The following is a 71280-nucleotide window of genomic DNA, read 5'->3' as shown; positions in this document are numbered from 1 at the left end:
GCGACTTTAAGAATGTACCATCATTTGGCCTGTACCCTTGTTTTTACAACGAAAGGCGACTGTATTGTGGCAGGGTTACTGTACAGAAACTTTGTGGCTATAGAAGCGTGTTCCCTGATTGACCTTGACGATCTCCTTATCAGCCCTACCCCCTCCTGACATATGACAATCCAGCACACGGTCAAGGTAATTGACCGACTCCTTAGCTGCGAGCTCAGTGCACTAGGTACAGTATGATAAACACACAACCTTGTTCCCATTACCGCAGGATAAAAAAGGAAAAGTGGCTAAATTCAATTTGAGGTCAAATGTTTATGTGGAGGCCTGAACATGTGCGGTGGTAAAAGCGAGCCATCCATCCACTGAGCTGGAATATTCATTCCACCAGTCTCAGGTACATTCCCAGCCCAAGGAAAAAGCTAACCATAGCAGTCATGCAGGTGAAGGGACGTGATTTTCCATGTGTAACTTTACTGATTGACATCCACACAAAAATGCTGACTTTACAGATGTTGTGGGTATGGTTCTGCACAAACTGGATAATTACTATAACACAGTTTGAAATGATTTACGCTATTGCACTAGCAATGAGGCAAGTGCTAATCTGTAAATGCATGAAGGGAAAAACAACACTATCAAAGCAGATTAAATAATATTTTCAATTTATATTCAAATTATCGTGCTTGTCAAATAAATACAAAGTGTTTTCATCAATTCTGAAATTTGACATCTATAGATAGCGTTTACGTCGTTTATGAATATTTCTCGGTGTAGACAGATGTATCTATATTTTATACTCGTCTATGTTATATACAGCCAACTGCAGCTTCTAATGAGTCAGCACAAGTTTGTGAGATCACAGTCAATACCGGGTCTATTATGCCATTGCAGGTATTTCACAAAGTATGGATTCACAGATGTGGCATCTTCAGTTTGGTGGGCTTTTCAGCTGAAGAAGCATCCTTGGGCTTTTCTTTCCTCGTCACAGCCACAGAAGCTGAAAAATCGTACACTTCAAAGATTTTCCGGACTCAAATGCAGACAAACATGAAGGCTGTTAGGTTCAGTGAAAGTACTTCACAACAAAGCCCCGTTCAAAACTTCCAGACACATAAACCAGATAATTCTCCTTGGGGACAAAAACAGACCAACCGACTTAGAGAAAAGGGCACAACAAGATTAAATAGTTCAGCGAGGAGAAGAGAATAAAGACAAAGACAGGGCAGCGTCTGCGCAATTGGAGACCATATGCTTTCAATTTCTGCTTCGCTCTTTTACAGCAACAAGCAAGCGTGAAAGCCGTAGAGGAAACTTCATGAGACTCGCTCATAACTTCTCTCGGAACAACTAATTGCACCTCTACCCCGATAAAAGCATATTCCTCATAATGAGTAGCCATAGGTACATATTCATTTGCAGAGCTGTCATCAAAACCTTCTAATAGCCTGAGAAGAAAATGCTGCTCTGCATCTCACCTGTAACCCAGCTACTGTGTCTTGAATTTACTGTGGAATTAAAGCACTGGAAAGAGCCTTGTCTATCATTATCTCTGTATTTATTATCAGTAACATTTGCATCATATCTATCCCCTATGATTTGCATCTACAATCCCATAAAAGATACACTCCTGCATACACCTTTTTTTATAAAAATCATCAGAAGTGTTTTTTTATCTTTGACATTTTAAACCAGAATATTTTTAAGTACTAATAATAAGAGAAGCTAATAATGAAGAAAGCACACAAAAAACTGATTTCTTTTGTATAATCTAAATTTGGTCACTTTCCCTGCAACAAAAATCTCAATAATAATTCTGGGCCAAATCCACTTCAGCAAAGCAGCCAACACATGTCTGCAGCCTTACACCCACCCTAACGTCATACAACTGCCAGGCATATTATGTATTATGAGTACCAGACTTTCCTACTTCCTGAACACTACCTGATGCTATTAATGCTGTCTGCTTCTTCAAATGTGTCCAGCGAGATGCAACCAGACAGCAGATGTTGTCCGAGGCTTGTTGTGGATATGTTGGCTGAAGTAACCGAAGCAACACCGACAGGGAATTTGGATAAAGCTAAACGCCGCATAACAACATCTAAAATCTTTGCTGTGCATGAAATATTGCAGATTAGTGATAAAACCTCAGCAAGGAACGTTTTTTCCCAGCATTTATCTCATGTGGACGTCTGTACTCCAGCAGATAGAAAATCACAGTTTACACTTTCCACTCCTACACACTACAGTACACACCACATACTGCTGTGGAAGGCACAAACCCATCTAACTGCTGACTGCCATAAGGCAACACAGTAGCCTGGTGTTGCCTGATATGGCCTCCATTAACTTGTTCTGGTGGGTGGATGTTTGCAGAACGCGAAATAAAACCTCAACAATTTTGACAACGCCGCTCAGTTTACACACCGACAGGAACCCTGTGTAATGCAAATTAAATGTTTAATAATCCCACAAGGATTTCTTCCCAAGGAGAGTTTCACAAAATTGCATATAATCTTTGTGTCAGAGGGCTGAGCTCACTTCAGGATCTGGCATCCATTTTTAGCCCGTGTCGAACAGGGCTCGGAAAGACAGTGTGTGGATTTTTAACATCTCTGTCGGCCTGGCCAAATCTCAGAGCCAGCGCCAGTGAGCGGGTGCCAGCTCGAGGTGAGCCGGGGGAAAGGCACAGACCTGGCAACGAGCGGGACACTGCCACGAGAGAAAGGACTCTCACTCCCTCTTTCATGCTTGAACACATACACACACTGACACACACATAAACATATACACACACAAACACACACAGACGCCCCAGCCCCGTTGGAAGGTCCTGAAAGTGATTCATATTTTATGTACCAGCAGTCATTCCTTTAAGTTCACCTCATCCAATAAAGAATTGATGATATTACCACTGGTTACCACCAAATAAGCTTGTGTGACATCCTGCACTTGACACTGAGGCTCGTTCCCTGGCCGGCGCTGGCACTAAAACCTGACACAGGGTTTGCTGCGTGAGACCAGAGTGACAAAGAGGCACGGCTGCTTGTTTGGGTGACAGCAGAGGCACTGCAGAGAGGAGCTAAGGAGAGATGAGCAAGGGATGGGGAGATAAAGACGAGGAAGAGATATTCGGATATGAGAGATGTGCTCCTTTCACGCTAGGGAGAGTGAGCAGCTTGAAGCAGCCAATATAAAATACCTTTCTTATTGACAACAAATCCCACAGACACATCGGAAACAACAACAAATTGATCCTACAGACACTTATTGCCTGTGCAGCAATGTGCTTGTTTTGCTCAGTGCTACGTACCTGCATGGTTGTCCAGACAATATTAAAAGACATCACTTAGCCACATCATTGCTTTCGGTGACGAGATAACACTTCATGACGAGGATCACAAGCAGCGAATCCACTTGCTGGTTAAAAAAAAATGTGTATCAATCCACGGCTGAAAATATACCCCAATTAAAACACTGCATAACATTTCCAAGAGGCGACAGAAGTCAGCTGCTTCTGGAAATTATTTTTAACCCTGATGTTGGGGGATGGAAGTTCTGGGTTTGAAACCCCAGTCAAACCAGTGTGTAGAGTTGGAGTGTTCTCCTGGTGCATGTGTGGATTTTCTCCTGGCACTACGTCTTCCTCCCACAGCCCAAAGACACAAAGCCTAAGCTAAATGAAGGCTGTAAATTGACCTGGAGGTTTGAAAGCATGAATGGTGGTCTTTATCTGTGTACCCTGCCTCTTGCCTGTCAGATGGGATTGGCTCTGCCCCCCAATTGATCCTTGAAGGATAAGTGGTAGATAATGGTTGTCGATAACTGTGGAGGTTTTGGGATGAACGGATTCCCCTGAAATTTATAAATGTATATAAATGCATTTTATGTTGAGAACTTATTGAGGAAAATTGCAAAACATAATTCACACATCTTCATTTCATTTATTGGAACTATGTTAGCATACTGACATCAGCTTATGACTCCAAGGACCACTTTGTCAATGCACAGCCTCACAGACATGCCATGGCAGACTCTTGACCTTGTTTAGAAATCAAATGATATATTGTTGATAAGCTATTAACGAGTTGTGTCTTTAGTAGGAACAAACTGGCCTTCCACTGTGAGCTGGGTAGGGACCTTGCAGGGTATTAACACATTGTTACTTTTCAGCCTTTCAGAGAAAACAGAGTAAAACCAAAATATAAAAACAGAATTAATCTAGCATCACCTTTTGATAAGAACATGGAGACGGGTAACCGCTGTAAAACCATACTCATTCATTTTAGTAGAAGAACTCACAATAACTATAGCTTCTGCTTGGCCTGAAAATAAAATAAAATAAAATAAATATAAGGATTTAAGAGACACAATTACCAAGAGGGGGAAAAAACTAATGACAGGAAATAAAATTAAACTAATGGGTGGAAGTTGTTTTAAGGAAATTCAAGGGATGAAATATAAATAAACTGTGGTGAAAGCTTTGCTTACCACATTATTGAGTGCAAAGCTGCTTAGCAACAAAACCCCCATAAAACAAAGTATGTAAAAGAAAGACAAATAATGAGACACTAAAATGGAAATTAGAGCAAACTTTGAAATGGTAACCGTAAAGTGAATTCAGATTAAAAAAGAGGCTAATTTAATTAAGAGATTAACCACTGCCGACCCCAGAGACTTATTCCAGCTCAACTATTTCTTCCTATAACAGATACTGATTTGCTGAGCAGAGTAATTATGAACTTATGAGAGAAAGATGTAGCCGATGGAAGAAGCTGCCTTCACCAGGCAAGATTTATGCTTATTTCATAACCCTGTTCAATTACACCATATTCCCATGTGCGACTTAACTTTGCTCATTACCCTTTAGTGGAGCTCCGCAGTGTTCGGGTCAACTCTCCATCTGGTTCCATAGTTCCATTTCATCCCAATTGGAGGAAGGGAAGAAAAGTGATTCACTGAATGAAACATAAGTCTCGAAGGAGGAGGAGCCATCAGGTAAATAATTGATGGTGTAAATTCTAAAGTCATATCGCTTGATGGCGGCCGACAGAGACACTAAGATGCTAAAATGTAGCGTCGTCTAAACCCTGTGACAGAGGAGATTTAAGGCTGAGGGAACAGAAAACAGTCAAGGTCACCTGAAGCTGCCAGGCCCAGCAGCACGTGGACAGTATGCTGGGGCACTGGGAGTTGCCTTTGCATTCACTAACAAGCTTGTTAGCTTTACGACCACCCATGACTGAGTACAGAGAGGGTTTGTCTGCTTTCATGTGCCCTTTCACTCCGCTTGGAACTGATTGCAGGCAGCTTTGGGAATGAAAAGCCTTTTTTTCCCTTAGTGATTGATGGATGGATGGATGAATGAATGGATGGATGGATGGGTATGTAGACAGAAAGGCAGACTGACAAATATAGATAGACAGATAGATAGATAGATAGATAGATAGATAGAGAGATGGATAGATAGATAGATAGATAGATAGATAGATAGATAGATAGATAAATAGATAGATAGATAGATAGATAGATAGATGGATGGATAGAAAGATAGGTAGGTAGACAGACAGACAGACAGACAGACAGACAGACAGACAGACAGACAGACAGACAGACAGACAGACAGATAGATAGATAGATAGATAGATAGATAGATAGATAGATAGATAGATAGATAGATAGATAGATAGATAGATAGATAGATAGATAGATAGATAGATAAAAAGACAAAGGATAAAAAGATGACAGAACATAAACGGTCCTCAAACACCACATCGCTGTTTGAGCTGTGACATGTCAATGATTCCCCCAACTGCTTTGCTCTGCAGACTGAAGCGCCAACTCCCTTCTGAGGCTCTGCCGGTGGTTTAATCAGCTCCACGAGGGCTCAATGCCACGGAGGGACACCTGTCATGTTATATTAAAGGAATAATGGTAATCGTCCCTCTTTCACCTCTGTATTCCACATAAGTGGATGGGAGGGTGGGGTGAACTCTGTGGGTAATTATCGTGGATCCCCCTCACATGCTAACTGAACAAAGGCGTTAAGCGTGCTGCAACTTCTGGAAGTGAAAAACCAGCACACTGAGGTTGGAAACAATTGTTGATGAGAAATGTGTTTATTCCCTTTCTTGCTGAAAGTTAAACGCTCTACAGCCCCCAGCTGATTATCGCAGCTGAGCATTCAAACTGTATAGGCCTATTTAAAGATGGATGACACTTCTCCATTTCCTCCCAAATGGAGCTAAAATATACAGGATATGAAAGCTGCTATCTTGCTCATTATTAGTCTGCACGGTAACAATTGGGGGATGGAACCAAGGCAGCCAAGTCCGGTCCATTCGTGTGCTGGACCAATCATCTGTCAATCATGAGGTTACGTCCTGTTTTTATGGCATAGAATAACCATTCAAATCCAACTTACTGGAAAAAATGAACACTTGATCTACACTATCTAAAATGACTGAAACCATCTTTCAGAGTTTTTAATTTAAGAATACTTTGAATTTTTTGTTTGATCCTTGTTCCATCCACTAACATGGAGTTACTATTGGAAGCTGTCATGTTTCCATCGGTATGTAGAGTCTATGGTTAGAATTAATTATTTGTCATTCAGAGAAAATACATTTTCTGGTTGAGAATTAAAAGCTTGATACTCATGACTGATTGTGGAGCAGCTGTTTAGCTAAGTTAAGGAGACAGAATGAAAACAGAGGTTAACAGTTACAATATACGCTTCCCATTACCTCTAAAGTTTATTTATATATTGTTGTCTCATCTCATCTGTACTAAAGTTGTGACTGAAGAAGTTCCTGGCTCCACTAGTTGCCTGGTAACTACAAGACTTGGTTAGAGAATTGCAGAAATAGGATATGACGATGAAGTCATTATAATGAGCCGTGGTAGGTGAGGAAGTGGTAAGAAGATTTTGTTGTGTTTTGTTTAGAAAGAGCCACACTTGTTAGATTCCTCTCCCTCCAATCTCTATGCTACACTAACCCTAACATCGCTTGGCTCCATTTGAAATGGGACAAATAATCTTATCAAACTCTCTGCGAGAAACTCTGCGAGAAAACGAATAGGTCTCAGCAAATTTACCCAAATACCGACAAAATATTTGTATTAATAAACCAGTAAGTACTTTATCTTCCTCCCGAGGTCTAGTGACATTCAGATTGGGGATGGGTTAACTGCAGACTAAATTTACCATAAGTGTATGTAGGTTCTACTGATGACCTGTCCAAGGACTTAATGCCAGTTGGGATTGGCGCCGCCCCCCTTTGACCCTCAAAGGATAAGCGGTGTATATGATGGATGGATAAAATAAGTTAATGTTGTCAAATAAAATAAAGTATTCCTGAATGCATGAGTCATATCTTGTCTAAGCCACATCATAAATTAAAGTACAGTATTATCATCTGAAAAGAACCAAGGCTTTTACACAAACACGCTACTTGTCCGCACTCAGTGAAGGATAATATGTCACCTGCGTACTACTACAGCAGGTGACGCTTCTGCTACTGCCCACACACTCCTACAGAAAGCAGCTGTGTCCCAACTTCTCACAGAGACTCCAACCCTCATCTTTTAACGTGACACACACACACAGTTGACAACCACACACTTGTGACACACACACACACACACACTTCTTTCACACACCGCTTGAACGAAGTGAAAGAACAGGGTACACAAAAAGTTAACATTGTGGTGATGTGTTATGTTCGTGTTTGTGTCTCAGGTCCAGTGCATTGTTGTGGCTCGTTTAGAATTCAAAGAAGATGTGTATCTTATATAACAAAATTCACATCTCTATCATTGCGGTTCCTCGGAGGATTTGCCTGAGTTCAAGTCAGTGTCATCCAGAAGGAAATGAAATATAAGTTTGTTTTCATTTATCTGTTCCTCTGCGATTTGTCATTTTGTGGGAAAATGTGAACACATACACCATTTCTCCCGAATATGTAAATCCACCCTTTTTAAACCCGTTAGTCCATTGCTTGCAACTGCCCTCTATCTCCATGCTAATGCACGGATTGACTCGTTATTTTTTCTGCCTCCGCCTAAAAGAACCTCAATTAATTCCAGCCGCAGTGGCTTGGGCAAATTTGCTGGTGATTCTTTTGCAACAGTCAACAATGTATATGATTTATTCTATGCCAACAGTCCTGACAAAAGTGATGGAACTATACAGAGCTTCAAACTGAATGTTAATTTTGCAGCATTTCAAAGAACGTCAGAAGACCATGCCTATAAATCCTCCTCTGTTTAATGAAACACCCTTCTCGCCATTACAGAGCACAGTTACATTCATTTTTCTTTTGTTCGGCATGAGGAATTATCGCCCTTGTATTTCACTGCTTCAACAAAAGTTGAGTCAGTGGGTTCCAACGCTTGAAATTGCTTGATGAAGAGAGCAAAGTTTGGATGAAGACAATTTTGTCCACTGAAACAAACAGGCAACAGAGAGAAAGAGGATGAGACGAAAGAAAAGACAGATGGATGGATGAGAGGCTAATGGGCCAGAAAGCCTGGCAGACGCACAGGCAAACCGAGAACCTCGGGTAATGAAGGCGGCAGGGGTTGAAGTGCCCTCGGTATCAGGGGGAAAAGGATCCGTATTTTAAAGAAGCCAACCCTCGACTATAATTGGGAGCTAGCGAGAGCAGTGATATGAGTCTATGATGTGATCATTAGCCCAAGTGTGAAGGTTTCCTCCTGAGTGGGAGAGGGGGAGCTAGAAGGAGAAAGGACAATGGGCAGACATGGTGAGAAAAGTAAGGTCAAGAGGGAAAGCTTTGTTTTTTTTAGAATCAGCTTAAAGTTGCCAAAGTGCAAAGTCACAAGTGTCGGCATGGAGAGATGAAGAGGAGAAAGGAGCAGTCTTACCTGACAATGGTGGAGAATCCCCCAAGAATAATCAGATTCATCCAGGACACCCACTGACACCGGGGGAGCAGCGATTCATCTATGTCAGGAAGAGCTGTGGAGAGCATCTGCTGTGTCTTGTCCTGGACTTGATGGCAACATGAAAAATGGGTCCATTGGTGCTGTGTTACTATACCTGGCCTCAGTTTGGTGAAGGTGGTGTCTGGATAGTGTCAGAGAGATGATTCCTGAGAGCAAATCAAGAGGGATGTGCTGTCACATTGTGCCAACTTGGTGCAATGGATGAGTGAGATCAACTTCCACACCACCACAAAACCAATAACAATCACATTAAATGTATTTTTACCACTTGTTGCATTAAATTGTAACTATAAAAACCCCCGAGCATTTCTTTTACTTTCAATTCCATTTTGTTTGTAGGGCAACAAACCATTAAACACATCTGAAGGCAGAGTCAGGTCAAATCCCAAAGAATAATATAATGAGAAACCCAGCAGTTTCCACAATAAGCAGGCCCTTGGTGGCCGGGGAGAGAGAAAAACTCTCTTTTAATGGGAGGAATCATTTAGCAGAACCAGACTCAGGGTGGGCGAACATCTGCCTTGACCGGCTGGTTTTGAAAAGAGCGAAATGGGGAGAGAGGAGAGAAGGGGGGAAAGGGGGAAAGACAGGTTAAGAGGAGAGAGAGAGACCGAGTAGCAGCTCTACAGCTTTGTATTTCAGCACTGTTCCAAGTGGCATTAGTGTTGGCTCACTGTCTCAAAGAGCGGATTGCAGAGGTTACCACTATCAGCCGGGCTCCAGTCCAAGGCAAGAGAAAAGAAAAGAAACACAATTTGAAAAATAAACCCTGATATCAGTGCTTCAGTAAAGAGCCCGAATGTCTGTCTTGAGCCATTTCAAGTGGCCATCGGGACCACTGGCACGTATACTGGTGCGACGAGCCACTGCATTTGTGCACCAGTGGATGATAACCAGAACCAATAATCATTTGACATGCCTCCTTGTATGCCTGCTCTGTGTGCATGTCATACGGGTGCACGTGAGAGCGTGATGTCGTCCATCTTCTTATTCAGGCTTGACTGATGCTGAGAAAGGTACTGCTGCACATTTTGCAATGAGACCACTGGTTCTGCAACTGCTGCTGCAGCTTTTCACGCAGTTGAGTCGACGGACTCTTTTTAATTTATGGTTCTCCAAGGTTTGCGCGTGTTGCAAAGCAATTCACCGCCAGAACACTAGGAGGAGTAATGTTTTTTGTCAAAGACGACCCTAGAGACGCATTCTTTGTGTGTGGCAGTCGTCGTCGACTGTTTATTTACATCGCCACTGCTGCTCCTCATAGCCTTTTTCTGGAGGATAAATTAGTCCCTGTTCTTCCTCCACAGCTCCATACACTCATCGACCTGCAAACCGATGTTAGCCGAGATCTCCTTCCAGGAATTGCAGGCCATTTGCGCGTCCTTGACGGGTTTTACAAGTGGTCATACTTTCGGATCTCTTCTGCTAAACGCTCTTCTATTTGGTCCATATTCGCTCTTCTAAATCTTCCTTGGTTTCTGCCGGTATTATGGGGGCACGAAACCGGAAATGTGACTCTGGAAAGGATATAGCTAACAGACCAATCACAGCCTTGCGGGCTGCGTGAGGCTTGCGTAGCTTTGTCGTACAGTTACAAAAATTGGGGCGACGCACGCAAGAAGGGGTATGCAAGGGGCTCATATGCTTGCGTGTCCTTGCGTGTCTCTGAAAACGCAGAACCATGCCCTGGCCTTTAGTTTGAGCTATTGTTGTCATTAATATGCGATAATAAGAAAAACAAAAACTTTGAATAGTAAGAGAGTCCACAGTATCTCTTATTCTACTTGATTTATTGCAGCTATCTCCCACGTGGAGGGCGTTTGCACTTATCCCCCTCCACCGTCAGATCTCTCCGGTGCCCTTCTCTAATTAGTTACAAGTGGATCCTTTGCCGCAGCTAAATATTTTATTTGGTGGAGAAGGTCACGGGGGAGCGGTACATGTTGTTATTTTTGCGAAAATGTTTTAATTCATTCCTGCAATTATCAAAGCCATGCGCTGTGACCGAAAGCGGGCCCCATTCTGCACTACTCAAGAAAAATAATGACGAGGAGGGCCCGGGAGCACGGCCCTCTGCAGATGTGTCAGCAAACAACAAGCACATAAAGGATGGGGAAATGAACCGTGTCTAAAACACAGTCCCACAGAGACAGTTTAGCCGGCACATTCCACCTGCATCTCCGGGTGTAACTGAAGCATGCATGGTCCGAGTCAAAGGCCACGCCATTGATTTTCATGACAGTGTAACGGCTGCACATGCTGGTTTAGACCTGCTCACATTACAACGCTGCTCGTTTCAGCCACAGAAGAGGGAGGAATTTTTGTTGCTGCTGTTTTATCTGTGCAAGTGTTCTCCTCACCTACATTTGTAGGGTTATTAATCAACCCCCGTAAAACACAGAGAAACTGTGATCTGTATTTACATAAGGAGTCTGGACCGGGCGAGAGGTCTCCTTGCCCGGGGAGTGTTGGCGTTCCCGAGTGCTGTCTCCCACTGACTCTCGACGCACATCCCCAGGGAGCCGATGCACTGCTCGTATTTGTCCACGGAGCCTGTCAACTTCGAAACTGTCACGCTGTCGCTCTCTTTCTCACACTCCATCTTTTGCTTTTTTCTTCCGTTTGATCTCTCTTTCCTCACACTCATTCGAACCTGCTGTAACTCCCCTGCCGCTGTCATCTCAAAGCAGAAAGTCATCTTTTTGTGTCTTGCCATTTCCCCCTCTCTCCCCCCCTCTTGCCCTCCTCTTCCCTCCTTATTAATGGCATTTCTTCAGCACTATGATATAGCGGTATTTTCCATGTGTTATGGCTTTTCTCACATCAGCGTTTTTCTCAGAAGTTTAATGTTACACTGAAGTCAGCACGTCCATTGGGACAACTCAGAGTGGGAGCCCGTCCAGAGCCATTCTAGATGTCATTTGCCTATGTCATAAAATTCCTATTTCACTCTGAATCTGTGTTTGTGTGTGTGTGTGTTTGTGTGTGTGTGTGTGTGTGTGTTTGCAGCTTGTGTGTTGATGAGTCCTCAGTGTCCTTTTTTGATCGGAGCGCAACGGCACACAGCAGCCACAGCTCCGCCGCTGCCACATGAATGCTGTGAGGCAGGGGAGGATGTGGAGAGTGGATTCAAAGAGATAGGAGGGAAAGAGAAAGGGCGAGATAAGAAGATGGGATGGCGGGGGGCCAGGGGAGGAATGAAAAAGAGACACATATGGATGGTAGGTGGTGGGGGGCCATGAATAATTTGAAATGACATTACAAAGGAAAGATCTGAAGTACCCTGCTGTGTCAAAAGCTTCAGGGAATACAGTAAAAAAAAGTGTGCTCGGGATTCATTTATGCAATTTCATAAAAGGGTTTATTCAGTTGTAATCAAGCACCGTGACCCTCAAGAGTGATTTCGTACCACGAGCATCGCGCCTTCCAAACCCCAGTGCTTATGTGTGTAAACAAACTTTGTGGTGCGTGTTTTTGCAGCAGGTTCGATGAGTGGATCTGGGCAATAAACGCTTTTTGAAATATTTAATGAATCTGTCTTTAGAGGGAGATGTTTGGTACAGAGGAGAGCAGCCATTCGAGTCCGCAGGGCACAGCACGACTTGGAGAGTAGTTTGCTTCCCCTGTCCCTCTGTGCAGTGCCACTTGATTGGTGTGTGTGTGTGTGTGTGTGTGTGTGAGTATGAGTGTGTGTGTGTAAGTGTGTGTAAGTGTGTTAGTAGGCATGTCTACAACATGTGTGTGTGTGTTGCGTGTGCACTTCACGTGTGTATGGTTTGTATCCAATGACAAGACCGGTGACAGAAGTCCTCACCAGTTAATGTGTTATTGACTGTCGCTCAGTTGGACCTTGACAACCATCACAATCAATTAATGTCTGATGATAGAGCCAAGAAGTGGGCAGCAGGGCTCCTCATGGTTGGTCTCAAGGGCAACTTGGATATGAGCGAGTTATTCCACTGGCACAGTTTATAAAGATGACTGATCAGCACATTGAGGAAAATTAGACTCATTTACCTTTTTCCAAACTCAAGGTGGAAAAGGAGGTAAATGCTGCTGGAGAATTAACTATTATGAAATCATATGTATCCACCAACCAGTACAACCAATGTATACAAAAGGAGAACATACTTCTACACATGAATCCTGCACATAATTGAAAAAATAAAAAGATGACTGAGCCCCTGTTATATTTTTCATAAATATAGTGAAAGTAAGTGAGACAAAAAATTGTACCCGCCTCTTAATCCTCACCAAGATTTAATGAGGGATTCCCCACCCAGCGCCTCGTCCCTCCTACAAGTTTGGTGGGAATTGGTTTTGCAGTTGTTGCTGAATCCCACAGTTCTCCCAGCTAGGGCTATCGCCCTAACATTCCTGGATCTGCCTGTTTATCCCGAGCGGCTCCAAAATGTAATGGGTTCTAACTCGGGTCACACTCCACTCCTCCACACAATGTTATGAAAATTGTAGTTTTTGCATAATTCTGCTAACGAACAGACAAACAGCAACAACACACTTGAATGGCACTCAGTAGAGTGCATGCCTTCCAAACCCACTTTGTCTTTACATTTGAATAAGCTGAAACAACTATCAAACACTCATAGATATCAATTCACTAAATGTGCGTGACTTTTCTTCCCATACTGTGAATTATTCCCAGGAAAAAAAAAATTGGCAGAAAGCTCTCACAATGTTTAGAAAAATAAGAAAATGAGGAGGAAAGTAGAATCTAAGCTTGGCCCCATGATCTGGATCTGCACCAAAATCCAATGGGTTTTTTCGTCGATCCATAACACATCCTTCCACCAACTTTCAAGCAAAGCCATTCTGTAGTTTTTGTGTAATCTTGCTGACAAACAAACCCACCAACAGAAATGAGGGAAAACATCACCTCTTTAGAGAATTGGGACTATTTCACATACAGGAGAGAAGAAGGTCAACTAAAGTATAATTTAAGGACATAGAAGCAACATTATACCGTTAACAGCTCATTATTACACTTTTGCTTCTACTGCCAAAACACCACGTACAGCACAGCACAAGTTCTCCAACTAATGAGTTCTGATGTGGTGAGGGCGCCGGCTAGAAGTTGAACGTTACACTCAATTAGAATGAATGTGTCAATGTTAGTGATATAGCTCTTGCTTTCTAACTCCTGCTGCAGAGTCACTTCAAAGCGGAGAGGACTTTGAGGTATAGTTGGAATGAGGTCGTCCTATGAAAACCTCTCTGCAAAACTTTGGACAAAAGGCTGCTTTCTTAAAAGCGAGATAATTTGCTGAGTCACACAAATTATTCATATGGAACGACCAGTTGCTTTTTTTTTTTTCTCATCGCAGAATAAGATTGATATAGTTTACTTTGGTTTAATTTCAATTAGTAATGAGCTTAGATACATGATAATCTGCGATCAGACAGGGGCCAGGGCGTTCTGCAATGACAGCAGAAATGAGCGTTGGGTGCAAATTAAAAAGAAACTGCTCATCCAGTCAGGAGCAGTTTGTCTTAGTGCAAAAAAACAACAACAAAGCATCTGGACGCCTCATAGGATCCCGAACCATACCAGCTGGTCGGATTTTGTACTTTCTTATTTTAATATCACTTGCTCAGTCTGACAGCTTCAATGACGTGTTTCATGACAGTGGATGAGAGGAAAACGGAGGCCTGCGCGCACGACAGTAAAGACGGCTAAGAAGTCTGGAGACTCTTCTACACTGTGTGATCTAGGGCTGTCCCGGAGTAAAGTTTGTCAATCCCGAGAGAAGAACTTCTGTCGTCAATCTCGACTGATGATCTTGCAACGAACGGCGAGGCAAGTCCTCTGGCGGCCAAGTCGGCGCCTCAGCAGACAACACGTCAGAAGTCCGACAGTGTCACTGTAACTCACGTCTCTCGTATACCATGCACAAAGACAAGACAGCCCGCAAACTACACATACAAGTGAGTGCCATGGTACTGCAAAGAAAGATGAATGATGCAAGTACATGAAGGGATTCTCTCAAGTATCTTTTTTTTATTATATATATATATATATATATATATTGTGCATCATGGCTCCAGGTCCTTGGCGACCCTCAAAGGACGAGTGGGACAGATGGATATTTGCATCACAATACTTGTTGTTGATTGGCTACACACTCAAACGTTAGCCGCTTTGCTAATCGGCATGTGGACATCTGTTGTTGCCAAGCGACCGCAGAGAAAGCGTCACCTTAGCCCCCCCCCCCCCGGTTCCCTAATCGAGCATCAGTGGTTTTGAACTCATCCACTGCATCTCCAATGCTCAATCTTCTCCTCCATGAGTAAGGTTTCCATCGACCCCCCCCCCCCCCCCCCCCCCCCACACACACACACACACACACACACACATTCCTGCTGCTGTTAGCAATCACACAGGTCTATTAAGAGCTCGGTCGACCAGCCTCATGCATTCTCACCAACTCTCACCTGCTTTATCCCTTCACCCATTACTGTGTGCACATCTGAAAACCGCTGGCCTTTAGATCCAAATCCTATCCATATCAATCTTTGTACTGTTTCCAGCATTTATTAATTTAAGCTCTCTTTTATTGCCGCAGTATTTGCATAAGCGTGAAAAAGATAAATATCCCTGGAAGCGCTTCATTTTCTATGGTGGTGATATATGAAGACCTCATTTGAAAAAATGATCATCCAGGAATTGTGAAAAGGTTTCATGTATGTCTGGAGACCTGCTGGTAATTTACTTTCTAATCAATGTATTTATGAACACATGCACACGCACAAGCACAAGCACAAGCACACAAGCACACACATACACACACACACACACACACACACACACACGCACCCAAAGTCAGAGTATTGGTGGAAATTGACTTTCTGTCGTCAATCACAGGACTGTCCGAGGGGCAAGAAATCACTGGCAGACAAATGTATTATTGCAAACAGAGTTTGTTTTTCGAAAGCTCTGAAATAAGTTCACTTACACAAACAGTGTTTCCTCCTTCATTTCTGCTTTTTAATTTGAAGTTTTTCCTCTGGCTTTCCGAGAGAGGAGAGAAACGTGCACAGAATAATTAATCGTTTGACCAGAGAGCTGCGACAAGCTTGAAACAGGAAAAGCACCTGCATAACCATTCCTTAAGAAATGACTGCTTGGCATGTGTCATGCATGTGCGTGTGTGTGTGTGTGTGTGTGTATTTGTGTGTGTGTGTGTGCATGTTTAAATGACCATAAATAATCAGAAAAGAGAAAATACAACCCCCCTGCCTGGCATTGACTTAAGTCCTTTGTTCATACCACGTCCTCCTATTCTCTCTGTGGGTATAGATCAGTCACAGTCAGTGAACAGAGACAGACGTATCCAGACCATTAGGAGACCTTGTGAAAAGGAATAGCTCTAAGAGAATGGAAACAAAAAGAAAGACACAGACTGTATCTGTACTGATTTGCGTCAAGGTTGATTCCAAGCTGCTGCTGTCCTCATCAATAAGGATCCTGGACCACACTGATGTCCCCTACTGTGACAGTGACACTTAAACCTCACTTGGACAATAATAGACCTACCATCCTTTGCACAATCCGTTCTCAGGTGTGTATTTGTTTAATTATTTTAATTATTCCATTTATGCTTTATATTTATACGTGCACAAACTCACAACAGCAAATTCCTTGTATTTGTAAACCTACTCTGCGATAAACCCTGATTCTGATTTCTGACTTGATATCACTTTGGTTCCTTCGTATAAATCATCACTGAGACACATGTAAAAATAATCAATATGGGTCTTATTCTTCCTGTGTCCAAACAAACCTCAGGAGATAATTGACACCTGAAGCTTCTGTTAGCTGTTTTTTTTTTTTCCCCCTTCTGCAATAACAAGTGATTTACCTCCATATTTCTCAATAGATGTATTTCTGTTTCAATTTCCTCACAGGTAATTAGCTACCCGGGCAGGCTTTGACTTCACGCAACTCCCAGTTTTCAGTGAAAGTGTAAAATTCATATCTGTGAGCGTCCGCAGGTTAATTGGCTGGAGGCAGCTGCTGGGAAGCAATTTGTCTCCTCTTATCAGAAAAGCCTTGCCTCATTCAAAGGTCTGTTGTATTCAGTCACACCTTCTCTTTACCGGTTCCCACAGCTGCACAGCACGTAACTCGATCCAATTCTACCCAGATCAAATTCACCTGGTTAAGTGATTTTTGATGTTGAAGTGTGGGTCAATTCACTGGGGGAGGTACATTTGATCTCCACTGCTGAGCGGTGCGACAGAGAGGTGCTGTTAGGGAAAGCAAAACTGCGAGGAGAGGAGAGAGTGAAGTAATGATGTTGCCTGTCGCCTTTCTCTCCATCTTCTCTATTTTTATGATCTTATTATTATTTTGCTCTTCCCCTTCTTTTTGCTTTTCTTTCTTATCTTTAAATGCTCGACAGATTTAGAAAAGAAACAAGACAGAGGCACACAATGGACAAGAAACAAACAATAACATGGGAACAATTATAAGAAACCCCAAAATGTTTGCTTGCTTCTATCCTGCTCCCCAGACGATTAATCAAATGACTTTTCAGTACAGATATTCATGACCCTCACAGGTTGAACTGTAAACTATGTATTTTCACTTAGTAGCATCATAGGTTAAAATTCAGTTTTGTCCGTTAAGTATTGTGAGCAAATACCTTCAAAATTTTCATCTGGCTCAGCTGTACTTTGTAATAAGTAGAAAATGGAATCCAACCTGTTTTACATGTCAAATATTATACCTGCCAAACATCTGCGTTGTCATTTATGAGCGTGCTTACATTGAAATTAATAAATCCAAAGCATCCTTGTGCCTCAGGACAGTTCATCTCTACCTGATGCATAAAGATGGACAACGCGTTTCCACTACCTCCCTCGAATTAAGCTATTAAACTATCCTGAATACAAACACTGCCATCTTGCAGCCTTGGCATGAGTTTGGTCCAAACTCTGCACAGAAGCGATCGAGCCACAGTATCAGGGACTCAACTGATGCTCGCCCTATTGCCAGACATTTTTATAGCATCAAAATCAAATTCAAACCAATCCTACCGGGAACATGAGCACTGGGACCAACATTTAGGTGATAATGACAAATGTAATTTAACTCTTGGCCCGTGTCCAATCCACTAACATGGAGAAGGCAGGGCTTATGACTTGATCTGTACTGCAGCAAGCCACCAGGGGACAATCACAAGGCTTTTGTGGGTTTGTCTCATCGTCCATCTTTATATACAGCTGTGGATGATTTATTAGGACCTATATTTGATCCCTTCCTGAATTAGTGAGCCTGTGTTACAGTTTAACTGTTAAAAACCACTGTCCCTTTTCACAATGCTGTGTTTAGTTATGTTCAGGTCCAAACACTAATTGGTCAGGATCAGGGAAAGAAATGGTTTGGGTAAAAAAAATGTAACATCATGTAGGTTTGTATTGCTATGGTTACAACAATAAGCGCACTATTAAGTTCACAGTAAAACAGCGGCCGTGGTTAAAATAAACCACTTACACAATCAGATAGAAACACAAAGGAAGCTGTCCAACGTGCTGTCCGCCTGTTCATCAAACCTGTCGTCTCTCCTTCATGAGCTGTGAAGGTCTGTAGTAGGGGTTCACAAGTTTTCAGCTCCTGGCCCTCAAGATAATGAGAACTGTGACCCCCATCATCCCCAGAGGTGTTTGAAGAATACAAAGGATTTGAGGTAGTTCACATAAAATCACCTCAGCAAAACCGCAGTGTTCCCTGAGCTGCTGTAAATTGACCTGCCTCGACTGACGCCTCAGAATATGAGAAAGCCGATCACATATTTTTTTTATTTTCATAGCTTTATTTTCTAAATTCTGCTACAATAATGGATTCAAAATAAATTGGACTGTGAACATGAACATGCTCTGGGGCATTTCTTACAAAAAATAATGATGTATATGGTTTTTAACGGATCAGAAGTGATTACCCTGTCTATAATGAAAAGCAGATCAGGTACAATTCTTGCAGACCAGTCACAAAAACAAACAATACCTTTAACTCTCTGTAGATAAAGTGTGTCTCTATCCTTATTCACAACAAAAATAACAGTGACTGTAAACTTCAGTTCATTTGCTCTGTGAAAACTCACAGGAAATGGATCTCGGGGAGAGGGGAATGAATAAAAACATGCACACAAATACTCTACATGACTTCAGGGCTAAATGACTCAGGGCTGAACGATATTGCACTGGGCAGATCAGTGTCTGAAGGAGACGTATCGCAGCTCTCTCCTTCCTGCTGCTGTCCCATTTTACAACCAGCGCCGCTCCCAGTCCACCACCGGCACCAGAGTCCTGACAAACAGCTGCACCACTCACTCACTCAGGTTCAATTTCCTTTTACACTGTGCAATACATCAGCTGTCAGTGCAATGTCTCTCCACGTGCAATTCTGTTTATTTTATGTATAGGATTTACTTGTGTGTATTACTGCTATTTTAATATTTCAAGAGGTCAATATTAGATGTTTACTTATTTATGACATTTTTACTGATGCTTTTACATCTTTTAGCCCCTCTGCTGCTGTAGCACACACATCCCTCTGTTGGGTGAAAAGATCATATTGTCTCATTTCCTCTTATCGTCTATTGTCTTATCTAATCTCATCTTGTCTTATCTTATCTTGTCTTATCTTATCTCGTCTCATTTCGTTTTATCTTAATTTGTCTAATCCTATCTCATCTCGTCTCATCTCATCTTACCCCGCCTTATCTGTCTCATGTCATCTCTTTTGTCTCATCTCATCTTATCTTATCTTATCTCGTCTCATCTTATCTTGCCTTATCTCATCTTGTCTCGTTTTATCTTATCTTATCTCCTCATATTTTGTCTTATCTTATCTTGTCTTATCTCATCTCTTTCTGACTCATCTTGTCTCATCTTATTTTGACTCATCTTATCTTATCTCTTCATATTTAGTTTTATCTTATCGCTTCATATTTAGTTTTATCTTATCGCTTCATATTTAGTTTTATCTTACCTTATCTCTTCATATTTAGTTTTATCTTATCTTATCTCGTCTCATTATATCTTGTCTTATCTTGTTCTATCTTCCTTCACGCCCACACTGTTGAAAAGGACTGTCAGATGTGGGTTGTAAGAAGCTGCCGGCACAGATGACCTACAGGGTTATTTCTAATGGGAGGCCAGTCTCTCATAGATCTGTTACCATGGCTCTAGACTCTTATATCTGATTCTATTGATCTACTTGTGGACAGACAGATCCATGTACAATCATCTCAGCATATAGCAGAACACAATTCCTAACATTCACAAACTCAATATGTACTCTACTGCATAGTATTCTTTCACTGTCCTGTTGCCATCATCATTACACCGTTTTTAAATAGGGTTGATTCATTTCTGGAACTTCTCAGGGAAAACTAGAATGGCCTTCAGCAGAGCACAAAGCTCCGCCAAGGCTCAGCAGTCCCCTTTCATTTCCTGACCCACATCCTTTCACCACGTTTGATGGGATTTTGTTGTTTCCACTGTAATCCTGCAAAGAAACAAACAACCACAGATGCAAATTTACAATAAATAAAAATTCCATAACACATGTCAATCCACCAAACAGGAAAATACTCTATTCTGTACCACACAGCCTCATTTGATTCATTAGCTTTGGATGGTGACGGACCTTCTTTCCAATGACATCACTTCCTGTGACTCACTGACAGTTCCTCCTGTTTCCAAAACCTTTGACCCGAGTCGAGGCAGATCAGGTCAGCCATTCCCACTGGTCGTCAACTGCTGCAGGGACGTGAACGGCATCCTCCACCTACTAGCCACGCTGTGTGGTTCGGCTATTGATCCGGTGTGGTCATTAGTCCCTGCTCTATATTATTAGTAAAGTCACCAGAGGATGCTCGTGTTCATCTCTGCCCGAGCAGCTTGAAGGCTTAATCAAAGTAAAGGGGCCGAGCTGCAAAGTATGTAAATAACACTTCCTCGCAGGAAATGATCTGGAACTTTATAGAGACTAAAGGTGTGAATAAACTTCCCCTTTCCTCTGCACCCTGCTTTAATTGATCCCAGAGGATTTGTGGGGAGGAGTTTTGACTTTAGTGCCTCTACAGCCTTGGGATTTATTGTGGAAATAAGAGTTCACCACCCTCCATGGGAAGAGCAGCTGTTATTTCTCACTACCTGTCTATAAAGTCATCCTCCTCAGATTGAACCTTCTGGCGTGAGAGGGTATCGAGGAATTTTATGAGGTTTAAATCCACAGGGATGTAGAAGCCCCTTAAAAATAGCGAAAGAGTGAGTGCCTTTGTTTTTGTTCAGAGAATTCCACGTTTCAACTTTGATTTCCTGCTGTTCTTGTTTGAATCTTTTGAGCAACATGTTGTAGTCTTCTCAGGTGAGGCCGGAGGCTATTGGATTAATCTTTCAAAGCTTTTTAATATTTAAACAGTTGAGTCAAAAGGCAGCACCTGGACAACAAGAAACTCCTGTCAGTCACATCTACCAATATTTTTTGATGGGTTGACAATAGGTAGGTTCAAACACTGGGTGCAGTTTCCCGAGTTGTTTTAACACGTCTGTGTGTAAATATACGGAAATAAAAGCAGAAATTCTTGACTTTCATTTTCATCATTTGATCTTAAACCCAGAAGGAGACCTTACATTTCTGTATATCGAATGCCCTTGAAGAGTGCATTTACAACCACGGCGCTAGAATAAGATTTATCATGTTGGGTCCCTATAACTAGTAGTATCAAGAAGGGTATCAGACAGCTCCCGCCTGGGGTGGAGCGCAGAAGTAATAAAGCAGCAGGATTCATAAGAGGTCTGGTGATGTTTTAAAACCTTCCCCTTTTCCATTATCAACTTTTCCCTACATAAAAATAATCTGCAGAAATCCACCGGGCCAATTTCCCCCCCCCGCGTCACCCCTGTATAATCAGGTTTGACTGTGATTCATTGTCGGGGGCCTCTCCTCCCAGGAAAAAAAAAAGATATTGCAGTTAGCCGACCTATAGCAACATGCAATAAATTTCCACCTAATCGACCGACCGATTGTGGATTGATTCATCCTGGCTGCGATGTAATGGTCTGCTTTGTGTCACTTTGCGTGTGTGTGTGTGAGGGGGGGGGGGCTCAGGTGTGGCTAAACACACAGCAGTGATTTAACACTTCTCTGGCAGCCAGGTGTTCATTTCACTAACAATAGAGCGGAGACGTCACTGTGCCACGCACCAGCTCCATGGCCTGGGCGCTGCCTCGCTCACCGAGTCTCACTTGTAAATGGTGTTTTTATTTAAGGCCGCACTCTTTGTCTTGCTAATCAAAGATGCCTCTTGTTTGAAACGCGGCTGAATGAAATGGAGGATGGGATGATGGATGTGGAGAGGCGGCCTGTGCGGAGGAAAGGTTAAGGTATACAGTGGAGGGGGTTCCTGTTTAATTCATGGATTCAATTCTGAATAGGTGTTTTAAACAGGTGTGGTCGTGGATACGCTATCTCCTCCCATCTGTGGCAACCCTCAGTGACGAGCCTTATTGTGTGAGAAACCCGAGGCTCGGGTTCAGTGAGTCGGTCGGAGGAATTTGATTAAGCAGATAGAGGAAACGTTCAATATCAGAAACAATATAGGTCGAAAGCTGCTGAGAAAAACAAACGCACATAACTGTGTTCTCCAACGCACGTCGCTGGTGAGCAGATGTTTGGCAGCCCCTAATCCATACGTATGAAATATTGAGGCAGACAGTCTGGCAACAGCCTTCCACATGGTTTATGGACGGCTCCATACAGGTCTACTGCTGCTGTGTCTGCACTGAATTTGAAAAAATAATCAAGCAAACAAACACAAACTTTGGGACAATGACACAAAAGAAAGCTACCGGATTAGAGAAGGCACGTGAGATTTAAGGGAATATTGCTCGACAAACATCACACACCTCCGAGGGATTGACACGAAGACTAAAGATATAATAAACTGCTGGAGACAGGCGGAGAGACGGAGACACCCAGAAGACCACTTCTGATTTAAAAAAAAGGAGCTTTGATGGATTACAGGACAGTAAATTAATATTCCAGAGAAGAAAGACGGCTCGTCCTGTTGTCAGGAGACGCTCTCTACTCGGTCAGACACAGCACTACCTCTGTGCTCTGCTTGTATGCAAACGGCACCACATGGGGGACGACAGCTCCTTAATAGCAAGGTTGATATAATTAGACACGCACTAAGGAATCATTCACGGGGACTTCTCACACGCTCCGAAGTCAGATTACATCAAATTTAAGTGGAGAGGTTCTCTGGAGGGGCTCCAGAGTTGTTCAGATGAAATTTAACGGCCGGCAAAGACACTCTAAACACGGGTTGTGTTGTGTTGTGGCAGCAGTTTTCTCGTCCGTGAAAGCTACTGACTCTGAAGAACGTATGAGTCAGAGAGGGCCGAAGTAAATGTCTTATCAAATATTGACCAAACAATAGTGAGCTAATGTAACCAATTAGAATCGCAGGCAGGCATTAGTGCTATTGTGCTGACAGAGGGTCTCGTTCATAGGAAAACAGGGACTAGATATATCTATTTATTTTATTCTCTGTCTGGAGCTGGCTTGTGAACAATTATACATCAAGAACACAAACGTCTTGGCTCAGCATCACCGAATTGTAATTACTATGACTTCTACTACTGCGTAACAAAATAGTAAAGTTAATTTGTATCTAAATTGAAGGGACATTTTACACTTATATTCTGGGCAGCAAGGTGGTTGCTTGTTGAAATCCCAGTTCGACATGGGTCTCTCTGTGTGGAGTTGATATGTCCTCCCCATGTTTGTGTGATATTCTCTGGGTGAAGGAAGGTTAATTGACCATAGGTGTAAATGTCAGTGTGAGTGGTTGTGGCGACCTGTCCAGGGTGAGGCCCGTCCTCCCGCCCAATGTCAGCTGGAATTGGCTGCCACTCCCCCTGCGACACGGCCTATATACAATCCGGACACTAAAATTCTCTCTTTACAAATGATTGATACAACCAAAAAGAGAGAGAGAGAAAACAAAGAGACACACTTACGTTTATCTGTGTAGACAAAAGGCACAAATGAGCACGTTGAAGGACGTCTGTGCCGATCTCTGCTTGGACAAAATGTGCAATGATGTGTTATGTTTCTCCGTCCATTCTTCCAGTATCGTTACAGCTTATCCTTTAAGCAGGGAGGAGCAGGAGCCAATCCCAGCTGACATTGGGTGTAAAGCAGTGTACAGCTGGGACAGGTCGACAGCAAATCACAGGGCTGACATATAGACAAAGAACCATTCAGGCAATTTAGAGTCTCCAATCTCACGCCCTTGGACTGTTGAAGGAAGTAGAAAACTCACCCAGTCACGGGAACCTTGCTGTGAGGCTACCCACTGTTACCTTTCAAAACTTTTTGGATAAGTCATATTCTTTTCTCTGTCCCAGCCTTGTATTTCAAATAAGAAGCGATTATTATTATTGACTATTTATTATCGACACAGCCTCCTCAGGAGAAAACCTTCTGGCTTTTACTTTATCTACGGTCTTAGAATCTGTATTCCAGCTTCATTTATATCTGCTAAAAGAGATATTGTTTGCAGTCCAAACACATCTTTCATTCCTTCTTGGCTGGATCTCTATAATGAAGCTGAAACTTGCTAAATCCAGAAATGAATGAAGAAAGTCTTGGCTTTTTTTTTTTTTTTTTTTTGCACTGCAGAGTGAACAGCCGCTCCCTGGCCAGAGGTATACAGCATGAAATGTGTGAAGATTTGTGGGCTGCCCATGGTTATCTCAGAAGGGCTTCTTTGGAAGAAATTATTCAATTTCCCAGTGTCTGTTTGAAATGCGTGCAGTCATCTTCAACAGCTAAAAGAGATGGAAAATGGCAGGAATAAGAATTACAGAGGGAACATGGTCCTCTAGCTCAACTAGCTCCGGCTCGGTCTGGCATGACGCTCCGAAAATCCCCGTCGGGACTTTACCATCACAGAAAAACTGATTTCATGGATTTAACAGGTATTGTGGTAAGAGAGACCAAACCAGAGCATACAAATTACTCACTTTGAGATGTATCAATACGTTCCCTTCTGTCATAACGCATTAATGCTTAAACTGATAGAAATCTGCTTCAGCAAAGTGACTATCGGCAATCAATACCCTGCGTTTCCGGTTGACTGCAGTGTCGGCCAGCACAGGGCACGCTGCGTCCATGCTCACAACACGCCGGAGCGTTTCTGAACAGGCCACCTCCAAACAGACGGGATCGATAAATCACCATTGCTCATATCTGAATTTATTATCAAACGTCTTAGTCATCGGCAACTTTTGAATCAGAACTCACCAATCCATCAGCAGCAGGGTTATTCTGGGTTTTTCCACACAGAGACAAAAAAGTGATGTTCATAACTCCTCTGTGATCACATGTCGACGTTTGATGACACGACAAGATTTACACTAGGGGGAGACAAAGTCCCTCCATTGATGGACAAGTTTTGTGTTGTCCAGATTAATGATCCATGATTTGATTTAATAACGAAAAACAGGGTTAGGGTTAACACTTATGGTCATTCTCAGGCAACAACTGTGGGCAACATCACAATTAACAGACAACAAGCTGGGGGGGGGGATTTATGCTGCAAAGTAGAGAGTGCTTTTTACAGTGAGCTTGATTTGATTAGTAATTCCCATTTCGGTGCAAAGGAAACAGTGTTCGTAGTCACATCCCGTCTGTGTTGCCGGCATGACGTGAATTAAAATGCGTGCCGGAGCATTGTGACAGTTGGGCCTGCGTGGCAGTTTAATTGAAATGTATTTTAGTTAAATGTGGGCCACAAATTACTGGGTCGCCTCCTCAGGGAGCAACAGTGCGACTATGGAGAGGGAAGGGGAGAGACAGCGGAAGGCAGAGGGAGAAGGAGGAGGCGTGGGGAGGTGGGGGGGGGGGATTGGAATTGCACTTTCACAATGCATCTCAAAGCCATAATGCCGTATTGTTGAAAGGTTTATGGGATGTGTTGCACAATCAATAACCAATTTATGTGCACTTGATAGATGGATAAAGGTTTCACGTTTAACGTTACTTATTTTCCATTCACATAATATGCCTGACCTTGGTCGGCTTGTGGAGGCATCTCTTCTGTTCCGGGATAGTCTATCAAGCCTCTTCCTCTCGGAGCAAAGCATGCTGGGTGACAGTGGCTTACTCGTTATAATTTTTTGTGCATAGTAATAAAAAACACTCCATTTCTAATGGCTGTGCAGAATACAGCGTGTCTCAGCTTCTGCACAGTAATGTCCTCACCGTGCAGCCTGCCGTGCTACAGGCATGCCTATGTTGCCATAACAACAGCTGCTGCTATATCTGTCACTGTTGTGGGTCACGGCAAACTGAAAGAGCAACATACATCACATGTCTCCCTATAACTGCCAGTCTTTCCCCACATCCTTCCTCTCCACTCCCACGTTTGCCTTTTTTACCTCCATGACCTTTTCTGGCCTCGCTCATGCGGACCGGCTGTGATCGCTGTGAATTAAACTCACCGCTGCACCGGGCCTGAAGCTCAGCTCCGTGAAGACTGGCAATTAAAACACACAAAAAAGTCTATATCAAGCCTGAAGAAAATTCCTCCTGGTGGCTCCTACACCGGCACTGTTAATGAGAGCTGGAACACAAGAGAGCTGCTCACCCTGGTTGGTTTAGAGTCCACATCTTCCCTTTCAGCGCCGCGAGAAGATGAGAACCTATAGCATGCAGGCAGCCAATACTCAATGTTGCAGGGTTTTTTTTCTTTGAACGTCCTGGTAATGGTGTCTATGTGGACTCCATGTGCAATTTCTACTGATCGCTGCAATTACACTGCAACGAGACGTTTTCGGATGGACAAAGACAGGAGCTTCAGTCGTGGATGATGGAATGCATTGTGTTTAATAGTTCAAAAGCAGCTCACCCGCACAGGAGATGTTGAATCTGTTATAGACAACAAACAGCACTGAATGACTGAATCACTACATATATACAGTTCTACAGTTTTCACACTATAGAAATAGGCACACACTGATTCTCGATAGCGATATTACTACATGGGCAACACTCAAAGCCCAGGAGAGTGCAGCTTGGAGTAACGGTCGACCCACTGAACGTAACTTGGATGTTACATGGATTAAGGATTTGCCACGGAGGAGAGTATAGGAGAGACCTCTAGCTGAACTCAGATGAAATAGTGTGACTTGATATGGTTCTACTACTTATAAATGTTTCCAGTACACAAAACGGTAAATGCACATCCAGTCAGTATAAAATCGATGCAATCCATCCTTAAAAAGACAGTAAAAAGATATCGGCCGGTATAAATACAGCTGTGACCCAAAACTCTCAGCATGGTCTATAAAATTGTAATAAAAGGAAATGAACCAATGAAACAACACAGAGTCAGTATAACAGCAGTGGGACAGATTCTTGCCTCAGATTGTATCTATATATATATACATAGGTTGTAATCACATAGGCAACACTCACTACTAAGAGAATGTGTAGTAACTCTCAATAAAGCATGGTTGGTATTTTTTCAGATTTTAAGTGCAGGCAATGACATTTTTTTTTTTGACACTGCTGCGTTTATGGTCTCTGATCCCTACATGAGGGAAAACAAGAACAATAAAAGGTGAGAGGAAAAGGTGGTGAAAATTCGGAGCACTTGAACATCTTTTGAATGGCTCTCCACAAGACACAGCGGATACACAGGGGAGGTCGTTGGGTTTGATTCCCACGGCTTTCTGCGCGTGAAGACACCTTCATACAGGCACAGACTGGGTCGAGCCTGTTGGTCGGCTGGTCAGTACCTGAAAAGAGCAGAGAACATGTTCCCTCTTAATCCACACGGAATGATGTACATGCTAAATAGCCAGTGTTGTCTGTGTATTATATTAAACGATAAACAAATTCCACATCATCCAATTAACAGAGGATTATGATGAGTCAGGATTCCTATTTTATAAACAGGCAAATGTCATACAGGTAAGATTTAAATTCAGCTTTGCTAAGCAGAGCAGCACAAGAAGAGACTGTTAAACGTTTTTATATGTATCTTAAATATCATATCATAATAACTGTTTACTTGAAGTACTTCAAATTACACCATTTTCATCATGAGACATAAATTATTTATTTAAAATGGGTAATCATTGATAATGGGAGAGGTTACATTCATGAGTGCAAATGGAGGACGGAAATGGAAGGAATGACAGCAGCTTTTGAAGAGAACGCACAATATGAGACAGAGAAGGTGCTGAAGCGAAAGGACTCCCCCAGAGAGCTTTGACAATTATGACACAAGATCAAAAAGTACAAACGATGAGTTGGAAGAGGGCGGAATGGTTTCACTGGCCGGGACCAGGCTGAGAAAAGAGTCACATGTATAAAATACCGTGTCACTGACAACCGACTTTTATTCGGAAACAGGATTGGCCGCATTGTCTTTCTGCTCAGAGGGAACGGCTAGGTAGTTTGTCCTGCGGGCAGATCAGTAGAAAAACAGAGGAGAGTCTAAGAACTGGTTGGGATCACTCTGGTCACCTGACGCCACAGATTAGAGCTGGTCGAGGTTTGAACAACACTTCCTGTTTTGGGGGCGGTGATGCTTTTATATCCACTCCAATACATAGACGTTTATTAAAAAGGATAAAACCATGGACTATAAAAAAAAAAATAGATGAGTGAAGCCTAATCATCTTGAACACCCCCCTGGTCATAAAGCTTTTTTTTTTCTCAACTATGGTTTTTGTCATTGTAAGAAGGTATTATCACAGTAGTTTGGTTTCAATTGGTTATCTGATGCTCCAAAAAATGGGGTGGAACTTCATGATTGACAGCTGAGACTGATTTGTGATTGGCCAAGCGTGGGTGGTCACTCCACAATCACTACTGCACGCTGACTTTGGCTCTAAATTAAGTGAATTGTTGTACAATTGGAAGAAGTGGAGACATGTCATCCATCTTTATAAACAGTCTATTGATAAAACCATCGCTGTAGTGTGACTAGTGGAGATCTACTTGCAGCTGCACATCAGAGGACATGACACCGTGCAGTATATACCAGTAGTTTTTCATATTGTTAAAAAACCATAGTGCTTTCTAAATATACTTTTCATTCATGTTAAGAAACAGTAACAGTAGACGAAGCAAAACACATCAGACTTAAAATAATTTTGTGACTCTGTCAGCAAATTTTAAAATCCAGCCTCATTTTGTCGCTCTGACAAATTATTACTGTTGCTGCTACGTTCCACCTTTTCCCACAGTAGCAAGACAAATACAGTCTGGGCCACTTATGCATCACGGAATGTAACCTCACAATGTTCTAGATGTGGTATAATCCATTAAGCCCAGGTAAGTAAGAAGTTGACCACAGAGCAGCCTCTCTGAGTGGGTATAGCTCCTCACTGACTGATGCATTGTTGTCCTACAGGTCAATAATGGCTGCGAGGCGCCCACAACACATCAAGTCTTTCAGTTGCAGGAAATGAAGTTTACGGACTGATACACATTCGATCACTTGATGCTTAACTTAATGGGCCGCCCTGATCTGCACATGGATCAATAAACTTTACCTAAATGCTGAGGGTGAAGTGGAATTTAATCTCCGCCTTAGAAAAACATTAGTCGACAGCAGCCTAATAGCCTGAAAGTGCCATTAAAAGTTACACACAAGTGTACATTTCATTCCATGATCATTATTGACCGACTTCAGCTTTTACATTCAACAAAAAGCATAGATACATATTCTAGGTTGTGCAGTTCTATGTCTGTCGTTATGTTATTATATGTTATTATCTATAAAAGTGCAGTTATCTAACATATTATATATATTTATATTTATAAATGTCAAAACTAATTATTCAGCTGTTAAAATAATGGCAGCTTTAGTGTTAATCAAATTCAATGGTTTCTGAGGACACAGTTGTGTTACAGTTTTACCGGTTTGTATTGACATTGAACATTTATTTGTTATTTTTGAAGAATTAGTTTTGAATTATGTCGGTTGTCCTCCTGGGAATTTTGTGGGAAATGCTGGTTCCCCTGGTAAAAACACAACAAACAGAAACCCCTTACTACTGCAGAGTATCTTAAGGTTGTTGTGCTTTGTTGTGTAGCATCCAGCCCAATGTAGAATTACCATTCTGAACGCATAGACAGTATTAGAAATGCCTTGTTAGGGGCTTCATGTGTCACTGCAGGAGACGGACTTGGAACCAGGATTAATTGTTTGCGAAGCCACAATGTCTCCATCAGCACATGTGCAGTGTGGTATCAGTGATTGTTCTGTTAGGGGACACCAATTGCCTGTGCAAAAGATGTCAACCTGGATCGGCCTGGTCACACCACGACAATCCGGTGGGAGCTGACTATACAGATGCCCTCGGGTGTTTGTCAGCCCCGTTTGCTGAGGGAGCTGCAAATCTACCACTGATGTAAAAAGGTTTGTTTTGAAACAAGAGCAGTCAGCAGTGCAGAGGATTATTCAGGCCTGTCAGAAGGTCTGAGTAAAAAGAAAGATAACTGTTCCAGGAGGGTTACAAACCGATATGGTGTAGACTCAATTACCCCAGTGTCTGTCTTCCTGTTTCCTCTGCCTGCCTGACTCTTCTCCTCTTCCTCTCTGTCCTGCTCTATTCTCGGTGGCCCTCCTAAATCTGTCTTGCCGACATGTTTCTGAGATTTTAAATGACCATTTTGTAATAACCAGAATTTCAAGCATTGGAAAGGAAACACTCTCAGTTCATCGACCCACAACTTTTTTCCTGCGTTTTTGAGAAAAGAGAAACTTGCGTGTACACTTGCATTGTGCCAAACACGGTTCTGCTTTTGGGACACAGTTTTCAATTGGCCGACTCAAACTTATCTGCGATTGAGATTGTTTGCACGCCGCTGTTGGAGACTCACCCTGGGTCCTCCGCCTGCTCATCAGATTTGGAGATCTTCCTGTAGCAGTAGACCATTTCTACCAGCAGCCACAGGGTCAGGCACACCAGCAGCACATACATCATGATCTCAGAGTAGAGCGCCGCGGCGTTGTTAGTGGCTGTGGAGAGCAAACAGCAATCAACATGTATTATTCAATATGCATCCCTCCTCTGGGTTTTTTGCTTTTGTTGATGTTGAATGGAGAAGGGGAGAATTATTTATTCATGGGTTTAAGGAGGTCATGCTAATCATGGTCATTTATGTGCAACACTGCTGACCCAAGATAAACTCAGTCACAACAATTATTTCTACATCATTTTGCTGAATGGAAAGTCCAACTCAATATAAAGTGTTTACTATGCAGATGAACTTCAAGTCATGTTTTCTGGGTGAACTGTTTTGTCATATTTAAAAAATGATGTACAAACTTGGTTGCATACACAACATTATGACCATACCTGTGTTAAAACAATCGAAGAGCCTATACTGACTTAAAGGTGCCTTGTGGAGTTTCTTTGTGGATCAACTAAAGTTAGGTTTATGTTCAGTGTTTCTTACCAGCATGTACTAAAACGGCAGAGTCAACTTTACATCCGTCTATACTCACGAGTAGTCTGGTTCTCTACCGTCTCTGCTGCTGCATTGCTACATATTTGATGTTGTTGTGCTAACAGCTGTCAATCAGCGGAGAAGCATGAAACTGCTCGTACACATGTATCCATGCATATACATACACATGTATATCCTTTTCCACTTGTTAAAACACTGCTCGATAGCACGACTACTACTAAAACTCCACAAAGGACCTTTAAATATGAAATAAGAGGAATATGCAAGGTCACAGTGGTTCTCAGGGCACAGCTGTTAAATTTACATATAAAACACCTCATGTTTTAGGTCATATTCTGATTTCATGTGTAGATAAGGGTAATAACATTCCAACTAATTCATTAAGTTTTATTATTGCATTTGTTTAAACTTTCAGTTTTTTTTCAGTCCATCTTAAAGCACTTCTCATAAGCCTGCTGAAGCTGTTCCGCTGGCTGCAAACCGTCCTCCTGCTCATTCTTTTCAACAAGCTTCCAAGTAGTCGGGGGGGCAATTTACAGTCCTCGTTCTGTGCAACTATTCCAAAGTTAGGTTGAAGTGAAGCTCCAGCAGCCAGGAGCTCATTAAACCGAAATGACAAACACACCAAAGTTAAAACAGTATAAAACACCCTGCTTAGACAGTGTGTGAATAACAGAAATAGGAATCTACACACAGAAAATGAATGACATTTTACACAGAAAGAGGACTATGGATTTCTCTCCATGCCCAGCATGAACAGGAGAAATGATTACAGCACTGTTTACAATCCCATTCGGAAAACAGAACCTGTGCTTTAATACATTTAATTGTCATGTCATTACGAGCCACCGTGAACCACCCTACCGTAGAGTGTGGACCAAATACCACAGAGCCTGCTGACCAGACGGCTGACAGCCTCCACTGATTTGATTCTGCAGCCTCTGCAAATAGACCCTATTACTGTAATATAATCCCTTAGATGGGAAAAGCAAAGATATGTTTGTGGTGAAGAAATCCATTTTACTTCTATGGGCCACATTACCGTAACATGATTCCCAGGCCATAATGTACAATACACTGGCTGTAAAGGCTCTGTGAAATTTGATGCCACTGTTGTATGAGATGTAGAAGTAGAGGCTTTTATTTAGAGTAAGTATTAAAGGAATCAAAGAGTTGTACATTTTATAGACTTTGGAAGGATCCAAAGAAGCTTGTTTTTTTCCTCTAAATATGAAAGATTTGTGTACGCCTCTGATAATAAACTACCTCTTGCAAGCAGATCAAGATGTTACATAAAGAAATGGGAAGAGTTAAGCTGCTCCAAATATACACGTTGTATTGTATATTCAATCACGATGGAATGTGACACATTCAGCAAGCCAAGCATTCAGGAAGCAGAATACATTACCCCTCTGAATAGATAGCAAAGAAGCTGGTTTGAATTAACCCCTTCACTGACAACAGAAGAAAGTGCTGATGGACAATGAGGCAGACAAAATAAAAACACACAATTATTTCCACGTCATCGCGGAGGGGAGGAGGAGAGTGGGGTTGTTAGTGGCTGTTTTCACAGAGTCAGCGGTTAGCTGGAAGTATAGGATAAGAATGCAAAGAACCATTTAAGGCATTCTGATGAACGCATCATGCCACATCGCAGGTGGGGCAGCACAGAGAGAACACCAGGTACACAGGGTAGTGTTTCCATTATTAGAGATTTTGATGAATACATCTGTCTCTCTAGATTATACTGCGTGCAGCTGTATCCCTCACTCTGTGTTAATGTGTGCAAAACTGCAATGGACTTATCGGGTATTATGTCCTGCATCAGCAAAACACGCTCTTATCCATGATTCTTGTATTTGTTTTAATTAACCATTTGATGTGCTGTATACATCTGCTGATTCCGAATGTCTCGTGTTCCCAGGTCGCTTTTGAAAATCGAAACGAGACCCCCTGTTTGTATAAAAATTACATGAAACTAAATACTTCCGTTCTGTTGATGTTGTAAAGCAGGAAAAATATTTTGCACAGACTGACACTGTGTAAACACGGACTCCTGTGGAGACGCTGCTGGGCCACCACTGGCTTTATGAGAGATCAATATGAATTATACATTTCCTTTGGGGCATCCATCTATCAAAAAAAATAACGCTACTTTCTTTGTCAATTGCAAAAGCATCTTTCACAACACTTGAAGTGTCAGATCGGAGCTGAGGTGTGCTCTCTGCTCGACTGTCGGTCTATTTCTGGTAACCTCACCGGTGGCATGCCACTGCCTGTGAAGCACTTAGCGCTTAGAGGTCTGAACAACTGTGTGTGCTGCTCTGTAATATCCCTGCTTAAGTGATTGGTGTCATCACGGTCCCTGAACACTGGGCTGTGCTGACACGGAAACCAAGCATTTGATCAAACCTCGGCACAGAATAACAGTGACGAAAGTGGAGAGAAATGAGCCACACCTTTCTCTTTCACCTTCAGCGAGATGTTCTTCATGAAGTTCGACGGGGGGGTGAAGTCCTTGAACTCGCGCATCACGTGGCACTCATAGAGACCACTGTCATTGAAGGTGACATTATGGATTTGAATGGAGACCTCTTGAAAGTCGACGCTCCCATTCCAGGTAAGACGGCCCTTAAATGGTCCGTCCCGTGCTGATAGCATGTGTTTATCATACTTGTATATCTAGGACAGAGGGAAAACAAGCAGGCATGCATAAAGTATACACACAGTTGATGCTCTTTATGGTATGAACACTCACACATACATGTTGTACCCTGAGCAATAATGTCAAGGCCACTTACATGAGTTTTTGGGAGGTCTCTTTCATTCGTTGGCATGAAGTACCAATCCACATGTGTCTTTGATTTGACCTCCTCCCTCTTCATACAGAAGATGCAGGTCAACAGCATGGATTTCCCCAGGACAGCTTCTGTCTCCGAGGGGACATCCACACATACTGGTTGGCCTAGTTGGACTGGAGGAGCATAGACGTGTCACACACATTTAGTTCAGTTACAATGTGTGTGTTTAAAGTCCCTATCCACTCGGAAATGTGTTTTCCTAGTTGTATCTTCACTTGGATGTGTTTTTTATTTCAAATCATTTTGTAGATAAGCCATTAAAGAAATAACTAATTTAAATCAGGGTGTTTATAAGTCCTAAAACATGTCTGGATCGGAATTTCAGTATATATATATATATTCAGTATAAGTATAAACCATATACAGCAGCAGTTTTCTTTGTACATCAAGAGCAGTGATGTAAAAGTGGAAAAAGATGAAGCTTTAATTCATCCTGTCCAAATCACTAACTGTGCATCCCGTGTGAACATTGTGTCTGCCTTTTTTCGGTTTTATTCTGAAAAACCATAACTTAAAATGTCTATGTTGTGAGGTTTACTTCCTGTCCGTGTCTTATTAGTAATCTCATCAAGTCCCAGTTCACCTAAACCCTTGGGTCAGTGTTAATTTCGTTGACGAAAACTATAACGAAAAATATTTGTTAACGATCTTTTTTCCATGACGAAGACGAGACGAAGACGTAACGAAAACAGATCTTTGAAAATAAAAACTATGACTATATCTATTTTAAATTTCGTTGAAGAGACGAGACGAAAATGTTGGTGGTTGACTAAGTCACAATAATTTTTAAAACATCATCGTATCAGGCCGTCATGAAGTATCTGCTCTCCCTTTTTGTTTTTTAACATTTAAAACTAAATATATATTTTTAAGCTATTAGGCTGCAGCTATATGTTTTTAATGTGGCTATTAAATGTGACTAAAACTAGACTAAAATGGAATTCATTTCCGTTGACGAAAACTAGACTAAAACTAAGAAGGATAAAAATGACTAAATGTGACTAAAACTAATTTGCATTTTCATCAAAAGACTAAGACTAAGACTAAATCAAAAATAGCTGCCAAAATTAACACTGCCTTGTGTTTCCACTCTTCAATTGCTAGATTGACATGTTTTCAATCGCGCACTTTACATCTTCTCTGGACTTTAAATGTCTGACCTGCTCCTTATTTGGATTGGTTTCCTTATTCGGACTGCGCTCTGTGCTATACCAATGCAGTTTTATACATTTATTTTATTGTGATTCGACTTTGGGTCCGTCCTCTGTATCTGCTTTCCGTCTTTACCACTGTGACACGCTTTTCATCTGTAAGATGGCCCAGTCTTTCTTATCAGCTCCTGCAGGTTGAACACATCGTTCCAAACCTCAGCAGGCGTTGAAAAGACATCAATTGAAGTATACAGCCCCGTGAACGCTGGAGAGACTTGACTCACAACACTGACAACAAATCCAACTCAACCAGGCCATTAAGCACCAATGATGACCTGTGCCCATTTGTATCAGCTGGTGGAGGGTGGAGGAAATGGAGGGACTGAGTGTTGAATGGAGGAAGTGTGGGTTTTGTAGGAGGAGGACAACAAGGCATAGTGGGCCAGAATTGATTGATACATCGCTTAAATGCATTCAGAGGCAGAATAATTCGAGGGAGGCCGAGGATTATAAACAGGGATGGATTTCATGTGAAGTGAGGCAGTTAGCTCAGCCATCACAACACATGGATGACTTTGTGCGACTGTTGCAACGTTGGGCCCAGTGCTCTTACATAATGACCCACAGTCGCCCCCGGGGCGGACAGTGACAACATTGATTCCATCTCATCTTCCTGTCCCCCCCCCCCCCCCTTCCCTTTACTGAGGGCCAATGCAAACACACAGAATGAGGGCAGAGAAATATGGAGATAGAAAGAGAGAGATTTGGAAGGAATCAGAGAAAGGGAGAAAGAACGAGGAGGAGATTAACCTTGGTGTCCCCTGTTCACTGGTTTCACTTAAAAGCTGTTAACAAGGCCCATCTGTGTTTGTAAGTAACACTGAAATGGGCCATGCAGCCTTCGCAATGTCAAACTAACAATAACTGCAATAAAAATGTTCCATCTGTGCAATTTCAATTTCATATATCTGCAATATTGTTACACTCCTGTCTACGCTGAACATATGACTCTGCATTCTTTATAGTTCCTTGTGTTTGTACTGTTTCTTTTATGTCTTTATTACTTTAACAGCGTTTGTATTTCACCCTCAACTTTTTTCTGCTGTAACCAGAAGCAGATCGTGGATTTTTCTAAATCAGGGGCCATAGAGGGGGACACATTTTAAACAGAGGGGGGCCAACTATATGCCCAACATCCATGCCTGATTCAGTGAGCTGCACATTTAAGTCATTCCTTGATTACTGTTGAACCTATCCGTGTAAAATAAAAAATCAATTAATTGGGTCCGGAATTTCTCTGGAGTTTACCTTTCACCTGAACGATGCAGCAGGAGATTCTCCACTCAGACGTGTTCACAACAACAGAGAACTCTCCGGAACTTTAAGGTAACAGGTGGAGCAGCAGGCAGCAGGTAGAGGCAGAACATAAAGTATTAGCTTTGGAGATCACATGTTTTTGTTTACATGACCAGCGTCGGCCCTTATTACCAGAAGTTCTAGGCAATTTTGTTGGTGTCTTCTACATGTGTGGCTCTACTTTTTCATCCTGTGAGTTGTGTGTCTGTCACAGGTTAGAAACATTAACATGCCTACGCAGTGAATCATCTGGAGAATCTCCTGCAGTGCTCTCACGGTGACTCACTGTGACACAACCCAGAGTTTTTACTTGAGGGCTGGTAGGAAAAACTCTGTAGAGTGTCTGGAGCCTGGTACTCGGATATTTGAATTTTCACATGCAGCCCGACCGGATAACGTCAGATTATCCAGAGTTCAGTGCGCGTTTGAAAACAAGGCCTGAGAGGACAAGGGCATATCGGGAGGGCCAATCATATTTTAGATGGAGCAAGTGCCCCCCTGGGCTCTATCTCTGGATCCAGCCCTGGCTGTAACAAGGGAAATCTAGCCATAGTGGGACTATTAAAGCACTATCTTATCTTAAACTATTTTCAACATCTCTCTTACAGTCATACTTACCAACTAAAAGCAAAAGTACCGAAGTGATCAGCTGAACTCTGGGTTGAGTTACCATATTAAGCTGCTGGTGCACACAGGTCCTTTCTGGGGCTCTCTGGTTCTTTTGGTGGAAGTTTTCAGGATTTGATTTCAGAACCACGGACAGCGCCTCTCCTCGGCAGATGCGCGCGGGTGGGAAAATCCAAACAACGAAAAAACTGGGATGTCAAAGTAGAACGTGTAAAAAAAGAATAACGCAACAGTGAATTTCAGTCCTCCGACCAGCACCCGGCTCGCATTTCATCATCCACCGAGAAACAACTAAACTCCATTGTTCCCTCCACTCGGTGAAATAAACAAGTCCGTGGTGATGCAACAGCTCCTTCGCCCACAGGTGCTGTCATTCAGTTCGGGTCCATGCGCGCGCACACACACACACACAAACACACACACACAAACTCACAGACACACGAGAGGCGAGATGATGAAGATGATGATGAAGAACAGGAACCTGTGGATTCTCGAAAGACGATGCAGTCGTGTTCACTCACAGAGCAGCAGGAACCCTGATGTTGCTTCTCCCCCGCTCACAGAATTGCACCATAGACAGTCTGGAGTCTGTTTCCTGCATTAAAGATGACTGATGACTTCTCTCCCAGCCGAGGATCCCTGCCGTTGTTTTTCCAGGCACAGGCGCGCGGGCTGCGATGCGCATGCGCGAGTCACTCCCTCTGATTCCACTCTGACCACATCACTGTCGTTAGGCCCGAGCAGCATCATCATCATCATGCGTTTCATTTGCTTGTTCAGGATAATGAGCTAAGCAAACACCACACAGCGTCTTATTACAAACACATGTGCAGGGGGCTAATGCAAACCAGGGTCTTTTAAGGTTATTCCATCAAGAATAACAACAAGCCGTCTTTGAGATGTGTTGCATGTTTTCCACATCAGCACTTCAGTTATTTATAAAAGTCTTTGCTGTGTCCTCTTAGGAAAAACTATTTAAAAAATCGGTGCAGGAGATAAAGTGCTTCAGTCTGGCTGCAGGAATAAAGGCATGCGGTACACACTCCATAATACAGCATTTCCATATGTATGCAGACTGAAAAGCACAAGAAAAAGATTTTATTTTTCCACAAAGACTTATGAATAAAAGTCCTTATTTCACAGAGTGGAAGGCTGCCCCCTGATCCAGCCGCCCTCTCAAATGTATCTGTATCTTCAACGGATCACGTCCCACCCCTTCAAGACAATTCATGGAAATCTATTGATTTTGTTTTAGATTATGCGTGATCCTTAACAAAAAGAGGAAAACACAAGGTAACAATTAATTCACAGCCTTTGATCTGGGGTGTAATGAATGCTGAGCACACACACAGTTCAGTGTATTGCTCCAGCTTCCTGCAGCAGTGAAGCTGATAAAACACTCTGCAGGACACGAGCCACTAATCTAATGATCTTCCATCCTCTGGAGTTCAGACTTGAAAGCCCCTGACCTTTTCTCCGATATTCTATATTTGGGTACAAACTCGTGCATACTGCATGACGGCCCTCCTTCAACTGCCGCCTCCCTTTTCTCTTTTTATTCGTTAGTCATTAAATATATATGCAATATTAAACACAAAGGGTAAGGAACTAATTGTTTAATTCAGTTTTTAAAACGTAACTGATTCGTGGAGTAAATAAAAAACTGAAAATCTCACTCCTGCTGAGAAGAGAAGTGTAATTGTATCGGATCCCCCCCCCCCCCCCCCCTCTCGTTTCTCCTCTAATCCCTCGTGGAAGCTGTTATATATGATAAGGACAAGATAAAATGGTTTCAAACTAAATCCACCATTTGCTTTTCCTGTTCTATACACCAGCAGTACATCCATTATATCAATAGACCTACACTGACAAGTCTACAATGGGCTTTCCTGGGAGGTGGGATATCTGTTCCCTGATCCCCTCTGTATGAGAAGGGCTTTGCTCCTTCACAGCACAAATCACGGATTATGGGATAAAAACTACTTAAATCAGTTTGATTTGTAGAAACTATTGTAATGATTTTCATAACATTATGGGAACATACCGTCATGATCTCAAAGACCATAATTATTTAGAGATACTAACCAAGATACATTTTTCTTCTGTCATGCTTTTTCTCATCCTGACACTTCTGAGACAACGGCCGGGATTACTGGGATATTTGCTGTTGTTGTGCCAACTCTGTGAGAATGGAGAAATAACTGGTTAAAGCGATTCTGTGATTCGGCGTCCACCACATTAATCTCACTGTGACATCCCAGCATTTAATCTCACAGCTTCTTTATCTGGAGTCATAAGAGGATTTCTCACACCGAGAAGTGTCCACGTCAAATGAAGATGAAAAACCATGCATTTCTCTTTGGAGCTTTTTGGGGTGTTTATCTGTAGGCATGGAATGAGAATGTCCACAGATACATACCGTGTGTTAAAGCTGTAAAATGCAGATAAACTGTGGAAAGATTGAATCAACAAGTGTTTGCAGTGACGCCGGTGCAGATCTATTTGATGTATTGAGATGAGCAGAGGGACAGCTGGGTGCACTCTCGTGTGGCCGTCAGCATCATCAGACTGGCATTCTGAGGAGCAGGCTAAATATGGCAGGCCTGGTTGAACCACATCCTGGAGATAAAGAAACCATAGCAACAGTAAGGCGATGCCATGGTGATGACAGGAGGTCTGCTTAGGCCACAGCCCACAGACTCAGGAAGGAAGCGTCGAGCACAGCGCTCTATTCCAAAGGTATCCAGTGTGTTATTACTCCCTTTCTGCAAAAAGGAAATCATTTCAAGGAATAGAAGGTGAATAAATCATGTTTCAAATAATTTTGAAGGGTCTAAAGGCTTTCAACATAGTGGGCACGTGTGATGAATGATTTTGAAGATATGAGGCTAAACCTAAAGACAGTAGCAACAAAAACAGGTAGAACAGGAGAGCGTTATTGTTGGGATTTTGAGTCTATTACAGTTTTACAACAGGAGTTTAAATCAGGGAACAAGCACATCTAGTGACTGAGAGTATAAATAAGTGAATAAGAGAGGGTGTGTTTGTTCAAGGATGTAAATGTGTGAGTGTGTGCGAGTGTGTGCGATTGTGTGTGTGTGTGTGTGTGTGTGTGTGTGTGTGCAGAGGCCCTGGAGGATTCCCCTGCAAAGAGCGGATTTAAAGGGATTGAGAAGGATTTCAAGATTATATCATGATTACATCAGGCAGCCATGGATGAAGCCCGTTGGAAATGGAGATTTAAAGTCCTGCTTGGCTAGAAAAAAAAACCTTTTAAATGCTCCAATTTAACAGTAGTATAAGCAGGAGCTCTCATTTCTGCAACATTTAACATCAACGTTAAATATTGGTACGTCTGCCGGTCGACTATTTCTGTGCATCTTGCAATCATCAGGCCTGATGCTGTGTGAAATTACTTCAGATTGTGCAATTAGAAATTAAATTGCAATGCCTACACAATCTAGAATGGCACTTACTGTATATGGAGCACATATCTCCGCCAAGGCACAATAGTCTCCTAACAAGATACTGATTTTTACTTGGATCTGCACCAAATTGCACAAATATCAGTCCCCTAAATAACAGTGGAGATGATTGCACCAAGTTTCATGGAAATCAGTTCAGTATTTATCCTGCTGACAAACAGACGGGGAGGAAAACACAACCTCACTTGCGGCGGTAATAGCACATAAGTGAGCCACTGTTATACATCTCATACGAAAACAAAAACTCAGTGCAATTCATTGTTAGCTTGTGTTTGTGTGCATCTCACTGTTATTCCTGCTGTTTTGTTGTGGAAAGATGGAAGTGTCGACATGTTACAAAACAACATTCTAATCGACCCTGAGATCACACACACACACACACACACACACACACACACACACACACACACACACACACACACACACACACACACACACACACACACACACACACACAGAAGCCTGTGCTCATATACACAAACATATACACTCACAAACATCACAGAAGGACCCTGCTCCTAAAAATAACCCGTGTGTTGATTTAAGTAGAGCGAGGATAATGCCGCACCACTGTAAACAACCTGGCAAACATTTGCACACACACAACTCCGCAGCAGCTCAGCATGATGTGATACAATGTCATGTCCCGCACACACGCACACACACTTACAGGTCAGATCAGTGGCGCATTTGAGCTAATCTAATTGATAAGGTGTACAGGGAGCTACTGAACCACACTTTACTTACACACCCACACACAAACACCCACACACACACAGAGCTGCAGGGCGATGCCGGATTCAACCCGGGGGGGACTTGGCACAGACCTCTGAGCCAACACTGATTGCAAGTGAAGACTTGTTCCATTTGACCTTTTGATTTGGCTCACAGGCCCCCTGTAGTAATACTCACTTTCTATTATAAGACCCAGAATCCCTGTACGACCGATAAACCATCAAACCAGGAGAAGGAGGCGGCCGCGCAGCACTGACGTGTCTGGAGCAGATCCAACAGGCTTTCAACTTTCACAGCTGCCTTCGGTTTGACTTGCATAGCCCGTTGGTCACGGAGGAAAACAGATGAAAGGAGCTAAAGAGCTGAGAAAAGATGACAAACGACAGGTTAGAGGACCTGAGAGGAGGAGGGTTCGAGAATTATTGTCGTTCAATATTAAATATTCATGAAGACATAAGGGTTGTCGCCTCTACACAAGGGGGAGGTTGGTGTAAGCACAGACGCACAACTGTCACCTTGTGTTCAGTGAGCTGGAGTTTATTATCTTAATTAGAATATGGTAATGAACAGAGCCTGTGTTTGAGGCCGGAATTAACTCCCGACCGAGAAACTATTTGGACAAGATGACAGAGGGTGTCACGCCACACTGCTTGTTGCCAGAAATTATTTCTGTCCTGGATCACAGATAATTAAAAAGACTCCGGCTCTGATGGTCAAACACGACAGAATATTACAGTGTACACAGATTTCGAGCACAAGGCCGGGAGCGGAGGAATAATGGTCAGATAATTCTTGATGCAACTAATTCTTCTTAGCATTTGTCCACATTCCGATCCGGTCTCTGATCAGCGGGCGCCCACATGTCATCACTGTCCGTGTGTCCAGTTGTATTTTCCAATGGGATCTGACCGTTTAGCTCCTGTTTTCCTGGCACGGTCACAAGCGGCTGATCTTGGCTCTCAAGCATCTGGCAGTCCGGCAACATTTCAGGGTTGTTACTCCTCTGCGGGTGGGATATATGACTCTCCACTTTATAGTTACCGAGAGCTCGGCCCTGTATGTTTTCCTGGCTGTGACTCCGGCTCGCTGGAGCACCGCCCTGCTGCTGGCCGTCGGCGGGACTGCAGCCATCTCTGCCAGGATACTGCTCCCTCTGTCCCGGCCGAGTGCTGCCGCTGCTGCTGTCTGTTTGTTTACGGCCTCCTGTCCCATCTCTTGACTCGCTGCCACGCTGCTGGCGCTGTCTGATCCGACCTAATGTGAGCTGGAGCTCATTGAGACGCTGTGATACATGGCGTCTCTTCAGCTCCAGCAGCATTGTTCCACTACGACTCAGGCTTGGCTCGCTGCTTGTTGGTGTGGCCCCCTGCAAAAGGACACATCACAGAGGATGTATTGTGAAGAATGATGAATGCAAAAGATGTACATTAATTCATTTACATGGTCTCAAAGACCGTGATGGGATGCAAATATGCAAATCCTGGCACAGTGCGCTCACATATTTTTCTCTTAAATCTAGGAGCAATTGAACATCGGCTTGAAAGGCAGACATTTGTAGGATTTATCACAGTTTAACAAAATCCATCAATGCGTCATGTCACTTTAATGAATGAAATGCTACTAAATCGTGAGAAAGTCAAAATGAAATATATCAGCATGTCGAAATGTATAGGATATTAAAAACAAAGAGAGCATTGCCGAGCCTCTTCAGAAGAATTACGACACGGATAAATTACTTGGATTATGCAATGTGTAATATTGCAGTTAATTACCGCAGAATGGTTCCCAGCACTCTGTGTCTCCTTTTGCCATCTGCTCATTGGAGCTCTCTGCTGTAGCTGCATGCTGAGCTGCAGGAAGGACTCGTTCAAGCGGTCGATTTCTTCTTCGACACACGATATCTGGAGTAGAAGAAATGTGAAGGGGAACATTCGTCATGCCTGGAGGGTAGAAACTATTAAATGACTCTTAAACAAACATAATTGAGGATGTTTACCTGTTTCGGCGTCCCTTTTGGTGGCAAACCTGCAGAAATGAAACTACACTTTTAATTGTTTAGAATCAAAACAAGTGATTTTAGTGTGAAAGTGTTGATTGAATTTAGTCTTAAGTAACTTGCAATAATTGGATGAAATCCATAATAATATGTGATTATATATCTACCAGAGCCCCCCCCCCCCCCCCCCCGGCTTCAAAATAGCTCCAATGCTCATTGGCAGGCTGCCACTAAGGTCATAAACTGTATGTAGCAGGATATTGACCCATTCCTCTGGAACAAAAAGCTGTTTAGGTGACAAAGTGGGTGAAAATCAACTCCTGCTCTCCAGCACTTCCAATAATATAAATCCTGCGAGCGGGAAGAATTGGAGAAACAACTTCAATCCGAAACCACATTTGGATTTTCTCATTACTTTGTATGGGAGTGTTATTGTTGTGAAATAATGGAATTCTGTGGGCTGCACGAAATTGCGTTCCTTTATGGATCAAAGGCATTGTGGTCTGAAAGCATTAAACTCATCCCCACAAATTGTGAGAGACAAAAGTTGAAGTCACATTGATCCAGGGAAAAATCATAGTGGTCCTTTCACCAGGCTGGGAGTCTTTCTTTATTGACAATAAAGACCAAAATCATTAGAATTTATATTATTATCAAATTTTGCCACCATCTGAGTTCTAAGGTGGTACGTTGAGATTGTCGCCCACTTAAGTTCTTTGTCCATATGGGTCTGTAACCATCACAATATTTTATACCTTACTTTGCAGTTTTCCGCAGTTATTGACATTGCATATTACTTGACAAGAAATCTTGTCCTACCTGTGTCTGTGTCCTCAGTTGAACACCGTCCGAGGTTGAAGATGAGCTGCTCTAACTTGAAATACTTGTATTTCTCAAGTCTAAATCGGAGGAGAGATAGTGAGAAAAAGTTGGTTCTCTGCATGGTTTCGCTCGTCACTCTGCTGCGGGGCTCATGTTTCTCACTGACCTGCGAGCTAACAGGTGCTCAGTGAAATGCACCTCAGCTGGAACTCTGGCGTTGAGAAAGTCTGTAACTAATGCACCGTGCTGTTCCTCTGAAGCGCCGAATTTTGACTGTAACAAAGAAGAAGAAACAAGCTTAAAATGTATCTTCCACAAACCTGTGCAGTTTCCGATGGATGTGTGGGGTTTACAGCACTTCCTCACCTCCTCCGAGCTCCATTTGAAAGAGACGTTAAACATCTGAAGGCTCAGAGCGGAAACGGCCTCATGCAGCGCTTGCATAAAGCTCTGACGTGTTGATGCTGGAAAAATTGTGTGAAATGTGATATTTCCAGCTGATTACATACTTTGTGCTTTCAAAGATGATTGCCAGGGCTATTATACTGCTCTCTGCATGACTATCAAAAAGACACAAGATTAGGTTTTCCGGAACTACTGTGAGGAGCACTTTCCACTTACCTGACACAATGTGGGCCATGGACTGCAGAAGGACGCCGATAAAATGCCCCACGTGCTGAAGCTTTGCCTCTGACAGATACAGGATTTGATTGGTCGCGTCAAAGTAAAAGTCCCCAGAGCAATGGGCCAGCGTGGCCTCATTAGTGGACAATGAAGCGACTGGGATCGACTTGGCCAGTAGCAGAAGCACAGAGGGGAACTGGGGGCATTTCTCGAGCAACCGCATCACCTGGCAACCAAAGAGAAACACTGCAGCATGCTGAGGGGAGAGGTTGTCCAGAGCAGTTGGGATGAGTTTCCCGTTGTAGCTCTCCTGGACAGACGGCTCTACAGCTGAGTGGGACATTTATAATCATTACATTCAGTTTTTCTCTCTTTTCTGATTCAAACTTTTTTTGAAATCATATATCTGTACCATGGTGGAGATGCTGAGTAGGCTCAGCTGGTGAGAGGCTGTGTAAAGACTGCTGGATCTCCTGCAGGGTCTTGAACAGAGGAGATATACTGACCAGCTTGGATAAGTCGTGCTCACTCAGACAAGGGACTGTGCTCTGTTGACTCTGTAGAATTTTGTAAGATATAATAAATATAATCTCCACGTAACTATTCCAATTTACGCAAAACAAAGATGCAAAAACTTCTACAGCACCTGTGTGTAACACATGTTGGCGTCACCGGGTTGTGTGTATCCAGCATGCGGTTCACACTCCCTGGTATCATGAGGACCAGAATGACAGTAATCCCGGTTCTGCCAGGCTTCTCCTGTCAGCCTGCATACCAGAGCTTCCACAGTACTGAGAACAGTTCCCAGTAACGCCACAGAGGGCTCAGCTAGGGCGATAACAAAATTCAGTTCCATAAATGAAAAACCAAAACGTTTTAAAAATTATGTTAGTAAAGTTTCAGCCTCTCAAAGCACAACAACAGGTGATATGAAAAACAAAACAGTAGACAAGGGGCTTAGAGCCATTAAACACAAGGGAAGTACTTCACCAGTTGGTTTAAAGAACATGAATAATTTATATAGACAAACACTTAATTGATCCCGAGGGAAATTCAGGGGACAATTTACAGCACCTCAAGTTTAAACAATGTGCTCAATTAGTTCTCCTGGGTTAAACAATATTTAGGCAAAACATGTCAATTTGATGTGAAAGGAAAAGTAGGAAATTTGCGGAAAACACTAATTTGTTTTCCTTGGGTAAAGATGGCATGCTGCAACACCTCTGAGGTCAATACATGCTGCAGGACCTGTAGCTAGGTCCGGCCTGAATGATTTGGAGTATGTGTTTGCCGATATACACAAATATAAAAAGTTGTATTTTACCGAACAAACAATACAGAAAAGATGTGTATATGTCCATTTCCTTAAATCAAGTTCTATATATCTAGTTATACTTTTATCATAGTTATTTATTATTTTTATGTATATTTATATATATATATATATATACAGTTGCAATCAAAAATATTCAACCCCCTCACCTCAATAGACATTATAGTGATGTGGATGACAGATAATGACAATAAATGACAAAAAAACCTCATCAAACAACAAAAGATATTCATTGATGCGTATTTTAGTTATTTTGACAACAGAAGTTGACTTAACTTTGAAGTTCAAATGAAAAATGTAACTCTTTCAACACATGTGCATGTGCAGTACTATTCAACCCCCCAGCTTCAGTACTTTGTGGCGCATCCTCTAGCTTTTATAACTTCTAAAAAATGTTTTCGGTAAGTGCGGACAAGCTTCTTACACCTCTCGATTGGAATCTTTGCCCATTTTTCAAGTGCAAAAGCCTCTAGATCAGTGATGTTTGATGGCTTCCATACTGCAACTGCCTTCTTTAAATCCCACCAAAGATTTTCAATCAAATTTGAATCTGGTGACTGTGAATGCAACTCCAGGACGTTCCAGGATCTTTTTCTCAACCAAGCTTTGGTGGACTTGGAGATTTTGCTTTGGATCATTGTCTTGCTGGAAAGTCCAATGATCACCAAGGTTCAATTTGTCAACAGAAGGAATCACATTCCTCTTTAAAATGGCCTGGTATTTCTGTGAATCCATGATGCCATGTACACAATAAAGATTGCTAGTTCCTGCCGCAGAAAAACAGCCCAACATCATCTTTGACCAACCTCCATGCTGGACTGTGGGGATGGTATTCTTCTGGTCATAAGCCTGTCCTTTCACACGCCAGACATACCGCTGGTCCATACGTCCAAACAGTTCCAGTTTGGTTTCATCAGTCCATAAAACTGTCACCCAAAACTCTGTAGGCTTATCCAAATTCCTCCTGACATATTCTAGTTGACTTTTGATATTGCTTGTGGTCAAGAGCTGAGTGCGTCTTGGAGCCGGCCATTAAGTCCTTTATTATTCAGTGCAGGTCTTATAGTTGCCACTGCAGCACTTGTACCAGCCTTCATCAGGTCATCCTGTAGGTGACTTGCGGTCACACAGGGGTTTATCTGAGTTGTTCTGACTAAGTTGCTGAGGGTCCTTGATGAAATGCTGGGCTTTCTTCGATGGCCAGGCATGTTTGAAGCTGCTCCATCAGTTGTAAACTTCCTTATAATGTTCCCAATTGTGTCTCTTGGAATATCATTTTTTGGGGAATTCTTCTTCTACCCAAGGCCTTTCAGGTGTGATGAAATAATCTCCTCTCTCAGCTTTTGTGGAAGCTCCGTTGTCTTTCCCATGATTGCAACTCACCTTGAATACCTTCATGGATTGGGTTTATATATGCATCACAGCTGAAGTTCCCAAAGGCTTAATAATGTTTCAACTCAACTTTAGGACAAAAAAAACTGTCAGACAGCTTTAAAAACAACAATATTATATAGGGGTTGAATAATTGTGACATGGTATCTTAACAAAATATACTGCAACACACAAATACTACATCATGCATTTTGCGTGTTGATTTTCTTTATCACTCAACTCATAAAGAAAGCATCCGAAGCAGAATCTTGATCAAAGAACAAGATTCTGTCTACTTTAATTGATAAATCCTTAAAATCTTTGGGGGGGTTGAATATTTCTGATTGCAACTGTATATACAAATATATTCATATTTATTGATCTTAATATTTAAAGTTTAACTATAAATACAAAATTACATTTGTTTTAAAAAACGGCTTCATATTATTAGGATTAGGAAACATTGCAAATACATCTGTAATAAAAAGTTGTACCCCCCCATATTGGTATCTGTATTGCACCAAAACATTAATATCTGTCTATCTCTACAGTACCTATACATGCTTGCCTATTAAGAAATGTCATAAGTTTATGTGCATATTATACAAAACACAACAAAGTTTGAATTTATAATCTGCTGATCTAGTTACATCAAGATAGAGCCAGGCTTTAACTTTATGCTAAGCTAAGCTAACATGCTGATAACTGTGGCTTCATATGTTAAGTATGAGTGTCGAAAGCTGCATTGATCCTCTTATCCAACTGTCAAGAAGAACCTGAACATTGCAGTCTTACCTTGTGCTTCTCTCTCTCCCACAAGGCTGTCAGATGGTTTATCCCTCATGGTATTATGGACGAGCAGCTCTTTGAGAAGACTCAGCTTTTTATGGTCCATATTCTCAAAGGAATTCTTAGAATAAAAAACACACTGTTTTAAACAGTTTCCTAGCGACACTTTAGATCATAACTTTAAGATGTTTCACACCAAAATCTCAAATTCTTTCTTGAATTGATAATTTAATACGTTTGTACTGAGTCAGCGTAGGGAAACTCACCGCGAGTGTTTCCGCCTGTTGACAAATGTTTCTGTAGAACTCCTGCATGTCCTTGCGGTGTCGAGCCAGCTGGGAGGCGATGTGGAGGTTCTGGTCCTCGAGTTTGTCGTACAGGGTTTTCACATTGAACTCCTCTAGATCACAGCGCCCGGATACACTTCCTAAATAGGGGCAGTAAACATCCATAATATGCAAGTCATCACTTTTTTTTTTATTGATTTACCTGAGAAGATGCTCCTATGATGAGTGAATCCACCCTTTTAATTTAAAAGCTTCCTTAACTGAGTTTTATAATAATTCATTCGTGTCTCAAGATAGTCAGGGAGAGAACATACAGTGGATGATAAGTACTAACTAGGGAACTACAGCTTAGAGTGCAAGTCATAAGAGTGGGAAATTAGCCATTATTTCCTTATCCTCAATCAAGTGAGGGAAAGGGCTCTTAACTGCTAGTTAGTCATGCGTGGTGGTTTCATAATGATCCCACCAATGGGATTAAACACCCTATCAAGCTGAAATGAATAATGCAAAACGCACTAAGTGAGAACTCCACCTAAAAGTCGTTTCAAACATTATCACACACCAGTCCTGAACGATATTGAAAAGCAGCCAGATGGAAAGTTTTTTGAGTGAAACTTGTCTTGAATCACTTTCAAATAATCGGTTCATTAACAGGATACTGACGCGATGCAAACAGTAAATACAGATGGTCTCACTTATTGAATTGAACAAAGACAATTACTTCCCATGTGACAGTCCATGAGCTGTCTACTCAATATTTTAGCCCTTTGAATGAAGGTAATGTTGATGAAGGGTTGATTTACCAGTTTGGTCCTGAACTGAAATATATCTATTGAGGGAAACATGATACTCACCATTTTTCATAGTGGGCCATTATCAGGTCACAGCTAAACATTTTCACATAGTTTGACTCTAAAAATAAAAAATAACTAAACTTTATACTGGTTTTAGTGCTAATTAGTAAACGTTTTTTATGCTAGAATATTAAACCTTCTTCCAAAAGCCAGATTCAGATTAAAACAGAACATAGTTTCTTTAAAAACTCACTTTGCACTCAACCACCACATTATAACATTACATTAGTGTTGTTTTAAAAATGTTAAGGGAGTCCGGGTTATCACCTAAATCTAAATGATGAAGGTAAATATGATACAAATGTAAATGTAATGAAGAGGGACTTTACCTCCCTTTGAAAGACCAGGTTCCTCAGCCTCTGCACCTTCTCCCATCCCCCTGCTGCCGAGAGCACCTCCTAACCTGGGGACAGCGATGCTGAAACACAAATCACAAGCCACAATGTGGTCCTATACATTTATGTTTTATTGATGAAGAAAAATCTTTTGCTGATAGTTTGACGAAAGATGGCTGTATTTCGTATCGGTGTTCACAGCGGTGAATAAAATGACTCAATTTGCCTTAGATGTCCGTACTAAAATATACAAGTTTATTACAACATTAACAGTCAAACCAAACAACTTCAAGTACAATCTCAGTATAAACATCGATAAAGTACCAGAAACAGGAAGGTTACTCGTAGAACTGAACTAACAAAACTATTTCAGATTTTCCTACACAACACTAAAGGTATCAAAAGATGTAGAAGTCACACATTCCCAGTCATCTGTGTCATTTTAATGTTGAGTGAAGGGAGGCTGCCATGTTACTTTGAGCTTTAAACCTGTCCTGACGGGGCATTGTACTGTTGATTCAACCAGTACACACATATCCAGCATCCTGACACGTGGAAACACATTATAAACACATTATACCTGCTGTCACAACAACAGACCTGTCTCCATTGCAGTCACACTCCACCGGACAGAAGGGCTCCCCGAGACTGCGCCACTTTGGCTTCATCCTCCACTGGGAGACCAGCTTTGCTTTGCTGGGTCGCAGAACGAGCATTGTGGTGGTAACAGCTACAACCACCGCGAGCAGCAGACTCAGGACCCCTGTACAGAGTCGACATCTTGTCACGAGAAAGAAGCGAATCCAACAAAGACAAGTTAAACAATGACCAAATGATGAGAAGACACTGAGCATACACACCTACTATAACCCCCCAGTCAGGAAGAAGGTTGAGCCGGTGCTGCTTGACAATCCCAAATCTGACCAGATGGGCCGGGGTCATGGGCTGGAACACAGCCGACCGAGCAGCGCACTCCGTCCCCTCCTCACTGACCACCACCACCAAACTCCACTCGGGGACAGCGCTGTCCACAAACACATACTTCCCCGTTTCTGAGAACACGTGGGCAAACCTGAGAGAAGGGCCAGGAATCCAGACAGGAGATGTTCACAAAGCGTCATTTCACGTAAAGAAAACTTGAGGTTCAACCTGCAACCTGTGTTTGAACTCCACTCTACCTGGTGGAGTTGAAGTTCGTCTGCTTCATGAGCATCTGCAAGTGTCTGAAGGCTCCAAAGTCCCAGCCGGGGTTACTATTGAACAGGTGGTCTTTCTGATACACTGGGAAGTGACTGAGACGGCGGTCTAAGGGGTGTTAATGAATTTACGGAAATATTACATCTATTTAAGCAAAAAATAAATGATCTCGTGAACATGTGAAGTCAAAGAAAACAGAATACCAGTGTGATTGATGGCGAGATGGAAAATGAGCATGTCACCGGAGGATATACAAGCAATGGGGTTGGGGATCCGTGGAAGAACAGCCAGGTCTCCATCGACATCATCATCAACCTCATCATTTGTATTTCTCCTCTTTCTAGGTCTTGTATTTAGGAGTTCTGTTGGTTCTGAGTAGAGATAAATCAGTGTCAAGTTATACAAAATAAGCATTTATAAACATGTAGAGTAGAGACATAAATTCAGATTTAAATCTATTCACCTGACAGGAACTGATCGATAAGTCCCGTCTGTGTGGGAATCCAACCAAAGACTCCCTCAGAGTCAAATTGGACCAGATGAATTTTCCCAAAACTCTTTGCATGAATATCTGGTCCCAAAACATCCATTACAGTCTGGAAGTGAACAGAAACAAGTTGGATAAGACCTAGTACTAAGTCATTATAGTACAGCCTACTATATATACTGAATTTAGAACTGGCTATGTACTATGCAGCAGTATATGCCACTATAGCATAATGCTTACTCATATAAGATGCTTTGTTTCTGTCACAAAATGTGTCCTTATGTTTGCATGTGTAAGATCAATGTAGAATAATTTCAATTTCAAACATACAATTGTTTAAAATAAAGATAAGGATCGTGTACTAGAGAAAAGGAAAGTGACCTAAAAGTATAAAGGGTTGTTAAAATGATAATCAAGGGAGAAACACAAATAGAAAATATATATCTCTTAAAAGGACAAAAGTAAAGACACACAAAACATGTCCATTCATAGACTTCTGGGGAATAATGAGGCCATGTTGTTGAACTTGATACTCTTACCTTGAATGGAGAGCTTGGTTTTCTTTATCACATTCTCTCCGCTATGGTGCAACGATATCACACAATCTGCAGCTGCACCATTTCTCCAGGTGTCCCTGCCGAGGCTCCGTCTGGCCGAGGCCCTGATAAATGCTACGCCCCACTCTCCACCAACCAATCAGTTTAATTTAACCCTAAAGTCCGACAAGCCTCTGGGTTGCATCAGCACAATACTAATATTGCATGGGAGGGGGGGCTTCCGAAAATCCTTCCTCTCAGTCACACACACACGTTGATCAGTAAGTATAGGTTCAATCAGAATTGCATGCACTCCGGTGTAAATGCTAACATGTTTGTGAAAAGCCCCAGTGCCGCTCCCTCACCCGTGTCCAGACCATGCGGCTTCTGTCTCTCAGGCTGAGCAGCAGGCGTCCATCTGCCGAGAGCTGCGCAGAGAGCTGAGGCAGACGGTAGAGGCAGGAAGTATTGCAAAGCTCCTCGGCAGACACGTATCGCTCACATTGGCAGCTGGGGTGTCAGCATCGGGAAGATAAGAGACAAAATAAAAACCGCTTGTCAATTAAAGCTGAGCGGCCGGTCGGCACGAACAAATAAAAGGCCGCCTGGCCACCAAAATACAAGCCAGTGAACAAACAAGAGTGGATAAACTCCTGGGGTCTGTCATTTGATAAGCAAACCATTTGGGTATAATGTCTATTTCTACCATTATAATCCAACTGCAAACAGAGAAATCTCTGAATGAGTTGTCAGGAATAAATAGAAAGACAATTGACTTCAAGCTTCGTGGATTTAACGCTGAGGACAGAATAAGCAAAGTGTTGGGAAATCTTTTGGATGAGCAGTTGTCAAATATAGACATAAAATAATCGACTGTATATAAAACCTACACAACCATCCTACCACGATATAGGTTCAGAAACCTGGATGAGGTATTTTAGTGCCCTAGTCTAAGGAATTCACTTTTCTCAAAACCAGAATACGGTATTGAAACCAGTCAGATGTGTTTACAGGTGTTAAACATAACCAGAAGACTCCCTAAAACCTGATCATAACCAGAATGTGAATGTGAACTATTGTATTCATCACTTAAAGATCGTAATTGATTCCTTCATTACATTTAGCTTCAGTAGCTTTAACCTGGTAACTTTAAAAAATGTAATTTTCTTCACCAGTTAATGTGAAGGACTGAGGTGAACTGATTCAAAATATATAAGGAGATAAAGAGATAAATAAGAGATTTACATTCCCATCTCCAAATCCAGAGTTCCTCCATGTGGTCCACAGGTGATACTGCAGGAGTGGAGGGAAGGGGACACACACTCTCTGGATGCCGCCAGGCGGGCCTGTCCTGTGGCACACCGTCTGTTCACCTGAGACACACAGACTTCAATCATTACTGAGCCACAAAACAAAAGTGTTTCCCCTTTTCCCCTTGATAACACATTAAACAGGTCATACGAATGCATGGATGCAGGGTTTTTCACATTTTGTTTTTCCAATTTATTTGTTGCGGTTGCTACATAGGGATATTGGGGATTGCTGCTGTGCTTGTAAATATAACCTCAGCATTGGATGCTTAAAAGTTACGCTGCAAAAAACATTTAAAAACTTTCAATTCACTTTGTAGGCGAGTCATTTACCAGTCTATAAAGTTTCACAAGAACAACAACAATTACATCTGGCAAACAATCAATTCACCACTTTGATTATGTTCCCATGAAAACATTTTGACTGGAAAATACAAATTTAAAAAATGGTGAATGTCCGTCTTTTTTATAATAAAACACAATTTTTTTTTAAATAAGCAGACAGTATTTCCCCCCCTCACTGCAGTACACAAACGCCCTTGTTGTCACAAACTTTAGAAAGCAATAATGTCAACTTGTGGGTGGGGCTCAGTAGCAGGATGAGACTCCTGAGCTGCAGACAGGACTAGTTCATATTCATAGATCCCCCTTTACAAAATGTATTCCATTGTAAGACCAACTGTTACATGACAAACATTTTAAGTTTGTAATTTTGGGGAACAAAGAAGGAGTGGTATTCATGCAGAATTAAATGTGCTGCATCACTGTGTCCATACACACTGACAAGGACCTCAAATAATAAACCTGAACTGTAAACCTTCTTTCTTCGCTATCATTATTTAAGACGCCTGCATATAAAGAACGAGGGGAGAAGGAGGGAGTTCATCTCCTGGGCATCTTCGACCGGATAAAAGTAAGAATATGGTGATTTTTAAACATCAAGCATTCGTGAGGGACATTAGAAAAAAGTTTTTCCTTTGTAAATCCACCTCTCAATCATTAGTGGAGTCTGCAGTATGACAAGTTTTTAATTCACTGCCTTCGATCACACACCTCCTCCGCTCTTATCTCAGGCACAGGTATAACACTGGGCACACAGAGTGAAATGAATACAACCTCTAACGGAAATTTTCTTTGAACTGTCCTTGCAAATGTAAATTTTAAACTTCAGACTTTACAGGTTATTATACAGTTGGCACAGGGTACAGCAGAGTGACGAAGCAAAACAAAATCTAGACAATCCGCTTTAATGGAAAATAAATTACACCTTAGTATGTATATGTATAAATGTAGTTGTTCAGCTGTGTGTGTCAGAACTGTGCTGTTACAGTGTGCCCCAGGAGGGCACGGCAGGCAGTCCCCCTTGTTTTCCATTTTAAGACCAACTTTTTCATGACAAACATTCTAAGTTTGTAATTTTAGGGAACAAAGAAAAGTTCTAGCTGATGTAATGAGCTACTTAGAGGAAACTTTAGATCTGCTACTGACCTCAGGCTGGCAGTCCAGTTCACTGTCAGAGGTGGAGCTTTGGTAATCCAGCTCATTGTAGAAGATAAAACCAGTTCTACACAAACATGAACCGTCAGAGTGCTGGAATGCACGGTTCTTACCAATGCAGGTACAGGAGGAAGAACCTGAGGACGCACAAGAGGCCGATTCGATCAAGATGAGAGCATTTTACAAGTTGTGAGTTATCTAGGAACATCTGAGGAGGTCTAACCAGTTGGTGAGGTAGAGGAGCTGCCACAGGGGAAACAGGCGCTCTGGGCGGGCAGGTGGTTAAAGGTTCCAGCTGGACATGAGTAACAGTCACTCATTTTCCCAGCACGAGTGAGGTTACCAAAGGAACCGGGAGGGCAGGGTACGGGCTCAGTGGATCCCAGGGGACAGACAGACCCAAAAGGACAAGGGTGTTTTTTGTAAGAGTCAGTACCTGTTGAATACAAATAAAGTCGTGCTTGAAATAACAATTGTTCCACACATGACATGCTATCTGGAACGGTTGGTGGTGGCGAGTGAGGTACCTGGCGGGCAAAAGTATCGTGGCGGACACGGAATGCATTGTGGGACTGGGGAGTGATGAAGACGATACGTGCCCCCCTCGCACACCCTACAGCAGCTGCCTTTGGATCCCCTGAGCCCACTGGTGGTGACAGGCATGGAACCACCGTCGCAGGATTTCATGGTGGAGCTGTTGGCCGGGCAGTAGTAGGGGAAGGGACAGCTGTGGAGCATGGTAACGGGGGTTATTTATAAAGCTTGAACCCACACCCTGGTAGAATCAGTCCAAGGCCAGGGAGCGTTCATCATTTCAACAATTCAACCTCCTTCATTTCCACGTGGAGCTCACAGACATTTGTCCACGTGCCGGGTTTTACAACATTAGAGCTTCTCATGCACTCACAGTTGCTTGGGCGAATCGTAGGAGTGGGATCCCTCTGGGCACAAATAACCTTCAGGACAAACTTGGGGCTCAGCAGTCTGAGGTCCGCAGTATGAGCCAGCTCTGCACGGCCTCTCTGAGGCTGCACCTGGGTAACGAGCAAAACCTCATTACTGCAAAACCCCTTTACTGCCTTTAAGGAGACAGACATTCATTAAAATAAAAAGTATCACAGTCATCACATCCAAAGACGCCATTATGCTAACATTGTTAACTCACCTTTGGGACATTGGTAGGACGCCCTGCAACGGACTCCCTCCACATTGGGCGTCCCTGTTTCCCGGGGGTCTGGACAAAAAGTTCCCCCTGCACAGGGTTCACAGTCTCTGGGCGTAGCAGCTCCAGGATGTGGCCTCTTGGTGCCTGCGGGGCAGTAGATGGGGGGGCCAGACCCACTGCACCAGTAACCAGGCGGACAGGGAGTGTTCGAGAAGTCTGTTAGCCCTGGAGATACACATATAGATCTATTGAGCTGTTTGCTTTCACCTGATCACTGAGATCTTCAGATGGAGCCAGGCTGTTCACTCCCAGGTCGCAGGTGGTGAAAAAGGGAGATCTAGCTTTCTTTATTAGAACCAACACAACTTGAAACTCTCTGCCTCAGACACACTACCTCTCTAGCTTCTTTAAACCTCATCTTTAAACCGCTCTATTTCTGAACGCTTGAATGTTTGATTTTCTGTTTCTATTTGTTTTATTATGAGTTTTTATCAATATACTATTTGTTTCCTCAGTTTTACTACTTTTATCCCTTAGTGTGGCCTTGTCTGGTTTTTTGAGTTTCTTCGGTTTTACGTTTTCTTTGTAACATTGTTATGAAATAATGTATTATTACTATCAGTAGGTATAGTGTTCATGTAGAATTAAATGTGCTGCATCACTGTGTCCATACACCCTGACAAGGACCTCAAATAATAAACCTGAACTGTAAATCTTATCAAAATGACACCAACCACAGTAAAGTTTCTTCGCTATCATTATTTAAGACGCCTGCATATAAAGATCGAGGGGAAAAGGAGGGAGTTCATCTCCTGGGCATCTTCGACCGGATAAAAGTAAGAATATGGTGATTTTTAAACATCAAGCATTCGTGAGGGACATTAGTGGAGTCTGCAGTATGACAAGTTTTTAATTCACTGCCTTCGATCACACACCTCCTCCACTCTTATCTCCGGCACAAGTATAACACTGGGCACACAGAGTGAAATGAATACAACCTCTAAAGGCAATTTTCTTTGAACTGTCCTTGCAAATGTAAATTTTAAACTTCAGACTTTACAGGTTATTATACAGTTGGCACAGGGTACCAACAATCTGCTTTAATGGAAAAAAAACGACACATTAGTATGTATATGTATAAATGTAGTTGTACAACTGTGTGTGTCAGACCTGTGCTGTTACAGTGTGCACCAGGAGGGCACGGCAGGCAGTCCCCCTTGCTGCCTGCTCCAGGGGAGGCCTGATAAGTGTACAGAGGACATGGCCTTGGTCCTCCACTCAAGTGTCCGTCAGGCAGACCATCACAGTAATGACCAGCAGGACACAGATGAAGAGCTGGATCTCCTGCAAACAAACACAACGGTTCCATCTGAGATAGAATAATAATTTATTTCACTTTATTGATCAGTTTTTTTTATGTAATGGACTGAAACTTACCTCTTCCCTTTCATTGCCTTGCACAACAAAGTCATCTAAAAAGGCCTTTTTCATAACTTAAACCATGACCTGCATTTTCCTCTCTGAAAACTTAATTACATTAGCAACAAAAACACATCTAACCAATCACAAACAGGCAATTATCAGCTCATACCAGGCTGACACCAGTACTGGGGTGGGCAGGGTAAACAGTCCTGTAGGCTTGAGCCTCCAGAGGAGCTTCTGACTGTATTTGCAGGACACAACTGAGCCTCCTCTGTTCCCTCGGGACAATAGAAACCTGGAAGAAAGAATGTGTTGAGTCCAAACAATTTATTTAAAATAGCTAAGATATAAACTTATTAACCAACAACGTGAGACAGTGAGAATCAGTATCTGAAGTTAAAGAATTAGAGAAAAGATGTTTTGATAATGTTATGTGCAGTTTGTCCCTCAAACCATCCATTTCTCATGAATGCAATAACAGCTTTAAGGGAATGTCTTCAAATTTGGTGCTCCAGACATTTGGACTTAGGATAAACTGATTAGATGTTGTTTGCTCATACATGTTAATATAATTATATGTATAATTATGCCAGAAAGTCATTGAGAACAACTCTTTCACTCCTTCAGAGACTCCACTAAATAGAGTATATTAGGGGAGCGATAGTTCTAGTTGGTTCATTGTACCTGGTGGACATGGTCCAGCGCATTGCATACCCCACTGACACTGGGTAAAGTTGGACCCCGGTCGCTGGGGGGTGAAATCTGCACTTCCAGAAACACAAAAATACCCCGCAGCACACACGCCCTGGATCCTTCCAGCCCTGAGGAAAATATACACCGAGCTACTTTAGCCACAATACAAATATCACTTCACTCAAGACGCACACACAGAAAAACACATTAGAACCTTTTGAAGACACTGAAATTCATGCCTCATTAGCTAAATAGATTTTATGATAACATAACTTCCAACATTTTCACCTTCCACATTCATTAAGTCCATGCCCATGAAGATGTTAATTTGGCTGCTCAGTGATCCGTGACTCTTGAACGTGATATACTGCAGCATTCTGCTAATTGTGAGTCTAATCAAAACAGAGATGAGTGTGTGCCTTTGAGCATTCGTCTGAGTGGGTATGCATGAGTTCGGGATATGCATTTGCCTTATTGTGTGTGTGTGTGTGTCTGTCAGTGTATACATGTGCGTCATGTGAGTGCGAGACAAGGACACATTGGAGCACTTGTCTGTACCGGGGCTTTAATTCATGGAGTACCTGCAGAACTTCCCCGAAGGGCACGGTAAACACTCTCTCTCCTCCTGAAGTCCTCCCTGGTTCGGATGAGTGAAAGTCCCATTGGGGCAGGGCTGAGGAACCATGGTGCCTGGAAAGAAAGAGATGCAGTAGATAAGAGACAACCTGCATTAGCATGATTTATTACATAGTGACCTCAAGAACTAGCACAAGGTTATATGTTGCACTTTTACTTTTCATTATTTATTAATTCTCCCCAAGAAGGTTCAAACTGTTAAATAGCAATTAAATGAATGGATCATCAGTTTGGGAAATAAGCTCAATAACTTGCTTGTTGAGTGTTAGATTAGAGGATTTAAATCCCTCTCAATCAGCATGATGAGTATGAAGCCCAGGAACAAAACCACACAAGGGACTACTTGACATTATGTGCAGATTAAACAAACAAAATGCAGCTTGTTAATTAGTGAGCTGTAGAGATGCTTGTAGGCAGATTTTAAATTATTTCTCTCAAAGTGCACCTGCGGGGCAGAAAGAGTGCGGCGGGCAGGGCCACGGCTCCCCCACCACAGCCTCCTCACAGTAGAATCCAGGTCGGCAGGGGATGCAGCTGTCCGAGCCGGGGTTCGGCTGGTACTCTCCTGTGGGACACGGTAAGGCCAGGGCAGAGCCTTCCGGACAGTAGTGGCCCTAAAAACATAATACAAATAACAATGGTGCAGCTGAGGGGTGACATCCAGTGCAGCAGGACATTAATATTCATCAACGTGGTACAAGCCTTTTTATCTGAGAGGTTCTGTTAGGAAATTGAAAAGAACAATGGACAAGGGGACGAACAGGGAGGGCGAATATAGAGCAAGGAACAAAAGAGTGTGTGAACAGCCTTCACCTTGGGACAGAGGAAGGCATATGGAGTGGTTGAGGAGAAGTCAAAAGGACAGTAGAAACCTGCAGCACAGGGACCACTAATGTTGGCCAGCCCCTCGGTTGAGCAATAGTAACCTGCAGGACAGGCTGAGCAGCTGTCGGAGGACACACCTCCTATAACAGGAGAATGATATGAGGTGGATAACGAATGATTCAATTCTTCACACCATGGTGACAGAGGAAAAAGCCATTTTGTGATGAAGGTGAATAGCAGGTGTACCGGTGGTCTTGCGAACACTGCCCAGAGGACATGCAATGGGGGACAGACACCCTGCTGGACAGTAATGGCCCACAGGACAAGGGCCATTCAGGGGGAAGTCATCAGAGCTCGGAGCGGCTGGTCCCAGAGCCCCACCTTGGCAGAAATAACCCTCCAAACAACGACCTACAAATACAAACACTATCAGTTTGCAAATCTTTAAAGCACTATAAGGCTTTGTGCATTCTTCTAAAAGGAAAACATTCTGTCAGCCACACATGTTTGTTTGTGATCACCTTGTGGCATTGAGGCTCCATACGAGCTACAGTACACTCCAGAGGGACAGGGGCTACACACAGAGAGGGAGTGGGCCCCTGTCTGGTTGTTGAATGTCCCTGGAGGGCAGGGCTGAGGCAGGGCCGTCCCTGCAGGGCAAAAATGACCTAAAAAAAGAACATATTTATTTATTTTATATTATTAATGCTGCTCAAAACATTAAGGGAACAACCATCACAGTGTATAAAATAGGTGAACGTTATGCTGCCTGTAACATCATCCAGCGTGACTGGTTTGTCAGTTGGTCAGTGATGTGATGGTGTGGGGAGGCACATCATCAGAGGGCCGCACAGACCTCCATGTCATAGCCAACGGTTCCTTGACTTCTGTTATGTACTGGGAGGAAATCCTCAGAGCGACTGTCAGACCTTACGCTGGTACAGCAGGACCTGGGTTCCTCCTGGGGGAAGACAATGTCCGTCTCCATGGGGCCAGATGTGTAGGCAGTTCCTGGATGACGAACGGATTCATGCAATTGAATGGCCCTCTTGTCTCCCTGATCTAAATCCTATTGAGCACCTATGGGACATTTTGTTTCGGTGCATCCTTCTCCACGCAGACAAGTGCCTCCACTGATAAGGACATTGACGGGACATTGTCAGGGGTGCATACAGGCACACAGAGGCCATACACACAACTGAGTCACATTAGGAGTTACCGTGATGAAATTCACACAAGTTGGAACAGCCTGTGATTTACATTGATTACGTTTCAGTGTGGTTTTGAATCCAGCCCTCTTTGGGTTGATGGTTTTTCAACTTGAATAATTTGTTTATTATCATCCCCATGCTCACCAGCCGGGCAGACAGAGGGCTCCTGGGTGGCGGAGGAGGAACACATTGTCCCTTGGGGGCACGTTGTGCAGAGGGCTCCTCCGGGGGCAGGACTGTAGGTGCCAGGCTCACAGGGAACCTCCCTCGCTGAGCCAACAGGACAGATATGGCCAGCAGGGCAGAGGTAGCCATGGGAACCATCTGAGGGGATGGGACCTGAGCTTCCACCCAGGCACACGTACCTGAGGGCATAAATCAGAAAAACAAACTTCATATCAAACAAATTGCCCCAAGCTGTTACCAGCAGCTTTCGACAATCTGCCGGCGGGGAAATTAAAGTTTTCGATTCTAGAAAAAAACTAAGTATTTTAATTAAAAAACGATAATGAAACCAGTATTTGGCTGCTTTTAGACAACAAAATTGGATTCATAAACATTGACACTCTGACATTTGGTTTCTGCAGGGCCTAACCAGTCATTACACATATATATATATTCAGCTCTGCCTATTCAGAAAGAAGCACCACCAGCTGCTGAGTATAGTGATTACCCAGAAAAAATAAACGTTTTAATATACTGGATTTTAATTGTAGTTCCTCCAAGTAAAACCCTCTTTATGTCTGACTTTGCGTTTAACCAGAAAAGAAAACAACTCAGAGTCTGGTAAACAAACTGCAGTGTTACAGGTGCTTACTGCTGATATTGAATATTTCCAACAAAATGCTACACTTAGCAAAGTGTTCTGAGAGGAATTCGTCCTGCTGAAGACACCTGCTTCCTGCTGAGACTCATGAAAAATGCATCAGCTGTCCTCAGTTATCTGTCTGATTTCTCACACACCGACTTGTGTTTGATTTTTTTAACTCATCACATCCTGCTGTCGTACTGAAATCGTCCCTTAATCCAAGTTTAAATCCCACATAGGAATCCAAAAATAGATGAATGTGCACATCCAATCTCAGGGAAACTGAAAAGTTATACGAGCAAATGTGTTTACCCAGCGTGACATGGGAGCGCATCTGAGAACTCGGTTATTGCAGGCTTGTCACAGAACAGTCCAGGGGGACAGAGCGAGCACTCGCCAACTTCCTTCAGCCCTCGGGAGACGGACAGAGAGCCCGTGGGGCAGGGCAAAGGATAGCCAGTGCCAGATGGGCAGTAGTGTCCTGAGGGGCAGAGGTGGCTTCTGGTTGAATTCCCCTGAGAAACAAGGAAAAAACCGCAACGCATGCATTGCTTGCATTAAGTCACCAGTCTAATTAAGTGAGATCTCTAGAAGCTGAAATGTTTTTTACACACAACGATACAAAAGTGTGAATTACAGAGGGAACAAAAAGCTTATTCCCATTAGAGTGTGATCAGCAACACGGCAATGAACTGCAATATCATGTGTGAAGTTGACATTGTGTCATAGAGGTAAGATTGAGTAAAACATATGGAGTGATCAAACTGGGGAGTTAAACTGTTTTACAGAGACATTCATAGTAAACTGGACATGTTGTCATCTCTGTCCGTTTGTTTGTTTGCAAGCAACATTACACCAACAACTGAACAGATTATTATCACCAAACTTAGAGGAGGGAAGCTGATGGATGTGGGAAGAACCCATTTCATTGATGCGGATCTGGAAGGAAATTGTTTTGGCTTTCTGTAATATTGCAAGACAGGGCAACATTCAACAGTTTTTACCATTTCCTCAGGGTATAAATCATGGATCTTGATGAAAAAAAAAATATCAGACATGTTTAGGGGACTGATAAATACGAGAAATATGGGGCAGCTTTTTTTTATTTAATGGGATTGTTTGGCCTTGGCCTAGGAATGCCATAGAAGTTTTTAATGTGGACATTCTCACATGAGGAGAAGTTGGATTAAAGGTTGAAGGGCCTGCATCTCTCAGAATAATGTAAGGACGAGGAGCAGCTGACCAGTTAACAGGTTACACACAAGAGAGAACAATTACAACACCTGATACTCAGTTGAGTTTGGGCTGCTTGATCCAGCAGGACAGAAGTATCCTGCTTCACAGGGCCCTGTGGGCTGGGACACACCAGACTGAGAGCAGAACATTCCTGCAGGAAAAAGGAATAAATATGTATATTTGAAACACACTGACCTGACTGTACATGAGTTTAGGTTAGAATGAGGTAGAAAAAAACACTAGTGTTTTCCATACCGGCAGGGCAGGGCAGGCAGGCATCGGGACTGTATGCCCCGAGCTGGCTCTGCACGGTGCCAGGAGGACAAGGAAACTCCAGGCCGAGTGTGAGCCCGGCAGGACAGTAGTGTCCAGGGGGACAGAGAGCAGGCCGTGCGGTGCCTTCAACTGAGACACAGCAAGAAGAGTTAATAAACCAAGGTGAGATCTAAATAGTCAAATAAAATGAAAAGCTTTTTCAAAACTTTTCCATGTCACGTCTCTGACTTTGAAAAGATACAGCGGCATAATTAAAGAAACTGACTCGCTGACACTATAAAATCAGTTTTCAGTTAGATAAGCAAAGATAAAGAGAGGTGCGTGACTTCCTCGAGCTGTCCCGGTTTCACTTCAGGATGTATAAGCTCAGCCTCAGTTGATGAAACCTTCAGAATGACTTTGGATAATCCCCATGGAATGGGAGTAAAATTGCTGCTAAAATAAAATTGTGTATGTGAGTGAACAGTTGTGTCCCTTATTAAAGAACGCCTTATTAAAAACATCCCTCTTGGCTGTGCTGCATGCTAATGTATTGTGAGTACTACTGGAAAATAAATTGCGATGCCTGGCCCCCCCGTGGATTGAACTTGAAGGTCAGAAAACACCTTGACAGTAGGATCCAGGGGAACAGGTGGTGCAGTTGATCTGGTGTGTGTTCCCCTCTTTGGAGCTAAATGTTCCTGCAGGGCAGGGCATGGGGAGTGGTGCTCCGCTGGGACAGAAGAAACCAGCCGGGCACGGGGCCTTGTCCGCTCTGCTGGAGCCCCAGTCGCAATAAAACCCAGCCAAGCAGTCACCTGGAGCACGACGGGGGATAGAAATGGAGGATAGTTATCTTTAAAAATTCATCAAATTCATCATCCCAGAACCTCTGCCGTCTTTTATTCCACCGACCTGCTCTTTGCCCCTTTTGGCAGAAAATCCCAGGTGGACAGAGAGATCCAGTTCTGTTGTCAGTCGGATTCGGCACCGTGGCTCCCATCAGACAAAGGAAGCCAGGAGCACAGGACCCAGAGGGCTCAACCAACCCTTCTGAGCCACAGAACTGACCGGCTGGACACACCAGGCACTGACCTGCAAACACAGACTGACATCTCTGAATTCAGTCCTCAAAGATAAAACAAGCTTCCTGCCGGGTGCCAGCAGCACGTCTGTGACGGCCGCATCAAGGAGGATCACTAAGAGATTATTTTTGCAAGACTTGAAATTGTTATCATTATTACTCTGCTGTAGAGACAAGATGTTTTCCTTTTGTTTAAGGGAAACTAGGAAATCAAAAAGTAGGAACAAATAGTTAACTGCAGCATTCAGAGTTACACTGGAAAGCATCTGCCTTAATTTGTTTAGGTCTTTAAATAACTTGGCTAACAAGAACGCTAAAAGGGGCCAGATAGTTTAGTGTGTCCCCTTTTTTATTTTAAAGGTTCAGGCTTTTCACCTGTGGTGGTGAGACCCTGGTTGGGGCTGTAGGTGCCTTTGGGGCAAGGGACAGGAAGACTGTCTGAACTCTCCCCGGGACAGACGTAGCCGGCTGGGCAGAGCAGAGGACTGCCGATGGTGGAGCTGTGACTCGGGCAGTGGAACCCGAGAGGACAGGGATTACACTCTCTCTGGCCTGATAAATCCTGGAACCAGCCTGGTAAAGACACTCAAACAGAGAGAAGATTTTCCGAGAGGGCAAGGGGATTTGTACAAGCACACAGAAAAGACAGTTTTGGAGAGTTAAGTTCACACGGTATAACTTCTTGTTTACCGAGAGGACATGGTTTGCAGTCATCTTTACTTTTTCCTCCCATCTCATTTTGGTGGGAGCCACGTGGGCAGGGGGAGGGCACGCTGCTGCCCTCTGTGCAGAAGTGGCCCGCTGGACAAACACTCCCAGAGATGTTTGACATTGGAGCGGCAGTGTGGGATCCCTCAAGACAGTAGAAACCTGGAGAGACACACCTTGCAAAGCTAATTTCCATATCAAATAGGAAAAGGCATCACACCAACTTACCTAAATTTGTCTTTTTTCTTACCTGGCAGACAAGGTCCAGAGACTGCAGCGAGGCCGGTCTCTGAACAGTAGAAGCCAGGACTGCAGCTACGACACTGAGACTCATCTACAAGTCCACTCTGCTCACTGTCAAGACAGGTGAACGTTTTGATTGATGCAAACCATAAAAGTAGTCGAGTGATTACATCTAATTTGGATAAGAACTGCTCAGTATTACATTATTGAAAGCACTCTTTGCTCCTCACACTGTTGTATGTTTAATACCAACAATAAAAATAAGGGGAACAACGATCGTTACATACAACAATTTATAACAACATGTATATACAGTATATATATTTAAATATAACCACAGTGACTGCACACTTTATTAGGAACATCTGTACAGCTGACTATAATTATCCTATCTACAAATAATGTGACAACCGTGTGCTGCACGGAATCAGATTTAGGTCAGGAGCTTCAGTTCAGGTATCAAACATCAGAATGAGGGAAACAAATTAGACCTTAGTGACTTTGACTATGATGAATCTGGACATCTGCTGAGGGATAGAAAAATAGATTTTGTCAAAGGAATGAATCCACAGGCACAACCGGGCTGGGGGTGGTAGGGGAATAGTGCAGGGATTGTCTCCTTTGCCCATTAATTCCAATCAATCATTGTTCGAAGGCCACGGCTTCAACTGCTGAGCATGTGCGGCACATGTTCAATGCACAACGTCAACTCTGACGTTTATCAAACATGACAATGAGATCAGTTAATCTCCGCAGCCTCCCCAGACTCTAGCTCTGAATCAAATAGACGACCTCTGGGATGTAGTAGAACAGGAGATTGGCAGCGTGAACCTGCAGCTGACAAATGTTGAATTGAACAGAGGCGACCCAGCATTACTCTGGTGTTCCTAATAAAGCGCTTAGTGATTGTAAACAGCGGTGTAAAGATGTGCAGCACATGCACCTGAATGTTCCTTTTGGACATGGTTTTGGTACAGAGGTCCCCACAGAGCAGTAGAAACCAGCAGGACATGGAAATCCAGTCAGACCATCAGACGGCGAAACTTCTGAGGCTTTTCCAGCACATACAAACCCTGCAGCACACAGCCCACTGGGGAAACTCCCACCTTCAAACAGATATCATGCCAGCAAGGTTTTTAATCACACTAATAACAGAGCAGCTACTGAATAATAATTGTGTCTGGGAAGCACTGCAGCTGTCTACGAGATAGATATCTCCGAGTTTTACATAACAAGCGACAGGTGTCGGGGGGGAGGGGGGTGCATTGTACCTGCTTCTTTACAGAACATCCCAGGGTCACACGGGGAGCACTGTCGTTCTTCAACCAGCCCCGACATGTTTCCATAGGTCCCTGCTGGACAAGGACGCTGATCTGCTGATCCACTGGGACAATAAAATCCTGCCTCACACAGAAGTGGACGGGTCATTCCTGATGTTCAAGTACAGATAAAAAAAAAGAAAATTATCGTTGTTAAAATGATTGATCTACATTTATGTTCCCCGCCGCTAATGCTCAGTCATCCATCTGTGGACTTTACCTCGATGGTGACAGTAGAAACCAGCGGGGCATGTCTGGCAGCTGCCCTGGCCTTGTCTGAGCTGGTAGCTGCCTAGAGGACAGGCGCTCGGACTGACACTTCCCTGAATCAACCATTAAAATTCATTCGACCTTACATCCAGGAGATAACATGCATCATCAGGAATAATCATGGTGTAACAATAACAGTGGAGACAGACACAGCACGGGAAGGACGGCCGAGACAGTCGACTTGGCATGAGCAGTAAGCAGCAGCGATACACTTTACAGAATATGAACCACATCCCAGGAGGAGGAGGACGAGGAGGAGGAGGAGAAGGAGGAGGAGGAGGAGGACTCACGCAGAGTCATCACATGCAATATTCGGCGCGGATGACTGACAGTAGCTTAAAGACTAACGCTGGGTGGCTGACCTTCTCACAAGAATGTCCCGCTGGGCAGATGTGTTGTTGTGGGCTCTCAGAGCTCTGTCCCTCCGGACAGAAATAGCCCTCCACACACTGACCACTGGGCTCTGCCCTGCCGCTCTGGTGGCAGTAGTGACCTGAAGGACACAGCTGGCAAGCCTCAACTGTAGATCCAGCACGGGAACCTGAGGAGTTTGGAAAAATCAATCAATTCCTACTGTCCCCATTTGTTTGTGTACACACAGATGTATAGATAAACCCACAGTGTCTGGAAAAACAAATCACATTGTAACTGGGGGTAATGGAAGCATTAAGACGGATCACAATGTTAATTCGAGGCAAAGCACATAGTTTGATTCCCTCATCAGTTTAGAATGCATATCCATTCAAAGGAGCTACAGAATGCTTTAATAGGATCCTAGTTAACCGCTGCGAGACATGAATATAATTACACGATTATACCACTTTGTGACTGAAATTATTCATGTACGCCCGAGGGGAGAGAGAGAAAGAGAAAGAGAGAGAGAGAGGTTTGAATGGAAGTTCAAGTTTCTCCACATCTGTGAATGGCAGAGACGGACAGCGGGTTCATGTGAGGATATTAGCGGGGAAAACTGACAATGTGAGCAACAAAGGAGGATTGAGCTTTGCATTTCTTCCGAGTAGTACATTGTCTGATTTCGCATTCATAATAAATTCATTACTGTATCTTAGCTCTCCTATGAAGGATAGCTAACTTTCCTGGCTTTTCAAAGGATTGTTTTTTATTTTTTATGATTAAAACACTAACACACACAAAAAGAGATCAACAATAATTGAGATTTCTTTGAGCTGAATCAAACAAATACACATGAAAATGAAATATCTCACGTTTTATTGTTCCAAGAGGGCAGGGCAGAGGAAGAGGAGCTCCGAGGGGGCAGTAGTGGCCGGTGGGGCAGAGGGTGGCACGGGGGTCAAAAGAGCCTTCGGGGCAGTAATATCCTGCAGCACAGGGACCCGCCGGGGCATCTAGACCCGTCTGGTTACAATACGAGCCAGCCTCACAGGGCTGGGGGTAGGCAGAACCCAAAGGACAAAAGAAACCTGAAATACAAAGACCATAAACTTCTGTACTACCGAAGAACACCAATCAGGAGGATTAAGATTCTAATTCTCACACTCCCCTCACAGATGGAGGACTTTCTCAAACCCTGAACTTTTAATTCCCACAGGCCTTTTTTCCGCTTGTATTTACTGTTAACTCGCCACATTTCTTGTGTATCAGGGGGCTGTAATTACGTTGTTGAGAGAATTTAATTCTGTGCCCTGCTGGTCTGACATCAGCTTTTATTTCACGGCTGCTGTTTTTATGCGCATCGCCACACAACGTAATCGCCGGGGAGGTCCAACAGCTCCGGCATTCAGGCTTCCACGTCTTCAAATTGGGGGAATTTAAACCGTAAAGAAGGAGGTTAATCTGCAGCCTTAGCATCTATCCTGTGCTGCTTTCACTGAGGCACAAGATAATGTCATTATGGAGCGCAGCTAATAAAGCTTTTTCTGTAAGTCCTGCTTCTTACCTCAGCCACGGAGCTTATGTACAATACGTAAGCTCTGCATTCGTGTCTTTCTGTCTGTTAGTTAGCAGGATTAGGGAAAAAGGACAGGAAATATAACCACAAGAGGATGTGGTATGAGTCAATTTTGTTTGTATTTATATGGCCCTTTTCTAGTCTTGAGGACCACTCAAGGCACTATACAGTATTTTTTGCCATTCACACAAGCTTTCATTCAGTGAAGCAATTTCTCTGTGAGAAGGGACAATTTGAGGTTCAGTATCTTGCCCAGTGTCCTTAGGCAAGGTACTGAACCCCAAATTGTCCCTTCTCACAGAGAAAGCGGAATGGGGAAGATTGCGTTTGAACCTCCAACTTTCTGACCCCCTAAGTTAAGATCTTCATTCCACTTCTTTAATATCATGAGATAGGGCGTTTTGCAAAATTGATTTCAACAGATTTCTCAGAATAATGATGAAATGTAAGCACTCTCTGACTGCTTCTATTTTGTATTTATAAAAGTAATAAAAGTAGGCATTCAGTCTCCAAACTACCGTAAGATGTCAGCTATATTTAGAAAAACTTTCCAAATAAAACCAAGATGAAGTATCAAATCTGAAATATGGCACACACTCAATTAGTCATATATCCTAGACTTGTTCTCCGTGTCACGAGCACCATGATAATGTGTACGCTGGAGGAGATCAACACGGTATCACAGAGAGTGCACAAGTGCACAGTGAGGATTTACCCACCTCTAGGGCATACATCCCCTCTGTAGGTGGAACACGAGTAATGTGGACTCTGGAGACACGGCAGCGGGTGAGTCACATTATGGTCAGAGTCTGCCTGCGGCGCCGTTTCCACCTCCATCCGCGAAGCTCTCCTTCCTAAAATAAAATATGGCAGATTGAAAAGCATTAAGGGGCTCCCAGTTAATATCTTTGTCTGGCAGACAGGAAACCAAAGAGGAGCCAATCTTCTCTCTCTACAAGCTGAATTAACAGTTTTGACTGTCAAGGGTACGACCATCTTTGTACGACATTACACCGAAAGGCGATGATTAATTGCAGAATACTTTCGGGGGAAGGTCGAACTGGGAGCTGTTGCTTTGAGCGACATTCATCATGACACATTAAGGTTTCCGTTCTCTGCTTGAACAGTTTAAAGAAATTGATGTACAGTTCATTCGGGGGAAGCGTTCATTGTGTAATTACAAACCGGAGAAGTTCATGTTTTACCGGAGTCGGTGGAGTTACTGAAGAAAGACAGATTGTGCATCCAGAAGGCCGTGTCTGTCCTCATGGCAAAAGCCTCCAGTATTTCACGCAGACAGCTGAACAAAGAGGAGTTGGCCCGAGGTTTGGGGCTTTGTGCACCTCCGGAGCAGAAGAAACCTGCAGAACACAGACCTAACAAAGCGAGGTATTATAAAAGGGCTGCAAGCATTGGCTTGACTGTAAACCTCATTAATTGTGAGCCTTGGCCCGATAAACATGGTAATTATCATTTAGTTTCAATATATTGGTTTAAGGTTGTTTCCCTGGGTGAAAAATGGGATTTGATCAGAGTTTATGACACGTACAAACCTGAACATGTGCTTTGATATGGTTTACAACTGAAACATTAGGTGCTGTGGATTTTACATAATTGGCATTTTACGCCCATTAAGGATGATAAGTGTGACGGTCCTTGACAAATGAAAAGCTTGTGAAATCTCCCACCTGTGGGCTGCGAGGCTCCAAGACTGAGGCAGTATTTCCCTGGGGGGCAAGGGTGGCAGTGAGAAGCTGAGGAAGCTCCAGGCTCTGGGAGGAAGCTGCCAGCAGGACAGGGTTTTGGTGACCCACTACCCAGAGGGCAGAAGTGTCCCATGGGACAAACATCTCCATGAGGCTGGGAGATAGGAGAAAGCTCGGTGGACCCCATTGAGCAAAAATGTCCTGTGGCAGACAACACAATTTGACATGTCTCTGAGGAAACTGCAGTATTTGCAATATAGGGTGAGTTAGATGTTAGATTGATTGACTGAAAATAAGCTTAATACAATGCAGAAATACAGTCGAGGAAAATGCAGCCTTATGTCCTGCAACAAACTGTCAGACCTGGGTGGCAGAGCCCAGACGGCTCGGTCTGAGCACTGCTGTTGCAAAAGGAGCCAGGGGGACAGGGGGTGCAGTCGCTGAGGGACGTCCTGCCTGCCGATGGACTGACGTGGCCAGGCGGACACGGCGTTGGTGCAGACGAACCTTCCATACAGTAGAAACCTGGGCAAGGTGGTGCGTCTTATTTAACATTCACCCTCAGGTCACCTCTTTGTTTCTTTATGAACAGTTTATTGTTGATCCATTATGAGTACA

The 71280-nt window shown here is 42.9% G+C and overlaps 3 protein-coding genes across 6 annotated transcripts; all 3 read right to left on the bottom strand.

The window, feature by feature from the left end:
* Nucleotides 1-26874: 26874 nt before the first annotated feature.
* On the bottom strand, nucleotides 26875-38525 carry scn3b (sodium channel, voltage-gated, type III, beta). 3 transcript variants are annotated; one of them, XM_062386605.1, is made up of 6 exons: nucleotides 37485-38525; nucleotides 34300-34472; nucleotides 33958-34180; nucleotides 30908-31046; nucleotides 28392-28476; nucleotides 26875-27807 (listed from the first exon to the last, which is right to left on the bottom strand). In XM_062386605.1, the coding sequence occupies exons 1-5, from the start codon at nucleotides 37537-37539 to the stop codon at nucleotides 28413-28415; spliced, it is 654 nt and encodes a 217-aa protein (XP_062242589.1). In that variant the 5' UTR covers nucleotides 37540-38525; the 3' UTR covers nucleotides 26875-27807; nucleotides 28392-28412. The 3 variants fall into 3 exon arrangements, with proteins under 3 accessions (XP_062242589.1, XP_062242591.1, XP_062242590.1); XM_062386607.1 differs by having other exon boundaries at nucleotides 38015-38522; XM_062386606.1 differs by lacking the exon at nucleotides 28392-28476 and having other exon boundaries at nucleotides 37485-38514.
* Nucleotides 38526-38534: 9 nt separating this feature from the next.
* Nucleotides 38535-45971, bottom strand: LOC133952236 (uncharacterized). 2 transcript variants are annotated; one of them, XM_062386604.1, is made up of 12 exons: nucleotides 45802-45971; nucleotides 45568-45712; nucleotides 45153-45485; nucleotides 44898-44995; nucleotides 44698-44804; nucleotides 44529-44608; nucleotides 43710-43738; nucleotides 43486-43614; nucleotides 42623-43079; nucleotides 41891-42075; nucleotides 39579-39674; nucleotides 38535-38761 (listed from the first exon to the last, which is right to left on the bottom strand). In XM_062386604.1, exons 1-10 carry the CDS (start codon nucleotides 45814-45816, stop codon nucleotides 42068-42070), a joined length of 1401 nt encoding a protein of 466 aa, XP_062242588.1. In that variant the 5' UTR covers nucleotides 45817-45971; the 3' UTR covers nucleotides 38535-38761; nucleotides 39579-39674; nucleotides 41891-42067. The 2 variants fall into 2 exon arrangements, with proteins under 2 accessions (XP_062242588.1, XP_062242587.1); XM_062386603.1 differs by lacking the exons at nucleotides 38535-38761; nucleotides 39579-39674; nucleotides 41891-42075 and having other exon boundaries at nucleotides 42086-43079.
* Nucleotides 45972-47584: 1613 nt separating this feature from the next.
* On the bottom strand, nucleotides 47585-51915 carry LOC133952017 (uncharacterized). The gene is made up of 9 exons (XM_062386291.1): nucleotides 51785-51915; nucleotides 51525-51692; nucleotides 51303-51429; nucleotides 50985-51196; nucleotides 50725-50887; nucleotides 50119-50207; nucleotides 48915-49075; nucleotides 48655-48769; nucleotides 47585-47604 (listed from the first exon to the last, which is right to left on the bottom strand). The coding sequence occupies exons 1-9, from the start codon at nucleotides 51909-51911 to the stop codon at nucleotides 47585-47587; spliced, it is 1182 nt and encodes a 393-aa protein (XP_062242275.1). The 5' UTR covers nucleotides 51912-51915.
* Between the last annotated feature and the right edge of the window lie 19365 nt (nucleotides 51916-71280).

This window comes from Platichthys flesus, chromosome 4, assembly GCF_949316205.1.
Source record: "Platichthys flesus chromosome 4, fPlaFle2.1, whole genome shotgun sequence".
Taxonomy (NCBI): Eukaryota; Metazoa; Chordata; class Actinopteri; order Pleuronectiformes; family Pleuronectidae; genus Platichthys; species Platichthys flesus.
The sequence above is the reverse complement of the archived record's forward strand: the minus strand, read 5'-3'. Positions and strand labels throughout refer to the sequence as shown.

Coding starts and splice junctions, on each gene's coding strand:
- scn3b (XM_062386605.1), bottom strand. CDS start 37,539: ATGGTAACTCAACCCAGAGTTCAGCTGATCACTTCGGTACTTTTGCTT. Junction 34,473..37,484: donor GGTACTTTTGCTTTTAGTTG/GTAAGTATGACT, acceptor ATGCTCCTCCAG/TCCAACTAGGCCAACCAGTA. Junction 31,047..33,957: donor GCTGAAGGTGAAAGAGAAAG/GTGTGGCTCATT, acceptor TGCTCTCCACAG/CCACTAACAACGCCGCGGCG.
- LOC133952236 (XM_062386603.1), bottom strand. Junction 44,805..44,897: donor TCAAATGGAGCTCGGAGGAG/GTGAGGAAGTGC, acceptor TCTTTGTTACAG/TCAAAATTCGGCGCTTCAGA. Junction 43,615..43,709: donor CAAAAGGGACGCCGAAACAG/GTAAACATCCTC, acceptor CTTCTACTCCAG/ATATCGTGTGTCGAAGAAGA.
- LOC133952017 (XM_062386291.1), bottom strand. CDS start 51,911: ATGGATGTTTTGGGACCAGATATTCATGCAAAGAGTTTTGGGAAAATT. Junction 51,430..51,524: donor TCTCGCCATCAATCACACTG/GTATTCTGTTTT, acceptor AACACCCCTTAG/ACCGCCGTCTCAGTCACTTC. Junction 48,770..48,914: donor AACAGGCGGAAACACTCGCG/GTGAGTTTCCCT, acceptor TTTTATTCTAAG/AATTCCTTTGAGAATATGGA.